At 44.5% G+C, this 72089-nt stretch overlaps 1 protein-coding gene across 2 annotated transcripts; it reads left to right on the top strand.

The window, feature by feature from the left end:
- Nucleotides 1-17214: 17214 nt before the first annotated feature.
- LOC126191290 (26S proteasome non-ATPase regulatory subunit 10-like) lies at nucleotides 17215-63746 on the top strand. Of its 2 annotated transcripts, XM_049932104.1 has the most exons (6): nucleotides 17215-17280; nucleotides 29631-29782; nucleotides 29906-29953; nucleotides 50613-50706; nucleotides 55843-55992; nucleotides 63095-63746. In XM_049932104.1, exons 2-6 carry the CDS (start codon nucleotides 29695-29697, stop codon nucleotides 63672-63674), a joined length of 960 nt encoding a protein of 319 aa, XP_049788061.1. In that variant the 5' UTR covers nucleotides 17215-17280; nucleotides 29631-29694; the 3' UTR covers nucleotides 63675-63746. The 2 variants fall into 2 exon arrangements, with proteins under 2 accessions (XP_049788061.1, XP_049788062.1); XM_049932105.1 differs by lacking the exon at nucleotides 55843-55992.
- Nucleotides 63747-72089: the final 8343 nt, after the last annotated feature.

Genomic DNA, 72089 nt, shown 5'->3' with positions numbered 1-72089 from the left:
ACAATACTAGTTGCTGTGACAAAACCATTGCTGGAAGTGTGACCCCTTTTTTTGCCACGTGCCATCAGAATCTACTGTGAGGTCACACTTGTCATCATTTTCTTTCACTGCTTCTTTCCCAGCTTCCTGCACTGACTTTTGTGCTACATCTTCAACTGCAGATTCTAGTGTAAGCATCGAACTTCAAAGGTATACAGGGAAAATTTGGAACCTACGTGGCGTATAGCATATCACCTGCTGCTTTGCCCTTACGAATTGCTCGCAATCATAGACGCGTAAATGTTAGGTTAAAGTTTAGTTTTCTCGTGTCCGTTACATACAGTTTGTGGCGTGTTGTATTGTTTGATTGCGTGTTCTACAATTACAGCAAGATTTCAATAAAACTAGTTACTTATTATTAATGTAACATGATGTTTTATTTAATCATAGCTTTTCCCGGCTAATGATCGCTATTTTGTTAAAGAAATCGCCACCTGGGAAGATGTAGCGATGTTATCTGTCAAGCAATGTAAATGGCACTAAGTTCATGCACAAAAGTCATCATACATAACCAGCAAACAAGCTAAATGTGTGATAAATAATCTCAACTGAACATTGAACAAGAGTAATGTTTTTTTAGTGATTTTCAGTGCTGTTGCATAATAGTCTCTTTACTAGTTGCAGATCGTTTATCGCATTTAACGCTACTGTTATTCGAGGTGGCAACACTTTTCTTTAGGCCAAATGGACAGATTTGGCACAGAATACTACACGCACACAACACTAATGTAGTTTTTCCTGTCAAAATATTTCATAAAAGTTGTTACGAAATACCAGTCTTCATGCATCAGCATATAAGAATTTGTATCACGTAAGATCCTGTTTACGTCCATACAGTTTCTCTATATTTAGACATTATTCACAATCTAACTGGAATTTATTACCTCATATTGGGTTCTGGGCCACCAATACACAGTTACTGTCGCAATTATGACCAACAACATTTATGTCTGTATAGAAAATCAATTTAAAACTGAAGCTGCAATATTTCACTAAGATGGCGGCTAACATAAGACAATCACTACGAACAAATAATAGATATTAAATCATTTCGTATCTTCACTATAAGCATTAACATTTGAAAATATTTCTCAATGTTAATCGCTTATTATTCAGCATTTAGCAATAAACCGCGCTGTAGATCAATAGCGCTAATAGCTGCGCTCCTTTGTAGGTGATCAGAAACCTTAACTTTTATATAATACGAGAATCACAATAAAATAAAACTCCAAAGTAGATTCGTTCCAATGACACATAAAACTTATTTTTCAAATATTAAATTAGCAACATAAAACAGTTTTTTTCAGACCTCTCTGTTACGAGACATCAATCACATCCTATCAGTACAACAGTTCGAACAAGAAGAAGGATTATTCTAGAAGAAACATAGGTAACAAAAGATTGAGATTTCCATTACCTTTTTCCATGCGTATTGTCTGAGATATAAATTTTACAAAATATTAAATTATGTCACTGAGAATAATTATTTATTATTTTATTAACGATGAAGTCCGTTTTATTAATATCACGAGAATGTTCAAAATGGTTCAAATGGCTCTGAGCACTATGAGACTAAACTTCTGAGGTCATCAGTCCCCTAGAACTTAGAACTACTTAAACCTAACTAACCTAAGGACATCACACATATCCATGCCCGAGGCAGGATTCGAACCAGCGACCGTAGCGGTTGCGCGGTTCCAGACTGTAGCGCCATTCACATTCCACACACAATGCTGTCGTGAATATTGTTTTGATTAAATATAGGCTCTGCTATTACAAATTACTGAAACAGAGCTAGGAAACTCACAGCTGCATTTACAAACACTGCACATTAAATGAAACTGGGAAGCCAGGCCAACATGGAATTCAACTTTCAGAGAAACGTTTCCTTGACTTTTTTGCAACACACACTGTTTCCAAGAATTTTTCGCAATATAATCGTATGAATGAGTTCAAAAACTTCGCTCCATTTATCAAATATATTAAATTTCTATTCCAAATTTCTTTTTAAGAGAAGCACCCTTTTCATTTGGAGTAAGTTTGCTCTGTGAATGAGAAGTAAGTGGACTCACATTTTCTAACAACGTTGATGAAAAAATGCTTCGCTTTGCTGGTGAATCGTCGTTTCTTTTCTTTTGAGAGCTCACACGCTTTTTAAACATTTTTGCCTAGCTCTATGCATTTTCACTGAGGAAAATGAAGCACTAAATACGAAAAAAGTTGATACAACAACTTTCGTATAACAAGCTATTTAGAAACAATCCAAACTCAAATAATCAAAGAGTAACTTCATGAAACCAGAGATAAACGATTTCGGACAAACAGTGTATAAAGAGTCGCTGGAAAGCGGGGTATTTGAATCCATGTCACATGAATATACTGGCAGAAAGATTATGGTCAGCCGTGACTGAAATGTCAGCCGTGACTGAAATGTATCATAAAAGTGCAACATCCAACCTCACAAATCTATACAAATAAAATAGTAGAGCCATGTATGATATTTTAAAGAGAAAAGTTGAGGGAATCGAATGAGCCAACACAACTAAAATCGATTTTTTCCACTCAAAATCGTTTCCGTATCCGTAAACCTAGTTAAAATTAGTTAAAATTTGATTTAAGAATCATGAAAGAATGTCGTATTCGTGGAGACCAGAGAGTTTGAGACAGATTACATAATAACAATACAGAAATGTTTTCAAATGTAGGCGCGAGCTCTGACCATGAACTGCACCTCGCTTAGTAGAGATTATCGTCGCCGGCTCTAGACTCCACGTTCTGTTACCGGCCGGATCTATCATTATTTCAGCTCAGGGACTGAGTGTCAGGAAGATGATTATAACAACAAAAAACAAAGACGCGCAAGTGTCGCCGAATAGAAATACTTGCATCAGGCAGCCGGAGTACTACAGAGGGGACTCCCGGCTAGTAGGTGTTATTCGAACACTTGTTGTTGTGGTCTTCCGTCTAGAGACTGGTTTAATGCAGCTCTCCATGCTACTCTATCCTGTGCAAGCTTCTTCATCTCCGAATAAATACTGCAACCTATATCCTTCCGGATTTACTTTGTGTATTCACCTCTTGGTCACCCTCTACGATTTTTACCCTCCACGCTGCCCTCCAATACTAAATTGGTGATCCCTTGATGCCCAGTACATGACCTACCAATCGATCCCTTCTTCTAGTCAAGTTGTGCCGCAGATTACTTTTCCCCCCAATTCTATTCACTACCTCCTCATTTGTTACCTAATCTACCCATCTAACATTCAGCATTCTTCTGAAGCACATTTCGAAAGCTTATATTCTCTTATTGTCTAAACTGTTTATCGTCCACGTTTCACATCCACACATCGCCACACTCCATGCAAATGCTTTCAGAAAAGACTTTCCGACACTTAAATCTATACTCGATGTTAACAAATTTCTCTTCTTCATAAACGCGTTCCTTGCCAATGCCAGTCTACATTTTATATGCTCTCTACTACTACCAGCACCAGTTATTTTGCTCCGCAAATAGCAAAACTCATCTACTACTTTAAGTGCTTCATTTCCTAATCTAATTCCCTTGGCATCACCTGATTTAATTCGACTACATTCCACTATCCTCTTTTTTGTTCATTTCCTAATCTAATTCCCTTGGCATCACCTGATTTAATTCGACTACATTCCACTATCCTCTTTTTTGTTGATCTTCATCTTATATCCTCCTTTGAAGACACTCTCCATTCCGTTCAACTGCTCTTTCAGGTCCTTTGCCGTCTCTGACAGAGTTACAATGTCATCGGCAAACTTCAAAGTTTTTATTTCTTCTCGACTGATTATAATTCCTACTCCAAATTTTTCTTTTGTTTTCTTTACTGCTTACTCACTACACAGATTAAATAATATCGGGGATAGGCTGTCTCACCCCCTTCACAACCAATGCTTCCTTTTCATGCCCCTAGAATGTTATAACTGCCATCTGGTTTCTATACAATTTGTAAATAGCCTTCGCTCCCTATATTTGACCATTGCCACCTTCAGAATCTGAAAGGGACTATTCCCGTCATTATTGTCAAAAGCTTTCTCAAACTGTACGAATGCTAGAAATCTAGGTTTGCCTTTCGTTAATCCATCCTCTAAGATAAGTCGTAGGGTCAGTATTGCCTCACGTGTTCCAGCATTTCTACGGAATTCAAACTGATCTTCCCCAAGGTCGGCCTCTACTTTTTTCCATTCGTCTGTAAAAACGGCTTGTCAGTATTTTGCAGCCGTGACTTATTAAACTGATAGTTCGGTAATTTTCACACCTGTCAACACCTGCTTTCTTTGGGATTGGAATTATTATATTTTCTTGAAGTCTGAGGGTGTTTCACCTGTCTCACACGTCTTGCTAGCCAGATGGTAGAGTTTTGTCAGGGCTGGCTCTCCCAAGACTATCAGGAGATATGATGGAATGTTGGTCTACTTCCGGGGCCTTGTTTCGACGTAGGTTTTCACCGGTCTGTCATATTCTTCACGCAGTGTTGTATCTCCCATTTCATCTTCATCTACATCCTCTTCCATTTCCGTAATAAGCCCTCAAGTACATTGCCCTTGTATAGACCCTCTATATACTCCATCCACCTTTCTGCTTTCTATTCTTTGCTTAGAACTGGTTTCCGTGTGAGCTCTTGATATTGGTACAAGTGGTTCTCTTTTCTCCAAAGGTCTCTTTAATTTTCCTGTAGGCAGTATTTACCTTACCCTTAATGATACATGCCTCCACATCCTTACATTTGTCCTCTAGCCATCCTGCTTAGCCACTTTGCAATTGCTGTCGATCTCATTTCTGAGACGTTTGTATTCCTTTTCGCCTGCTTCATTTATTGCATTTTTGTATTTTCTCCTTTCATCTGTTAAACTCAATGTCTCTTCGATTATCGAAGGATTACTACTAGCCCTCGCCTTTTTACCTACTTGAGCCTCTGCTACCTTCACTATTTCATCTCTCAAAGCTACCCATTCTTCTTCCCCCGTTCTTGTCAATCATTCCCTTATGTTCTCTCTGAAACTCTCAACCTCTGCTTCTTTCAGTTTATCAAGGTTCCATCTCCTTAAATTCCCACCACTACCACTGGGGTATCAGTCATTAAAACAAAAGCATTTTCGTTGATGCAGGATCTTCTCGTGAATTTTCAGTCATTAACTTTCTCCTCCTATTGCGAAAATACTGCCAGTGCTCACCTATTTAGGGGGAAGTCATCTTCATCATCAAATAAGACAGATCAGAGCTCGCACATAAAAATTTAAATGTTCGTTTTCTCCGTACGCCGTTACAGACTAGACCGGTAGAGACATCCTTGAAGGTGGTTTCATGAACCATCTGTCAGGCACTTAATTGTGAATTGCAAAGTAACTCTAGATGTAGACTAGGGTTTAACGTCCCTTCGACATCGACATCATTAGAAACTCTGCACAAGTTCGGATTGTTTCAAGGATGGGCAAGGAAATCGGCCTGCCCTTTCAGAGGAACAACCCCGGTATTTGCATGGACTTATTTAGGGAAATCGCGGAAATGGGAAATGTTAGTGGCCGGATTCGTATTTGAGCCGTCGTCCACCAGAATGTGAATCCAGTATGCTAACCAGAGCGCCACCTCGCTCTATAAATGATCTGAGAGTAGACGTGAGTGGAAGCTGGTAATACGGCTGTACTGAGAGCATAATGGAGGTAGAATGACGCCTTTCTAGGTGAATAGGTGGTAGGTAATTAGAGGAACGTAAAGGAAAAAGAACTGCGGTCGGTATTGAGGGAATACGAGAGGAAGTAGGAGAAGATGAAATGAGAAATGTGTTACTACGATAGTACTGTGGCAGAGCCCTAAGGCGGGTAAAAGACGCCCCGTAAGAATTATTGACACTAATGACAGAGCCACCCGTGTCAAATTACCCTACCTGCTGTGCAAGGTGCACGGGTGTGACGAAATACCACCAGACCTCAGGAAGAAAGTAATATTTCTCGTTGCAAGAAAGGCATGTGCTGACATTTGTGACTACTACCAAACCATCAGTTTAATAAGTCATTAGAACAAAATATTGATACGAGTATTGAAAGGAGGATGGAAACAAATTGACAGAAGTCAGCTTCAGGGAAGATGAGTTGTGATGCGGAGAAATTTACGAGCACGCGAGGCACACTTCAGAAAGGCAAATATACTTATATAACATTCGCCGACTTGTAGAAAGCTTTTGGAGATGATGAATGGACTACACACTTCCAGTTTTGAAAGTAGCATGGATAAAATACAGCAAGCGAATGATATTTACAACTTGTACAGAAACCAGACTACAGCCATAAGAGTCGGAAGATATGAAAAGGAAGCCGTGTTCGAGAAGGGAGTGAGACAGGGTTGCTGTCTAATCCTGATACTATTGAATCAGTACATTCAGCAAGTTGGGAAGTAACCAAAAAGAAATTTGATGAAACAATAAAAGTTTCCAGAGAAGGAATAAAAACTTCTCGTTTTCCTGATGAAATTTCAGTTAGGTCACAGCCACCAAAGGACTTGGAAAAGCAACTGAACTAAATGTATAGTATCTTAAAATAAGACAACACGACTAAAAGCTATAAAACGAAAACTAGGATAACGGACTGCAGTCGAATTAAATGTAGTGATGCTGGGGTGACTAAATTGGGAAATGAACCAGTAAAATCTGCAGATATGTTTTGCTGTATGGGCAGCGAGCAACTGATGATGGGCGATACAGCGAGGTGACGAAAGTCATACGATAGCCATACGCACATATACAGATGGCGGTAGTATCCCGTACACACTGTATAAAAGTGCGGTGCTTTGGCAGAGCCGTCATACGTGTGCAGGTGATTCATGTGTGAAGGTTTCCGACGCGATTACGACCGCGCGACAGTAATGAACAGACTTTGAACGGTAGTTGGAGCTAGGCGCATGGGACAATCCATTTCGGAATTCGTTAGGGATTTGAATATTCCGAGATTCACAGTGTCAAGAATGTGCTAAAAATACCCAATTTCAGACATTACCACTCACTGTGGACAACCCAGTAGCCGATGGTCTTCACGTGACGATCGAGAACAGCGGCGTTTGTGTAGAGTAGTCAGTGCTAACATACAAGCAACACTGCGTGAAATAACCGCAGATATCAGTATGGGTCTTATGATGAAAGTACCCGTGCAGCTAAATTTGGCGTTAATGCGTTATGGCAGCAGACGACCGACGCGAGTGTCGTTCCAATAGTACGATATCGCCTGCAACAGTCGTTTAATGAGCAAAGTAAGAGCATATGGACTATCAGACCAATTGTGTGATTGGATTGAGGAGTTCCTAGATAACAGGACGCAGGATGTCATTCTCAATGGAGAGAAGTCCTCCGAAGTAAGAGTGATTTCAGGTGTGCCGCAGGGGAGTGTCACAGGACCGTTGCTATTCACAATATACATACGAGGGCAGTCCAATAAGTAATGCAACACTTTTTTTTCTGAAACAGGGGTTGTTTTATTCAGCATTGAAATACACCAGGTTATTCCCCAATCTTTTAGCTACAAAACACTATTTTTCGACGTAATCTCCATTCAATGCTACGGCCTTACGCCACCTTGAAATGAGGGCCTGTATGCCTGCACGGTACCATTCCACTGGTCGATGTCGGAGCCAACGTCGTATTGCATCAATAACTTCGTCATCATCCGCGTAGTGCCTCCCACGGATTGCGTCCTTCCTTGGGCCAAACATATGGAAATCCGACGGTGCGAGATCGAGGCTGTAGGGTGCATGAGGAAGAACAGTCCACTGAAGTTTTGTGAGCTCCTCTCGGGTGCGAAGACTTGTGTGAGGTCTTGCGTTGTCATGAAGAAGGAGAAGTTCGTTCAGATTTTTGTGCCTACGAACACGCCGAAGTCGTTTCTTCAATTTCTGAAGAGTAGCACAATACACTTCATAGTTGATCGTTTGACCATGGGGAACTACATCGAACAGAATAACCCCTTCAGCGTCCCAGAAGACTGTAACCATGACTTTACCGGCTGATGGTACGGCTTTAAACTTTTTCTTGGTAGGGGAGTGGGTGTGGCGCCACTCCATTGATTGCCGTTTTGTTTCAGGATCGAAGTGATGAACCCATATTTCATCGCCTGTAACAATCTTTGACAAGAAATTGTCACCCTCAGCCACATGACGAGCAAGCAATTCCGCACAGATGGTTCTCCTTTGCTCTTTATGGTGTTCGGTTAGACAACGAGGGACCCAGCGGGAACAAACCTTTGAATATCCCAACTGGTGAACAATTGTGACAGCACTACCAACAGAGATGTCAAGTTGAGCAATGAGTTGTTTGATGGTGATCCGTCGATCATCTCGAACGAGTGTGTTCGCACGCTCCGCCATTGCAGGAGTCACAGCTGTGCACGGCCGGCCCGCACGCGGGAGATCAGACAGTCTTGCTTGACCTTGCGGCGATGATGACACACGCTTTGCCCAACGACTCACCGTGCTTTTGTCCACTGCCAGATCACCGTAGACATTCTGCAAGCGCCTATGAATATCTGAGATGCCCTGGTTTTCCGCCAAAAGAAACTCGATCACTGCCCGTTGTTTGCAACGCACATCCGTTACAGACGCCATTTTAACAGCTCCGTACAGCGCTGCCACCTGTCGGAAGTCAATGAAACTATACGAGACGAAGCGGGAATGTTTGAAAATATTCCACAAGAAATTTCCGGTTTTTTCAACCAAAATTGGCCGAGAAAAAAAATGTGTTGCATTACTTATTGAACTGCCCTCGTAAATGACCTGGTGGATGACATCGGAAGTTCACTGAGGCTTTTTGCAGATGATGCTGTAGTGTATCGAGAGGTTGTAACAATGGAAAATTGTACTGAAATGCAGGAAGATATGCCGAGAATTGACGCATGGTGCAGGGAATGGCAATTGAATCTCAATGTAGACAAGTGTAATGTGCTGCGAATACACAGAAATATAGATCCTTTATCATTTAGCTACAAAATAGCAGGTCAGCAACTGGAAGCAGTTAATACCATAAATTACCTGGAAGTACGCATTAGGAGTGATTTAAAATGGAATGATCATATAATGTTTATCGTCGGTAAAGCAGATGCCAGACTGAGATTCATTGGAAGAATCCTAAGGAAATGCAATCTGAAAACAAAGGAAGTAGGTTACAGTACGCTTGTTCGCCCACTGCTTGAATACTGCTCAGCAGTGTGGGATCCGTACCAGATAGGGTTGATAGAAGATATAGAGAAGATCCAACGGAGAGCAGCGCGCTTCGTTACAGGATCATTTAGTAATCGCGAAAGCGTTACTGAGATGATAGATAAACTCCAGTGGAAGACTCTGCAGGAGAGACGCTCAGTAGCTCGGTACGGGCTTTTGTCAAAGTTTCGAGAGCATACCTTCACCGAAGAGTCAAGCAGTATATTGCTCCCTCCTACGTATATCTCGCGAAGAGACCATGAGGATAAAATCAGAGAGATTAGAGCCCACACAGAGGCACACCGACAATCCTTCTTTCCACGAACAACACGAGACTGGAATAGAAGGGAGAACCGATAGAGGTACTCAAGGTACCCTCCGCCACACACCGTCAGGTGGCTTGCGGAGTATGGATGTAGATGTAGGTGTAGAACGTCTCTTCTGGGCTCGTGGCCGTTTCGTTTGGACCCTAGACGACTGGGAAACCGTGGCCTGGTCAGATGAGTCCCGATTTCAGTTCGTAGGAGTTGATGGGTCCATAGCTTCGTGGGGTCTCCGGCACACTCGAACCCTACCAAGTTGTCAACGAGGGACTGTGCAAGCTGGTGGTGGTTCCTTTATGGTGCGCGCTGTGTTTGTGTGGAATAGGTCGTCTGGATGTTAGAGTACTTGAAGACCATTTGCAGTCAATCATGGCTGTCATGTTACTAAACTGCAGTGGAATTTTTATGGATGACAATAATGCACAATGTCACCGGGCTGCAAATGTTCGCGATTGGTTTGAAGAACATTCTGTACAGTTCAAGCGTATGATTTGGCCACCCACATCGCACGACATGAAGCCCAGCGAACATTTACGGAACATAATCGAGACGTCTGTTCGTGCACAAAATCCTGAGCTGGCAACACTTCCGCAGTTACGGACGGCTATAGAAGCGGCATGGCTCATTATATCTGCAGGGGACTTCCAACGACTTGAAACTTCCTGGCAGATTAAAACTGTGTGCCGGACCGAGACTCGAACTCGGGACCTTTGCCTTTTGCTGGCAAGGGCTCTACCAACTGAGCTACCCCAGCACTACTCACGCCCCGTCCTCGCAGCTTTAATTCCGCCAGTACCTCGTCTCCTACCTTCCAAACTTAACAGAAGCTCTCCTGCGAAACACAGCCTATCCTTGCACAACCTATCGCAGGCAGCAAGACAACCGCTACTGTTCTTGCCGCCCGACCTAACTTTCGCAGAGGTTTTTTATCCCTTGGCTCTTGCCTTGGCACTTTTTTTTTTACTCTGCCCTTCAAACCGCTACCCTTCGTCAGATTTCGACCAATCTATCTCCAGATGAGCGCGTATTAATGGTTAATCCTAACCAGACGTACGCAAACATCGCAGTACCCACATCCAGCGACACCTCACTTTAGTGAATACTAACCCTTATGCAGAGACGGCAGTAGACCTTTTGTGTTGGCCATCATGCCGGTGTGGGCGTGGAGGGGCTCCACCTCTTGTAAAAAAACTCAGATGGTAGAGCACTTGCCCGCGAAAGGCAAAGGTCCCGAGTTCGAGTCTCGGTCGGGCACACAATTTTAATCTGCCAGGAAGTTTCGTATCAGCGCACACTCCGCTGCAGAGTGAAAATCTCATTCCAACGACTTGTTGAGTGCATGCCACGCCGGGTTGCTGCACTAAGCCGAGCAAAAGAATGTCCGACACAATATTAGGAGGTATTCCATGACCTTTGTCACCTTAGTGTACAGTACATTTCGACTTAATACACGTATACTATTGTAAGTCTCCGGTGCTGCCTTGTTCCAGTCCAGTGGGTTAAAAACCATGTCCGTGGGAGGTGTCGCATCGCCTTTCCAAGAGAAATTAGGCCAATCAGGCACCCAGGTGACCAGACTGGCCAACTAAACTGACAGATCCTAATCCTTCGAAAAACGTCGGAAGACTTTTGTATCTAATTATCCAATAAATGACATACGAGAAGAAACTTGTGGACCCTCTCCGTCGCCGAATCAGTACCGCTGACAAGGTTAGTGTGACGGTAGATATGCGACGTCTCTTGAGGTTGAAAACAAATGTTTGTGTGGATAGAAAGGTCACTGAAACTAACGCGGTGCGGTGGGCAGGAACGAGATCGCACCGGAAGTGAGTGGGTAGAGGGCGCGAACAGAGCTTGATCGGCAGAGCAGTAACCGTAAGGCTGCGGTCACAGTGGCTTCGATATTGGTGGATTCCGCCGACGACCGAAATCGGCCGGAGACGGGCGATCTTTTCAAATCAGTACGCCACCACGTGCGTGGTCACACTATAGCCGATCCTATCTCCCAAACATATAGAACTCGGAAGGCAATCGGTGAAACTCAGATCAGTTTGTTTTATTCGGTCAAATCGACCGACGTTGTCGTATGCGAAATATGGAGCGCGATAAACTGATAAGTTTAGTCCAAGAAAGAATGAGTTTGTGGCATTGTGAGGACAAAAATGTCATAATCGGGGTATAGTTCGGAATGCATGGTCTGATATCACAGCTTTATTGGAAATCTCAATAGGCAAAATCTTAACTGGAAATTTAAGTCATAGATTATAGCGTTAAAAATCAATTTGTTCAGATAAAGAGGCTGGCGTATCTTATATGCTTATATCTACGGTACTGGATCTTTTTTGTGGTAGGTTGTCATTAATTGTCTACAAATTAATATTACTGCTTACTAGCGTTCTATGCCAGTGGGGTAGTGATATTAATAATATAAAGTGGTTTGCAAATGTGGTGCACGGTATATATTTCAGAGTGCCTTCTGCTACACTTTGTCTTTCTCTCGTGTGCTAAATGACAGTCACTTTAAATACATACAGTGGACTGTTTATAACTTGAATTTCAAGGTCACCACGAATTCTCGAATATGCGACCGAACGTTTCTCCATTCCTCTCCTATATTCGTAAAACTCGTCTGGTTATTCCGATAACTGAGGACAGAGTTAATAGTATTCGTCATGTTCTTTACGAGGCAGGGAAGTTTTTTGGTGTGGAATTATAACCAGAAAAATAACTTGCTCAAGTGATGAGGATGGCTTATCTTTTTCTTAAAGTTAGTGTAGTGAATCTTTTAGGGTTGTGGTAGGTGGAGATCAGCTGCCTACAGATTATTATTACTGCTTACTGGTGTCGATTTAAGGCAGTAGGCTGGTGATTCTGTTACGTGATTTGCAAATCTGGTGTACGTATGTGTTCCCACTTCTCAGTTCTTCGGGCGTTAGGAGTATCTTACACTAAAGTTTATGTTTGTCATTCATACGTATACTGAATGACAGTGTTTGAAGGTTATTTGGTGTATGCCTGCACAACGTTAAATAAATTCAGCAAAAAGATTTTTAGTAAACCCCTATCTATAGAAATGTGATTCGAGGTCTATTAAAAATCCAGTTCTCGCATTAAAGAGGCAGTTCTGGTTCAAGTGAAATCATAAGTGTCACTTTGATATTTGACATCTGACGAATACATCTTTCTAATAATTAGGCCTATACCAGGTTGTGAAAAGTACAGTTTCAAACTTTTTTTGTGTGATACATTAGATGTTACTTACGATGCTCTAAATACTAGTTTAAAATCTAATATTTTCACTCTTGCACATCAAGTACCTGTTGCACGAAATTTTTAAATTTTTCTAATCCGTATTTTGAAGCTGTGCAAGTGCACTAAAAGGAACTGTAATATTGATTTTCTTTATTAAAATTAGCACTCTTTACTTCCTTTCTCAGATCAACTGGATCATTGTATAAATATAAATGGTCTTTTTCGTATCTGAACTTTACACACACAGACGAGAGATAACAGTACGCAGTATCAATTATGTTTGATATTTTACAATCTTTGCTTTTTTATGTGCTTGGACAAGGCATCTTTGTCCATTATGTTCATTATGACCGCGTTCTTGCAGATTCACCTTTTATCTTTTATATCGGACTTCGTATTTCAATATCTTTCAATATCTTTTCAATTTACGGATCCTTTCTTTGCCAAGCCAAGACACTCAATAATCTTACAAATGCTCTCCAGATATGGGGGGTACCGGGGAAATAAAATACCCGGGGTGGATCAAAACTAGCACGGGTAGGGAAGACTCGTTAAGCCATGGTGAAGGCAAATCCCTAGGAGTAGAGTACCCCAAAATCAAGACTCCTGGTCCTCCAGGTTGGGGGTTGTGCAGAGGGCTACCAACCCACTCATGTAAAACAATGGCCGGTCAGGACACTCAAGGTATGCCTCGGAAACAGGACAGAATTTACTGGAACAGAAATTTGGTTCGTGGAATGTCAGAAGTCTATACCGCCCAGGAAGCGCACAAATACTAATAAACGAACTAGGAAAATATAAGGTACAACTGATAGCGCTCCAAGAAATAAGATGGCAGGGAACGGGATCAATGAAAATAGGAGACGGGACAATAATGTATGGAGACTGCGGTCAGCGCCATGAATTTGGAACGGGCTTTTACATTCATAAAACAGCAATTGACACAATAAAGGAATTCAAATCAATTAATAACCGAATATCACACATTACAATTCAGACTCAGTGGTTTGATATTACATTTATAAATGTTCATGCACCCACAGAAGATAAGGAAGATGACGTGAAAGAAGAATTTTATAGTCAACTGGAACAGACATATAATTCAATAAGTAGACATAATGTAACAATAGTGTTAGGAGAATTTAATGCCAAAGTAGGAAAAGAAGAAATCTACAAACCAACCATTGGGAATTACAGCTTACATGATGAAAGTTCAGAGAATGGTGTGCGACTCATAAACTTTGCAATGGCAAATGGTCTCACATTAAGCAGCACAAAACTCCAACACAAACGCATTTATTTAGGGACATGGATATCACCAGATGGAAAAGTAGTGAACCAGATTGACCATGTCGCCATCCAAAGACGATTTCAAAACAGTATTAAAGACGTTAGAACTTTTAGGGGAGCAGATTGTGAGACAGATCATATGTTAATCATAGCTCAAATGAAAATAAAGCTAAAAAAGAAACAAAGTACAAATAGGGTTGAAATTAAAAGGTACGATGTAGAAAATCTGGCAGAAGAAAAAATAAAAGAAAATTTTAGGAAAGAAATGGAAATTAACCTATCGGAATCTAGACTGACACATAGTGACCAGCAAGACGTGGAAAGTAGATGGTGACACCTCAGAAACAGTATTAAAGATGTAGCTTCCAAAACTATAGGTAAAAGAAAACGAACTAACAAAATCTGGTTTAATATAAAGTGCCAAGAAAGAGTACTGGAGAGGCAAAATGCGAGGAAGGCATGGTTACAAGACATGGACAATATTACACTAAAGGAGAGATACTATAAAATCATCAAGGAAACACAACGAACTCTAAGACAAGAGAAGAGAAAACACTACAACAACATGGTAAGAGAAGCGGAGGATGATTTCAAGCATCACAGAGCAAGGCAGATGTACCAGAATATAAAAAAGTCCTTGGGAAAATTCACTAAAAGGGAACAGTTTATAAAGGACCATAATGGGAAAATACTTACAAACAAGAATGACATACAAGAAACATGGAAGACATACTTTACACAGCTGCTCAACTGCAATGATCCACAATATTACTTTACATTTGAAGAACCAGATACAGTTGATATACAAGTCACCACACCATCAGTAAATGAAATAAGACAAACAATAAAGAAATTAAAGAACAACAAGGCCTGTGGGGAAGACCAGGTATATGCTGAGCTTTTAAAAAATGGAGGACCACAATTGGAAATAGAACTACATTCCTTAATTGAAACAATTTGGGAGACAGAAAACATACTGGCCGATTGGAAAACTGCAATTATATGCCCCATCTTTAAGAAGAATGATCCCCTTGTCTGTGATAACTACAGAGGAATTGCCCTACTCGATGTCACGTATAAAATTTTGTCGATGTGTATACTACACAGACTGATTCCCATAACCGAAGAACTGATTGGGGACTACCAATGTGGTTTCCGCACTAACAGATCCACTTTGGATCACTTATTCACATTGAGACAAATAACTGAGAAGGCATGGGAATTTAATGTAGATATCCATATTCTATTTATAGACTTCAAGAAGGCCTATGATAGCATACACCGACAGACACTCTTAAACACCATGAAAGAATTTGAAATACCATTAAAATTAATCAAATTAGTTAAAATGTGTTTGGAAGAAACCATATGCAAAGTTAAGACACCTGCAGGAGAGACTGAAAATTTTAAGGTGTACACTGGACTGAGACAAGGGGATGCCATCTCACCTATTCTATTTAATATTACCTTAGAGAAGATTGATAGAGAATTCACCAAAACTAATCCACAAGGGATCCAACTGCAGGGACAGAACATTACTAGACTTGCTTATGCAGATGATGTAGCCTTAATAAGCACTTCAAAAGCTGAATTAATCAGGATGATGCAAAATTATTACAAAATAGCTGAGAAAGCTGGACTTCATGTGAATGAAGAAAAGACAGAATATCTAGTCATAAGTAAAAAACTCCAAAAGAATACACCACTGACCGTAAATGGTCTCACTTTCAAGGCAGTTGACCACTTCATCACTTAGTACTGAATTCAAAATCCGTTTCTATCAGTCAACTATTGTACCTGTAGCATTATATGGATGTGAAGCTATTACATTCAGGAAAAAAGATGAAGAAAAACTGTTGATATTTGAAAGAAAAATACTAAGAAAAATATTTGGACCAATCTTCGATGAAAATGTCATGGAGTGGAGGATAAGGAAAAATGAAGAACTACGGGAGCTGTACAAACATAGTACCATTGTGGAAATGTTAAAGAAGAGAAGACTGAACTGGGCTGGTCATGTAGCAAGGATGCCGGAGAACAGACTACCCAAAATAGCATCCACTAAGAAATTAGAAGGAAAGAGAAGAAGAGGAAGACCTCGAATTAGGTGGATGGAGAATATCCGGGAAGATGCAGCTAGGATGGGCATCAACTCTGATTGGACAACAATTTCCCTGGATAGAAATAATTGGAAGAGGCTCGTAGAGCAGGTGTATGGTCGATAAGGCCTTAGCCACGTGTAAAGCAAAAAGTAAAAAAAGTAATATTTATTTTTATTATCTTGTAATTTTTATCTTGCTTTGCCACCACAAGAATTATTGTGTTTCTTATTGTTCTTGAGTTTGGAAATTAACGCACGCCAAGAAGGCGTTTTAAATAAAGTGTGTTCAAACTTGAACGTTAGTTCTTTCCTGATGACCGCAGGACACTAAAACATCCATTACAGCCTGCTAGTCTCTAAGATGGTGCTCGCTTCTGACGCTAATAGCTGGTGAGAGAAGGACAGCTGTCACAAAGTTAAAGAATTTTAAAGTTTTGTGGCATTATGTTTTTTCCTCCATCTTCTATATTCGCGAAACTCGTCTGGTGACTCCAGTAACTGAGGACAGAGCCCGCAGTACTCGCTACGTTCGTTTCGAGACAGACACAGTTCATTTACATGCGTCTTATAATAGCAAACGCCGCACTGCAGCACGTCTTCAAGCACAGAGGTGTCGTGGTGTCTGTCCTGTCCTTGGAGGTTAAAATATAGCTTACTTCATACATAAAATAGATTCTATCCTAGCCTAACCACCTCGATCAGGTCAAAAACTGACAACTGAGATAGGACGCACTCTGACCCAGCTGTCGGCAGATACTACCGTGTGACCTCTGGCGACGGCCTCTGAATACCGTTGGCGGAGGCACTCTGACCGCATCCTAATTGTTATCGCGCGCCCTTGGCGCCTACGGTGTGAGGCGTTGCGCAGAAATGTAACGAACGTCAGACGTGTGCAGAGGTTATCGCTGTGATGGTGGCGGGCGGTCGGGAGCAGAGGCCTGACTGAGGGCAGATTGGGTGGGAGGATGCAGCCACGGCAGCGTCAGGCCGAGGGGGGCAGGGGGGGGGAGAAGAAGTCTCGGCCGGCCGCCACTGTACTGGCTGTTTCGGCGCGGGACGGGCCGTATCCGGTGAGTCTGCGCCACGCGTGTGGTGTGGTGTATGGTGTGGTATAGTGTGATATGGTGCGGCATGGTGTGGCGTGCTGTACGTGTGACTCCACTCAGTTTGGCAGGCTCCTCTTCCAAGAGTCACTCACTCTCTAAAGAGGTGACCGTGAAAATGAGGGAGACGAAAAGAAAGAACCGAGGCCTTTTTTTTCTCTCTTTTACTCTAGTTTTTTTCCAAGACCTGTAGAAGTCTTATCCGTTCCTTTACCAGTTCGCGTCAGCTACACACTTGAGCAGCATAATTTAAATAATGGTGTTAATGGCAGTAGTTACTACTGTTCTTGTCGCAAGTATTTTAACATGTACCTGGACGGATGTTTCTTTTTGTGTAAGCCTGCCGCATCAGAATGAAAATAGAAACGGTAGAGGCTTCTTCCGTAAAAAGATAATGTATTTCAACTGCATTTAACGTCTCGCAGAACTCACAAAAAAAAACTGTTAGATATCTACATCCACATGGCGAAATTGAAAACTACACTTAAGTGCCTGGCAGAGGGTTCATCGAACCACCTCCACAATAATTCTCCGTTGTTACACTCTTGAACAGCGTGCGGAAAAAAAACGAACACCTATATCTTTCCGCGCCAGCTCTGATTTCCCTTATGTTACTAGGATAATCGTATTTCCCTGTGTAGGTCGACGTCAACAAAATATTTTCACATTCGGGGGAGAAAGCTGATGATTGAAATTTGTTTTAACGATATCCTCGCCAACTTCCAAATCATGTCCTTGGCATTTCCTCTCCTATTTCTCGGTAACACAAAACGTGCTACCCTTCTCCATCGGTGTATTTTGTTAATCCTATCTGGTAAGTTCCCCATACCGCGCAGCAGTACTCCAAAAGAAATTGACAAGCGTAATGCAGACAGTCTCTTTAGTCGATCTGGTGCATCTTCTAAGTGTTTTGCCAATACAACACTGTCCTTTGTTTGCCTTCCCCACAACATTTCCTGTGTGTATTATCCAATTAGGTTGTTCGTAATGATAATTCCTAGACATTTATCTGAATTTACGGCGTTTGGATTTTATTGATTTATCGTGTAACCGAAGGTTAACGGGTTCATTTTAGCACTCATGTCGATGACGTTACACTTTTCATTATATAGGGTCGATTCCCGATTTTCGTACCATACAGATATCTTTTCTAAATAGTTTTACAATTTGTTTGATTTTCTGATGACTTTACTAGACGATAAACGACATCATCATCCGCAAATATCCTATGACGGCTGCTCAGACCGTCTCCTAAATCGTTTATATAAATAAGGAACAGTAGAGGTAATATAACACTACCTTAAGGAACACCAGATATTACTTCTCCTTTACTCGATGACTTTAGATCAGTTACTGCGAACTGTGACTTCTCTAACAGAAGATCACGAATCTAGTGGAGTAACTGAGACGGTATTCCATAAGCATGCAATTTGATTACTAGCCGATTTTGACGTACGGTGTCAATAGTCTTCTGGAAATCTAGAACCACGGAATCAGTTAATCAATCTGAAACCCCTTGTCGATAGCACTTAACACTTCGTATCAGTAAATAGCTAGTTGTTTCACAAGAACGATGTTTTCTAAATCCGTGATGACTATGTGTGGTCAACATTTTCACCAAACCAAGTAAGAATATGGATGTAGCTTGGATGTTTGATTTATTACGGTATTGACGGTAAATCACCAGCTATCAGCCAAGTCAAAACTAGTACAATCAGAATATGGGAAGTAGTCGCGTCTAAAAGAATGTCACACGCCTAACAGAAAAATAGTATTTACTATTCTCTCTGTCTTAGCACTAGGTAGCTGTGTATGTGCCTTCCAGTGTCTAGATGTGTTACTCGTTCACATTCAAAACGATGATTATTAAACAAATTGTTCCCGGTTGTTCGTTAACCGTGTGCTGCACATTCTGTCAGCAATTCGAGAACACCCTCCCTACATTAACAAAAGACAAGCGGGTGGCAGGAACTTTATATCTCTACCAGTCTAGCTATAACCTGTCTCTGCGCTATTTAATGTGCCTATGATAGCGAAAATAAATCGAGTAAATCAGATGGAAAGATGCTATTTTGGAAAGAGTTGGAATCTCCACAGGTACTCTAGACAGCTGCTCCTGCCACTTTCCCCTTAATATTTACTTCACTACGACCGTTTTCTCTTGAAAGAGGATACTGACCGCCATTTGTAAACACTGAGTCATACTTACAGCGCTTCAATACTTGTCAGGCCAATCCAACTTGAATACAGAAATTCCGATAATATGTGGAAATTGGAGCTACTGAGGGACTATTTTATTGCCTTTTGATCTGTTAGGCAGGCTCAATTTTCTGCTTAATTGTAGATGGAAGCTTCTTGAATCTCTTCCCACTAGAGCAGGTAATTTCATTCTGACACGTGGACTAGGAGTCAAAGTCCAGATGAAACTATTTTGGTGTAATGTATTGTGATTGTCTAAATCAAGGCTTACTTCGAAATGATTTTTATTGCCAGTGACAAAAGCCATTGAACAGTAAATATGTTAGGAAATAGGTGTAACAATTTCAAAAACCTTAAAAAGAATTCTGCAGGGTTGTCTACTTGACACAATGTTTTTACTGTTCGCTGTTACTCGGAAAGCCTTTATAAACCCTTAACTCACGAGGTGACTTTTCTGTTACGTATTCTACGACATACTGTCTCTGGGGCTTCTATGTTAACACTGAGACTTAGGGGGAAAATCATTTGAAAACTTTCATTTCGGTTATATAACATTTATTTTTACAATTACTTCAGTGCTGATTAAATGTTCTTCGACGTTTTTATTGCACTAAATAAAACCTGCGATATTTCACTTTTTATCGCCTAAAATCACTTACCGTCGTGCGATTTTTTAAGTAGTACACATAGACAAACTGTTAGAGGATTGAATTTTACAGTCCGAGAAATTATATTACCTTTGTACCATGTAAATTTTCACATAAAACTAAATTTTAGCATTTAAACTTGCAAATGAAAATTGCATTCGATGGGACGAAAAGAAAGTCTGCAAAAGTGACTTACCCCCCAGGTATCTGTATTCTCTTGTACCGATGGTAAGCAACACATTTTATTGGAGAAACAGGAAGGAGTCCAACAACATTGCCCTGAATTTGTTCCTGTGAATGATGCTCTTGTTCACCATCAGAATTGTAATCAATGGTTATTGACAAACCGTCGTGTTTATCCTCTGTTTCTTGACCTATGTCACTGGCATGCTCCCCTATTCACCGTAAAGCAAATTCCTGCGAACAAATTTTGTGCTATATTAAGAAAACAGGCAAGCAATCCACTAGGCACGGGCTAGGGGACCCCAAATGTGTCAAGAACACGTTCAGCAGCAAAGGAAGACGATAACTCCACAAACAGTAGAACATTACAGAGATGGCGATTTTAGGAGGGTAGGTGGTATACTGTAGCACTCCGCTAGAAGGAGAGCGATTTCGAAAACTCTGGTGTGGTCTCTCAGGCCTCATCTTGTGAGTTAAGGGTTTCCTTCAGGTGCAGTGACGCAGAACTATAATTCCGTAAGCAAACGCGGAGTGAAAATACGCAAAATAAGCTAACACTCTAGCCTTAAGATCAACACTGTGGGAAATACTTCTCGGCATAACATGCTAAACTGAGCTTCTTGATTAGCTTCTTTGTGTGTTCAGTCAGTTTTATCTTGTTTTCCATTTGAGTCCCAATGTATTTTACATATTCCGTTTCACTTCGTTTGCCTATTTCTGTTGACACCTGATCATTATGGCATGTCTCATGTAGCATAATATGAGTCGTTCTGATATTAAGACTCAAAATGTCAACTGTGAATCATATGTAATTGTTCAGCTATCAACTGACATTGTTTTGTAAGGCTGAGATTATACCTTTGATTAGTGTGCCTGTGGCAGCAGCGAACGTAATAGTTTCGGAACCGCACTTTAAAGTCTTTGGAACACCATTAATGTAGGTTTAGAAAGAGATTGGATTCATTACCGATATCCGTGGGACTTCACATATCATGTGTCTCCCGCCCTCTAACCCATGCCTTGTGACTCCATATGATTTCCATCATGAAGGTGAGATTCCATCTCTGAAGGAGAAATGCCATTAATGACACAATTTACTAGTTTGCCAGGTAGAATTGTGTGATCTACACACTCAAAGATTTAGGAAAGTACACAAAATATAGTAACAGGATACGATAACTAGCTTACCTTAACAACAAATTAGTTTGTCAGACTCGGTATTGCTTTCTCTGTGGAGAGATCTTATACCCAGTTAAATAGCCATTTTTTTTATCACGGCCGCTTTCTCATAGACTTTTGAAAGCACTGGAAGGAGTCAAGTTTCGCTTATCTCCAGTTTTACAGATCGTTGTTCCTAAGCATATGCAAGTCTGTTATGAAATAGTCCCCAAGTTTCTCACAGATTATACAGATAGCATAAGGATAAACCTATGAAATATGCATGAGATTTAAATATTTTACTAGAAGCTCCATTATGGTCAACATAATTACAGCCTTTTATATTCCCCTCTAGTTGCTGTATTTTTGAAACTCTTGTTGTTGGTGGTGCATGCAGTATCTACATATACTAGGTTGGTGCATAAGTTGGTAGCGCTTTTCTAACCATTTAAATTCAACAGATACACATAACAGAGACCTTAGTCAGCAATAATATATTCTCCTTCACTGTTTACAACAGTCTGCCAACGCTGGGGTAACTTTTCGATTCCACGACTGTAGAAAGACGTTATTTTTTAGGCGAAGATCTCGTCGAGCCATGGTCGGAGCGCATTTTCATCCGACAAGGAAGTTCCTTGAAAGTTGTTTGATACAGGACGGGAAAGGTGAAAATCTGAGGGCGCAAAATCAGGTGAATAATGTGGGTGCAGAATGAATTCCTAAACTATCTCCTCTGTGCTGTTTTTTTGTCACCTTACCAGAATGCGGGCGTTATTGTCGAGTAGCATCACTTCGCGCAGTCTTCTTTGTCGTTGTTCTTGGACTGCTCCTGAAAGACGTCTCAGCTGTTGACAGTAAATGTCAGCAGTGGCAGTTGCATGACATTATCTTTTGTGAATGCGAGCAGCGTGAGCAGCTCTTTGTACGAGGAGTTGCTGCTTTCTTTGGGCTCAACCATTCCTTTTTTTTCCTTAAGTTAGCGTAAATACACCAATTCTCGACACCAGTAACAATACAGGAGAGAAGTGGTCGGTGTTGTCCACGAACGAATTGATGACGAGCAGCAGAGATGCATATATGGCCACCTGCTGGTTTTTGTGATTTTGCCTTAGAGTTGCGATACCCATACACACGATTTTTGAGCCATCCCCTTTGCATAAAAATGTCACGCGACGGTGGAATGATCACAGTTCATTACATTCGCCGGTTCTCGAGTACAGTGATGTGGATTAATGTGGATTAACTAGTTTAAACAATCTCCATTGAACCCCGAAGGTTCTAAGCGCTTCAGTCCGGAACCGTGCTGCTGTTACGGTCGCAGGTTCGAATCCTGCCTCAGGCATGGATGTTTGTGATGTCCTTAGGTTAGTTAGGTTTAAGTAGTTCTGAGTTTAGGGGACTAATTACCTCAAATGTTAAGTCCCATAGTGCTTGGAACCATTTGATTTTTGTCACTGACGTCAAAACAATCCTCCTCAAAGCGAGAAAACCATTTTCTTGTTGTGCTCTGTCTCCTCACACGGCGCAAATTTTTCTGACTGCCTCCGCTGCTGTCACACCTCTGCTGAACTCAAGTAGAAGATCCTGTATGAAATGTTCCTATTTCTCTACTTGGCATCCCATTTTTTAGCGTCCACAGCTCCACTCATTACCTTCAAATGACAAAACGATAATACGTGAACTCAAATAGCAACAGTGACCTACCGATAAATAAACCGATAGCAATTGAACACCAACACGTAAAACAAGAACACTACAAACTTTTGCACCAGCCTATTACTAATGTTGAAACGTCCCCTTAAAAATTATAAAAGACTGTGCTTAAACTGACACACAATATTTTTAGCGCAACACAATCTGACTTTTAATAATCCCTACAAAAATATGGCCCTGACTAACAATAACCTATACGTTTCATGAATCACTTGCCTCACAAAAATCTTCGTTACTCAAACTACTGCAATACAGCGAGCGCCAATACTGCCAGTTTAATAAAAGATTCTAGCTACTGAAGGCACTAACTCCTGATAGGCATACTTAGCAAGTGAAAGATTTTGATAAAGAACAAACAATGTATTTACCTTAACAGTGTTCAAAAGTCATAATATTTATCAGTTAATGACATCCAGTCTTACAAATTTACTCTCTCTGATGGGCACACGTCCAGATCATCCGCTCTCAAAACTCCGCCGTCTCTCTCCCCACATCCACCACTGCTGGCGGCTCACCTCCAACTGCGCAACGCTACGCGCTGTTAACAGCCAACTGCCCAACACTACAATAGCCAACAACAATGCAAACCAGCCACAGACTGCACACAGCACAGCCAGTGACTTTCATACAGAGCGCTACGTGGCGTTACCAATAAAAAAACCTATACAGCCCATTCACAATGTGATGCATCCGCACTGATTTGTTTACCCTGTGGGGAAGTAAACAGTGCCGCCATTTGGCACAGGACAATAGTGTGGAACGTCAGTGTCGTACGGTAATCCCGTCGTCATCCCAGAGTTGCTTATTTTTTCAGGTACCTACCACAAAGAGTTTGGTCTAATATGTACGGCAGCTAATAAACAAATGGCTCAAATGGCTCTAAGCGCTATGGGACTTAACGTCTGAGGTCATCAGTCTCCTAGAATTTAGAACTACTTAAACCTAACTAACCTAAAGATATCACACGCATCCATGCCCGAGGCAGGATTCGAACCTGCGACCGTAGCAGCAGTGCGGTTCTGGACAAGCGCCTAGATCCGCCCGGCCACAGCGGCCGGCGCTAATAAACAGTTTTCAAAACTTTTCATAGTTACGGCTGTTAAACATTAAAAATGTTTTTTACTATTTAAATACATACAAATATTAGTTTCTAAACCGTAATTACAGGTTTCTGAGGAGCGCATAAAATTGTGTATTCGTACCTTCTTACCACATGGTGTGGTTTTCCTGCTGTATTACGTTTTTATAGTGTCTGTTTTTCTTTACAGTTTGTCACTTGCAACTGAATACAACTTAATGTAGGCAAAACATTCACGCAAAAATTACGATTTCCAAACTGTTGTGGCTATGCCTGAGATTAATCATTTATGTGAAAGGTTGTGTGTGTGTATCTATTTACATTATGTTTCACTTACGGTTTCTATTTTCGTCATCTTCTTCATTGTCAAGTTAAGTGTTTTGAGTAGTCACTGTCACTGTCAGCTGTGACAACAAGACGGCGGACAGTGGATCAGTAGATGAAAAAAGAAACCGTTAGTGAAACATAATGTAACACACACACACAACCTTTCACATAAATTATTAATCTCAGGCATAGCCACAACAGTTTGGAAATCGTAATTTTTGCGTGAATGTTTTGCCTACATTAAGCTGTATACAGTTGCAGGTGACAAACTGTAAAGAAAAACAGACACTATAAAAACGTAATACAGCAGGAAAACCACACCATGTGGTAAGAAGGTGTGAATACACAACCTGTAATTACGATTTAGAAACTGATATTTGTATGTATGTAAACAGTCAAAAGCATTCCTTATGTTTAACAGCCACAACAATAAAAAACCCAATTGATGATGGTGCAACTACAGAGAAACATGTCTGGGACCATAAACAAAACTGAGTTTTGCCAAAGGCGGACCACACTCAAAAACATATGTTATTGTTAAAGCAAACACAGACAAAAGAGCTTCAACATCAAGATGCATTCAGAATACTTCAGATCCCGATTTCCGGCTAGAACTCAGTTGAATTACGCCTAGTCCAGCGTTCTGCTCTCAGAGTAAGTCAGTGTCAGCTCGTCCGTGCGTTTCGCCGCCCTGATACTGGTTTCCGAACGGCTTGTCGTTTGCTCAGTGGAACTGCTCACACCGTTGTCGAAACCCAGGACTATAGTACACCAACAGTTCCTTGATAGTGACTGGGCCAAATATCTCACGAAATAAGCGTGAAACGAAAAAAACTACAAAGAACGAAACGTGTCTAACTTGAAGGGGGAAACCAGATGGCGCTATGGTTGGCCCGCTAGATGGCGCTGCCATAGGTCAAACGGATATCAACTGCGTTTTATTTTTAAATAGGAACCCCCATTTTTATTACATATTCGTGTAGTACGTAAAGAAATATGAATTAGTTGGACCACTTTTTTCGCTTTGTGATAGATGGCGCTGTAATAGTCACAACGTATAAGCACGTGGTATCACGTAACATTCCGCCAGTGCGGACGGTATTTGGTTCGTAATACATTACCAGTGTTAAAATGGGCCGTTTAGCAGTTGCGGAAAAGGTCGATATCGTGTTGATGTATGGCTATTGTGATCAAAATGCCCAACGGGCGTGTGCTACGTATGCTGCTCGGTATCCTGGACGACATCATCCAAGTGTCCGGACCGTTCGCCGGATAGTTACGTTATTTAAGGAAGCAGGAAGTGTTCAGCCACATGCGAAACGTCAACCACGACCTGCAATAAATGGTGATGTACAAGTAGGTGTTTTAGCTACTGTCGCGGCTAATCCGCACATCAGTAGCAGACAAACTTCGCGAGAATCGGGAATCTCAAAAATGTCGATGTTGAGAATGCTACATCAACATCGATTGCACCCGTACCATATTTCCATGCACCAGGAATTTCATGGCGACAGCGTTGAACGTCGTGTACAGTTCTGCCACAGGGCACAAGAGAAATTACAGGACGTTGACAGATTTTTTGCCCGCGTTCTATTTAACGACGAAGCGTCATTCACCAACAGTGGTAACGTAAACCGGCATAATATGCACTATTGGGCAACGGAAAATCAACGATTGCTGCGACAAGTGGAACATCATTGACCTTGGCGGGTTAATGTATGGTGCAGCATTATGGGAGGAAGGATAATTGGCCCCCATTTTATCGATGGCAATCTAAATGGTGCAATGTATGCCGATTTCCTACATAATGTTCTACCGATGTCGCTACAAGATGTTTCACTGCATGACAGAATGGCGATGTACTTACAACGTGATGGATGTCCGGCACATAGCTCGCGTGCGGTTGAAGCGGTATTGAATAGGATATTTCATGACAGGTGGATTGGTCGTCGAAGCACCATACCATGGCTCGCACGTTCACCGGATCTGACGTCCCCGGATTTCTTTCTGTGGCGAAAATTGAAGGATATTTGCTATTGTGATCCACCGACAACGCCTGACAACATGCGTCAGCGCATTGTCAATGCATGTGCGAACATTACGGAAGGCGAATTACTCACTGTTTAGAGGAATGTCGTTACACGTATTGCCAAATGCATTGAGGTTGACGTACATCATTTTGAGCATTTATTGAATTAATGTGGTATTTACAGGTAATCACGCTGTAACAGCATGCATTCTCAGAAATGATAAGTTCACAAAGGTACATGTATCACATTGAAACAACCGAAATAAAATGTTCAAGCGTACCTACGTTCTGTATTTTAATTTAAAAAAAACACCTGTTACCAACTGTTCGTTTAAAATTGTGAGCCATATGTTTGTGACTATTACAGCGCCATCTATCACAAAGCGAAAAAAGTGGTCCAACTAAAACATTCATATTTCTTTACGTACTACACGAATATGTAATAAAAAATCGGGGTTCCTATTTAAAAAAACACAGTTGATATCCATTTCACTTATGGCAGCGCCATCTAGCGGGCCAACCATAGCGCCATCTGGTTTCCCCCTTCAAGCTAGACAAGTTTCGTTCTTTGTAGTTTTTTTCGTTTGACGCTTATTTCGTGAGTTATTTGTCCCGGTCATGATCAGTGGACCACCCTGTATTTAAAATATTATTGAGGAACGTTATTTCTCATAAATTTGGAAAGTGTTTGATTTACTTTCAATTTTTACATGATACTGTATCAGAAATTCAGACAGACATAGGTTAAATAGACAGACATAGGTTCAAAAGACAAGTGCTCTACCATGTGAGCTACCCAAGCACGACTCACGCCCCGTCCTCACAGCTTTACTTCCGCCAGTGCCTCGTCTCCTACCTTCCAAACTTGCCAACGAAAGGCAAAGGTCCCGAGTTCGAGTCTCGGTCCAGCACACAGTTTTAGTCTAACAGGAAGTTTCATATCAGCGCACACTCCGCTGCAGAGTGAAAGCCTCATTCTGGAAACATCCCCCCCCCCCCCCCCCCCCCCCCCCCCCGCTGTGGTTAAGCCATGTCACCGCAATATCCTTTCTTCCAGGAGTGCTACTGCAAGGTTTGCAGGACAGCTAATGTAAGGTTTGGAAGGTGTGAGACGGGTGCTGGCGGAGGTGTGGATTTGTGTGGGAGGGTGGAGGGGAGGGGGGGCGTGAGTCGTGCTTGGGTAGCTCAGTTGATAGAGCACTTGCCCACCTAAGTCAAAGGCCCCAAGTTCAAGTTTCAGTCGGGCACACATATTTAATCTATCAGAAAGTTTTATATCAGCGCACACTCTGTCGAGACGAAATGTCGTTCTGGAGACAACCTATAAGTTTTCTCTTAAAAAGCGATTACCAGAAAGAAGTAGCTATGCTATGAAAATGTGGAGTTTCGTTGTCTTTCTCACAGTCAGTTTTAACCACGATACCAGAACATGTAAACAATTACACAAATTGTTTCTCCCATATTCATTCTTTCTACTTATACATAATTTTTGAAAAAAATTGTATACGGAACAATGTGCTATTTTGCGTTCTTTTATAGGAAACAGGAATGTTGTAATTAAGCTTTGCCGGCTTATGGGGAGAACACTATTCTGGATTAAAACTATGCGAAATGCGGTCATTGAAGCCATTCATCCAGCAACTGGAGACTGTTTCTCGTACGCTGTACATCGCTGATCCCAAACGACTAAATCACTCATTTTAAGTGACTTCAGTTCCCTATCAGGATTTCGTTCACAGCAACAATGAACAAGCGTCATCGTCAGTGAGAGGCGAGAAGAGGAGATGGACAGAGAGGGAGGTAGGGAATGGTCATAGAGAGGGGAAGGAGGGGTGGACAGAGCGAGGGGAAGGAGTAGATGGAGAGTGAAAGGAAAAATGAGGAGATGGACAGAGCGAGGGGGAGGAGTAGATGGAGAGTGAAAGGAAAAAGGAGGAGATGGACAGAGACAGAGGAAGGAAGTGATGCACAAGAGGAAGGGGCAAGGAGAAAGATTCTCGTACATTTTTAGCAATTGGAAAGGAATGCCAAGTAGTGGCATATAAGGTTGTGCTAAAAAGTAACGTCTCCGAACTTTTTATGCGAAAGTTCTTAAAGCTTTTTAAATAAAATAAAACAAACTTTATTAACATTATGAACATTCTACATATTTGTTCTTGATCTCTACGTCCTTACTTCTCAACGTAGTCACACTGGTGAAGAATACAGTTTTCTGACCGAGAGACCAAATTGTTGATACCCTCTCCGTACAGTGTTTGGCTTTCCTGACGGAGTCACATCGTCACCTCTGCTTGCAGTGCTTCATCACTATGAAAGCGAATTCCTCGAGGGCGTTCTGTAAGTTTTGGAAACAGATGAAAATCGGATGGGGTTCAAGTCGGGACTGTATGGACGATGATCGATGACAGATAACTCAAGACACTGGATAGTGTGGTCTGTCTTCGTCATGGGAAGGACAGGGTACTCCGTGTAAGGACGAAGTTTTCTGCAGGTATAGCACTCTGTTTCTCACGTACCGACATACCTACGTCACACACTGCAGTGTTACACGCTACGATTCGGAGCCCTCTATTGCCAGAGGGCTGCAGCTTCCGTCATCGAAGAGGGAAAGTCGACCGAGTAATATGCATGACATTAGAGAGCAGAATAATAATTTTATGTGTTACTTTTCAGCACGCCTTCGCATGATACAGTTTCATTTGAACAATCAAAGTTGATGCGTATATTTATACACATTGTTTGGGGAGCACTTTCTCACAAGTGATCAAATGTAAACAGAACTACAGTAAACAGTTTCCGAAACATTTGAGGCAAATTAAACTAAAGTAGTCACTACGTATTCGGTAGAGCGAAGCGATTATTCATCTTGAAAGCTGATGCAAACCAAGTTAGGACTAAACTAAATTCATACTAACTAATTTCCTTTATAGCTTTCTGGAAAAAAAGAAATTTGTAACTGTATTTTTTTTTGATCAAATTACAGGTTGATCAACAGTTGAAGATATTGTGAAGTCTCTTACTTGACCGTAGACCTTTGTTTTTCCACTATGTTCTACAGAAGCATCGGTTGGTTCATCTGCATTTTTGTGGTAGTAGTCATGGCTCCCGACTACAGCGGCACAGTTTCCATTAAAGGTAAAGGTTTAACTTCTTTGAATTGATATAATTCTGAGTACGATAGTGAATAACAGTTTCACATCAAGTAATGAAATACATATTCAATTTTTGCATTGAGATTTTTACGAATTTCCTTTCCAGGCTTCGATCCGGGAGTCACAATCAACCGATCAAGAACCGACAGTCCAGGTGAGTATGTATTTTCTATTATTGCTAAAGACAAATCATGGCTCGAAAAATTAATTTAGTGCTAACTTATTGGGGCAGCGTTATTTCGTGATTTAATTGCTTTCTGCACTCGTAGTCTAATCATATTATTACCAGAATGGAAAATGCTCCTATCATGGTACAGAAAAAGAATATGTCCTGCACATAGTTAGGGACGTAAAAGAAGGGAACTACGTTTTCAACTTACCTGGCACCTTCGAAGCCATTGAAATAAAAAACCTTGACATTTTTGCCCTTTCTTACTTATTAGTATTGGCACCCATGTCATGTAATACAAAGAATAGTGTCAAGTAAATTAACATGATACATGATGTCATCCCTCCAGGAACAAATCCACACCCAGAAATTTTGTATTCCCAGAAAAGCTTTCGTAGCAATTATACGTATGCTCAACGGCCGTATGATGTTGTATATTCTGTGCTACGGCTGGTAAATCTAAATTTCTTGCGCAGGATCAGAGACTGTAGCCTATAATTTGCAAGATGCTGGTGTGCCAAGATATAGCGCCTACGATAGCTCACTATTTTGGGGATGTACGTTTAACTAATAAAACTGGGCGGATATATCAAGACGCTTTCATTTAAACGTCTTTGAAGCTGCTAGATAAGCCGAATAGCTAGTTCCATTCCTATACATCCGTAACTCGCCTACTTTGTGCTTGATACATTTTTCATTCTGCTCCCAACTTTTATAATTCCATAATTTCCACTAGGTTGGTTCAAATGGCTCTGAGCACTATGGGACTCAACTGCTGTGGTCATAAGTCCCCTAGAACTTAGAACTACTTAAACCTAATTAACCTAAGGACATCACACACATCCATGCCCGAGGCAGGATTCGAACCTGCGACCTTAGCGGTCGTGCGGTTCCAGACTGTAGCGCCTTTAACCGCTCGGCCACTCCGACCGGCCATTTCCACTAGGGCTGGTGATAAAATATCGATATCAAAATGGCATCTTCGAGTGCCGATATATTTATTTATATTATATTTTTGCCAGTTTTCGGAAAATATTTGAAGTTGTTCTTTTGAAGGTGCAGTAGAACATAATTTTACTTTCACTGTCTGAATGAGTCTTACTATTTTTTGAGATTTCATCATGTCCAGTCTTCCTCTTTGACTGTGTGAAGCAAGTATAGAAGGAATAAAGTAGTATTCCGATTGCACTGCGGAAGGGGGGGGGATGGAATAACAAGGGTTCCGAGGTCAAGAAATAGCACACTAGTAGCGTTAAAAAACATTTTAACGCGACTAGTATTACATCAGCATTTTTCAAAAATAATTGCTGAAAACGATGAACAAAAATCTAAATGACAAGACTGGTCTTCGCGTTGGGCGGGGGCGTGTGAGGGGAAATGCTGACGTAATCAGCCCTTGGCCCTACCAGCGGAAACTGCAACGTTCAGCTTAGTCATGCAGTTCTGACTAGGTCGGAACGTTGGCAGAAATGAAAAAATAGGAAAGCCGGCATGAAGTACGACGCACAGATTCGATATGTGACGAAACCGAAAAACAGACCTGCCGAATAGCTTTTATTGTGCCATTTACATTCCATAACGACTGTTAAATAAGTGTTTATATCAAATCATGAACATCCATCATTTTCCTTTTAATTCCTGTTCCAACGGGGAGAGACAGGCTGCTAGCTTGTTGATGTACAGAACATCTAATAATAAATCAATACTTAAACAAACACCTCTAAGATTGGCAGCATATTTACAACGTGCAGCCGATCTTTTATATAGGCAGGTACGTCGATATATTGGTCTACTGTAATATTTTTCAATATATCGAGGGCCGATAGTGATATTTTCTAAATATCGATATATGGGACTACCGTCATTTTTAAAAAATATTAACAGCCCTAATTTTGCGATTAGATCGCCATAGCTTAGAGAAAGCTTTAGACAATGTTGACAGGAATATACTCTTTCAAATTCTGAAGGTGGCAGGGGTAAATACAGGGAACAAAAGGCTATTTACAATTTGTACGGAAACCAGATGGCAGTTATAAGAGTCGAGGGGCATGAAAGGGAAGCAGTGGTTGGGAAGGGAGTGAGACAGGGTTGTAGCCTCTCCCCGATGTTATTCAATCTGTATATTGAGCAAGCAGTAAAGGAAACAAAAGAAAATTCGGAGTAGGTATTAAAATCCATGGAGAAGAAATAAAAGCTTTGAGGTTCGCCGATGACATCGTAATTCTGTCGGAGACAGCAGAGGACTTGGAAGAGCAGTTGAACGGAATGGACAGTGTCTTGAAAGGAGGATATAAGATGAACATCAACAAAATCAAAACTAGGATAATGGAATGTAATCAGGCGATGCTGAAGGAATAAGATTAGGAAATGAGACACTTAGAGCATCAGTTAAGTTTTGCTATTTGGGGAGCAAAATAACTGATGATGTTCGGAGTAGAGAGGATATGAAATGTAGACTCGCAATGGCAAGGAAAGCGTTCTGAAGAAGAGAAATTTGTTAACACCGAGTATAGATTTAAGTATCCGAAAGCCTTTTCTGAAAGTATTTGTATGGAGTATAGCCATGTTTGGAAGTGAAACATGGACGATAAATAGTTTGGACACGAAGAGAATAGATGCTTTCGAAATGTGGTGCTACAGAAGAATGCTGAAGATTAGATGGGTAGATCACATAACTAATGAGGAGGTACTGAATAGAACTGGGGAGAAGAGGAGTTTGTGGCACAACTTGACTAGAAGAAAGGATCGGTTGGCAGGACATGTTCTGAGGTATCAGGGGATCACCAATTTAGTATTGTAGGGCAGCGTGGAGGGTAAAAATCGTAGAGGCAGACCAAGAGATGAATACACTGACTAGATTCAGAAGGATGTTGGCTGCAGTACGTACTGGGAGATGAAGTAGCTTGCACGGGATAGAGTAGCATGGAGAGCTGCATCAAACCAGTCTCAGGACTGAAGACCACAACAACAGCTTGACAGCCTGCGTCTACGTCAACGTGGTTACTTTGCTATTTACAATAAAGTGCCTGGCGGAGGGTTCAATGAACCGCCTTCAAGCTGTCTCTCTACCATTCTACTCTCGGACGACGCGTGGGAAAAACGAGCATTTAAATTTCTCTGTGCGAACCCTTATTTCTCTTATTTTATCGTGATGATCATTTCTCCCCATGTAGGTGGGTGCCAACAGAATGTTTTCGCAATCGGAGGAGAAAACTGGTGATTGAAATTTCATGAGAAGATCCCGTCGCAACGAGAAACGCTTTGTTTTAACGATTGCCACTCCAATTCAAGTATCATGTAGAGTTTTGTTGAGTCGGGTGACGACTGATTCGGTAGAGGTCTTTTTTATTGTTTTTTGAACCATATTTCTTATATCGTGCCAACGGGTAAAGCTTTCACAAAATAACAGGTCGCTCATTAATGACATGTATGTGACTGCCATCTTACAACATCTGAACCGATTGGCACAAGTTTGGAACTACAAATGGCAAGCGAAAGAAATTCACAATAACGCGTTTTCTGCGTGTAAAATCTGAATGAAACTAGACTTTTGAAAGCGAGTTTTCCGAGTCCTTCTGAAATTAATTCTTGTTTTTTGTGTATCTGAATCACTTTAGACTATTTTCGTGCACTCAGTTCACTTAAGAATGAATTTTACGTGCTACGATTAACTCGATTTTAAACCATCGTATCTCGACAACGAATAAAAATTCCTGACTAAAGAAAATTAGCTTTGAGTTTATTTTTTCTACGCTAGTGCAAAGTTTGAATCGATTTGTATAAGTTTAAAGCATAGAAGTGGTGTGCTTCAGATACCTCCCATGAAATGGTGTTCTCTCCTTTTTTTTCACCTATAATCCGAATGTCATTAGCTGAGCATTAACTTCAGCCCAATTAATATCATTTGCAAAAGTAAGTAATCGATTCTCAAAATTTGGCTCGGCGTCAGCTCCGTTTGGTCGTTCAAACTTCGTTTAGTATACTTGTAAACGTACTTTTGTGTTGCTGATCTATCGATAGTCGCCTCTCTGGCAAGTGTATGGCGCAAGAGTAGTGTGTGGGTATAGCACAGTGTTAATGCCGAGGATGTAGCTCATGTTTCTCAAGTTATTGTGAGATAATTAAACAAGTTTGCCATTCAAGTTGTAGACTTCATACCAACGTTCACGGCTCAATGTTAATGTTTTCTTGAAATATTACGATTTCGACCTCGTGTGTCGCGGCGGGAGAACAATAATAGAATTTCTCGGGACGGTTACAGTATAATAACGCGAACTGTTTTCACTCAGGTGACACATTCCAAATGAATGAAACGTGTATGGCGGGACTGTTAGAACATGACGAGCCTAGCTACTTTCTCGTTTGGGACATGTATGGCGCAAGAGTAGTGTGTGGGTATAGCACAGTGTTAATGCCGAGGATGTAGCTCTTGTTTCTCAAGTTATTGTGAGATAATTAAACAAGTTTGCCATTCAAGTTGTACACTTCATACCAACGTTCACGGCTCAATGTTAATGTTTTCTTGAAATATTACGATTTCGACCTCGTGTGTCGCGGCGAGAGAACAATAATACACTCCTGGAAATTGAAATAAGAACACTGTGAATTCATTGTCCCAGGAAGGGGAAACTTTATTGACACATTCCTGGGGTCAGATACATCACATGATCACACTGACAGAACCACAGGCACATAGACACAGGCAACAGAGCATGCACAATGTCGGCACTAGTGCAGTGTATATCCACCTTTCGCAGCAATGCAGGCTGCTGTTCTCCCATGGAGACGATCGTAGAGATGCTGGATGTAGTCCTGTGGAACGGCTTGCCATGCCATTTCCACCTGGCGCCTCAGTTGGACCAGCGTTCGTGCTGGACGTGCAGACCGCGTGAGACGACGCTTCATCCAGTCCCAAACATGCTCAATGGGGGACAGATCCGGAGATCTTGCTGGCCAGGGTAGTTGACTTACACCTTCTAGAGCACGTTGGGTGGCACGGGATACATGCGGACGTGCATTGTCCTGTTGGAACAGCAAGTTCCCTTGCCGGTCTAGGAATGGTAGAACGATGGGTTCGATGACGGTTTGGATGTACCGTGCACTATTCAGTGTCCCCTCGACGATCACCAGTGGTGTACGGCCAGTGTAGGAGATCGCTCCCCACACCACGATGCTGGGTGTTGGCCCTGTGTGCCTCGGTCGTATGCAGTCGTGATTGTGGCGCTCACCTGCACGGCGCCAAACACGCATACGACCATCATTGGCACCAAGGCAGAAGCGACTCTCATCGCTGAAGACGACACGTCTCCATTCGTCCCTCCATTCACGCCTGTCGCGACACCACTGGAGGCGGGCTGCACGATGTTGGGGCGTGAGCGGAAGACGGCCTAACGGTGTGCGGAACCGTAGCCCAGCTTCATGGAGACGGTTGCGAATGGTCCTCGCCGATACCCCAGGAGCAACAGTGTCCCTAATTTGCTGGGAAGTGGCGGTGCGGTCCCCTACGGCACTGCGTAGGATCCTACGGTCTTGGCGTGCATCCGTGCGTCGCTGCGGTCCGGTCCCAGGTCGACGGGCACGTGCACCTTCCGCCGACCACTGGCGACAACATCGATGTACTGTGGAGACCTCACGCCCCACGTGTTGAGCAATTCGGCGGTACGTCCACCCGGCCTCCCGCATGCCCACTATACGCCCTCGCTCAAAGTCCGTCAACTGCACATACGGTTCACGTCCACGCTGTCGCGGCATGCTACCAGTGTTAAAGACTGCGATGGAGCTCCGTATGCCACGGCAAACTGGCTGACACTGACGGCGGCGGTGCACAAATGCTGCGCAGCTAGCGCCATTCGACTGCCAACACCGCGGTTCCTGGTGTGTCCGCTGTGCCGTGCGTGTGATCATTGCTTGTACAGCCCTCTCGCAGTGTCCGGAGCAAGTATGGTGGGTCTGACACACCGGTGTCAATGTGTTCTTTTTTCCATTTCCAGGAGTGTAGAATTTCTCGGGACGGTTACAGGATAATAACGCGAACTGTTTTCACTCAGGTGACACGTTCCAAATGAATGAAACGGGTATGGCGGGACTGTTAGAACATAACGAGCCTAGCTACTTTCACGTTTGGGACATTGCACGCCGACCTTCTAAAGCACTTACGTCGCGGTTCGGTCAAGTGCACGCTCGGCTAGCGAAGGAAGTAGTCTGTTTGCCAGTGCTGACTGCAAGAACTGCAGTTTCCGTCGACTTACGCAGCATCCTTTGAACAGTGAATTACTTGTGTGTTCTGTGTTGCGCGTATGTGAAATAGATAACGTTAGTACGTCACAAGGGATTCGCGACTGTAATACAGAATTAAGAGTACGGCAGTTGTGGAATAATGCTAATTGTGAATAGAGCAGCTCAACCCTGTGAGTGTTTTTAACGGAATATTCTGTATTCCACCATACTAAGTTGGCATTGTTTGTACAAGTGTGTCTTTATTTCAGGTTTAAGTGTATTGATGATTTCACTCAGCGCAATATATTTTAAAGACTGTTGCAACACATCGTTTATGTCGTCAATACCAGATTCTATTTCCACAATTTATTTTTCACCATTAATTTCCAGATGAAATTTATTGCTAGCGTCTGTGATACTAGGAATGCTGTTGTAAGTATCCAGTCCAATCGGCGCAGTACTCCACTCCCCGTTAAATCAATCGGTGAGAAGTAATTCGCACGTAATGCTGACGATCGTTCTTTTATAGTCAGAGTATACGACATTGCAACTGTATGAACCTCGACTGACGAATGGATGGATGCTTGTGCATCTCCATATATATGTACACTCCTGGAAATGGAAAAAAGAACGCATTGACACCGGTGTGTCAGACCCACCATACTTGCTCCGGACACTGCGAGAGGGCTGTACAAGCAATGATCACACGCACGGCACAGCGGACACACCAGGAACCGCGGTGTTGGCCGTCGAATGGCGCTAGCTGCGCAGCATTTGTGCACCGCCGCCGTCAGTGTCAGCCAGTTTGCCGTGGCATACGGAGCTCCATCGCAGTCTTTAACACTGTAGCATGCCGCGACAGCGTGGACGTGAACCGTATGTGCAATTGACGGACTTTGAGCGAGGGCGTATAGTGGGCATGCGGGAGGCCGGTTGGACGTACCGCCGAATTGCTCAACACGTGAGGCGTGAGGTCTCCACAGTACGTCGATGTTGTCGCCAGTGGTCGGCGGAAGGTGCACGTGCCCGTCGACCTGGGACCGGACCGCAGCGACGCACGTATGCACGCCAAGACCGTAGCATCCTACGCAGTGCCGTAGGGAACCGCACCGCCACTTCCCAGCAAATTAGAGACACTGTTGCTCCTGGGGTATCGGCGAGGACCATTCGCAAACGTCTCCATGAAGCTGGGCTACGGTCCCGCACACCGTTAGGCCGTCTTCCGCTCACGCCCCAACATCGTGCAGCCCGCCTCCAGTGGTGTAGCGACAGGCGTGAATGGAGGGACGAATGGAGACGTGTCGTCTTCAGCGATGAGAGTCGCTTCTGCCTTGGTGCCAATGATGGTCGTATGCGTGTTTGGTGCCGTGCAGGTGAGCGCCACAATCAGGACTGCATACGACCGAGGCACACTGGGCCAACACCCGGCATCATGGTGTGGGGAGCGATCTCCTACACTGGCCGTACACCACTGGTGATCGTCGAGGGGACACTGAATAGTGCACGGTACATCCAAACCGTCATCGAACCCATCGTTCTACCATTCCTAGACCGGCAAGGGAACTTGCTGTTCCAACAGGACAATGCACGTCCGCATGTATCCCGTGCCACCCAACGTGCTCTAGAAGGTGTAAGTCAACTACCCTGGCCAGCAAGATCTCCGGATCTGTCCCCCATTGAGCATGTTTGGGACTGGATGAAGCGTCGTCTCACGCGGTCTGCACGTCCAGCACGAACGCTGGTCCAACTGAGGCGCCAGGTGGAAATGGCATGGCAAGCCGTTCCACAGGACTACATCCAGCATCTCTACGATCGTCTCCATGGGAGAATAGCAGCCTGCATTGCTGCGAAAGGTGGATATACACTGTACTAGTGCCGACATTGTGCATGCTCTGTTGCCTGTGTCTATGTGCCTGTGGTTCTGTCAGTGTGATCATGTGATGTATCTGACCCCAGGAATGTGTCAATAAAGTTTCCCCTTCCTGGGACAATGAATTCACGGTGTTCTTATTTCAATTTCCAGGAGTGTATGTATTCTTCTTCGTAAACGTTACGAGGAACATGATGCATAGATTGCCGCAGCGGGGTATATTAAAGCGCCGAAAATTGTAGAACACACGTCTTCTGTTGGTGAAGTATCGTTGTAACTCTTCTGGCGGTTGCAGGTCACCAAATGAGTCGAAATAGTAGATAGTATTGGCACTTTTGATAACATACGCCACCCAGTGGGTTCCTGGTCCCCCGGCAACATCTAAATTCACGATTCCACGTTCTCCGGATTTCCACGTTGTCTTCGGTAATGTATCCCAGATAAACACACCATGGAATCTTGCAGTGTGGATTTTTTTTCCTGACAAATTGGAGCGGAAATTCACTTGTAAGCGGTCTGTCAGATAGAATAGCTAACGGGCTTTTTTCTCCTTGTTTATGAATAAACCAAGCCTTTTCATGTACTTCCAATGGCTGCTACTTCCATCATGCGGTTATGTCTTCTTGCCACCTCTAACTGCTACTGGGAATTTTGAGCGTTCTTTACTGTTCTGGCAAATAGGCGCAGCACCACCAACCAGTGAACGCATCGCTGAGAGCCCTGCGAGGGCAGGAATGAGGAAAAGGATTTCACCTGACGTCTTGGGCATCTGTAGGGCCCTGGGTGCCTTAACTGGTCCTTTATGCTTCACGGCACTTTTAGCTGCATACATTACTGTCTTCTTCTTCGTCGTCTTCTTCTTCTTCTTCTTCAGTGCACGACTTGCAGCATTCATAGCTTTCTTGAACCTCTAGCCACAACTTAATTTTACCACGAATGTTTATATCAAATACTAAAGCAGCAATGCGCTGTCCTGTACACATATTCTTTCTTTTGCATATTGCTGTAGTTTTATAAAGATCTTCCAGGACGTCACGGTGCAGATGAAATTTTAGCTGATGTTTTGTGTATGCAATGTCGTGTTACAAGCACGCCTCGTGCGACAGGTTAATCCTCGTATCACCACGGACCAAACTTTTTTGAATCTTTGTAGCAAGTCGACAATAATTATATCCCGGAATGTGCAATTCCACTGGCAGTTTGTCTAGAATACCACCGCCTCCTATAATGCGTCTGCTATCACGCATGTGGTTGTGTTCTGTGAGCCCATTATGTAACAAATCATTAGCGCCGATACAACTGTTTTGTGTCGCGAGAAAACAAAGCCATTTAGTTATTGCTCTGTTCCCTAGTGTCTTATGACACGCTCCAAGAGAGAGACGTGTGGCCGCGCGGGGTAGCCGCGCTGTCTAGAGCGCCTTACCACGGTTCGCGCGGCTACCCCCGTCGGAGGTTCGAGTCCTTGCTCGGGCATGGGTGTGTGCGTTGCCTTCATCGTAAGTTAGTTTAAGTTAAATTAAGTAGTGTTTAATGCTACGGACCGACGACCTCAGCAGTTTGCTCCCATAGGAACTCACCACAAATTTCCAAATTTCATGAACATTGATTGGTCTCGTTTTTATTGTGCTATGTTTGGCTCGAGTATACTGTCCAGTTATTTCTGGGAGGATATCTGTCCATTTGTATTACTTTCAACGATACTCGCCTTGAAGTGGGTGAATGTTGTGATGTATTCTATGCTACTGCATCACAGCCTTGAAATACCTACTGTAAAACTCTCCACCGAGATCGGTTTGGGTGTTGCCCGTGCATCGATTCATCCCTGTCTGCAACAAACGCTCAAACACATTTGCGTCATTTCTCTCTGTTTTTGTTTGAACGGGTAATGCCCAGGCGAATCTGGAATACGTACCAATAACCATTAAAATATATTTGAATCCATTATTCTCATCTGAATATTCTCTCAAATCTAAAAGATCAGCCTGTCATAAGTTATCCAAACGTTTAATCATCACATGCCTACAAGAACACGTTATGCGTGCTGATTTGTGCAGTTCTCGAACTACTGTCTCCGTTCTTATTCGATTATTCCTCTCTCTAAGCTCTGAAATTATTGAGATAACCTCATTCGAATCAGCGGCACTGCCCTCAGCAGCTGATGCTATGAGCAGTCGTAGTCGATCTATTATCTCACTGGTGTCGTCGTAGTATATGCTGAGAATACTGATTTATGCTGAATGTAAATATCAGCACCACTGCTATACCGACCATCTAATAATAATGGTTTTATATTTCCTCTTTATTTCACACTGCGTTAGTTTCCTGCTTTCCTGTGTACACCGGTCAATTGTAGTATTTCACCATACACCTCCTGATCTTTGAGCGAAAATTTTACTTTTTTTTTTGAAGGTTTTAGGAAAATGAGGTTCGGTAGACCATGTGTTCTTTGAAATTCCTTACCCCCTGTCTTATTGTCCCTTCATTTAAAGTTATAGGCTGTGTGCCCAACATGTATTGGTTTTCGCCACTGACACTGAATGTTTTGTCTATCCTGGCGTTCCTGTAAAGGTTAATGAAACTGGCAATAGCACCATCGTCGTCGTTGTGTAATGTCGCAGTGAGGTCTTCGAGAGATTCAGTAACTGGTTGAAATGTTTCTCGCAGTGTCTGCTCTCAATCCAACTATCCTAACCTCAGCAACTGTTAACTTCTGTCGAACTGCCTTCCGTGCAGCAGTAACCTTACACTTAGTTGACATCTTGCTTTTTATATACGAAGCGTAGTGCTTCACAGATTACATGTTATATACAGTTCGCCCAAGCTTTACAGTTTAAGTCACGTATTTTCTTTTCAGTTTCATCAACATTTACAGCTAAGTCGTCTACTTTCTTTCTCAGAATGATGTAAGTGTACGTATCTAGTTTCTTAACCCTACCATCTAATTCGTTGATCAGTCTCAGAAAGGTCTGGGCATAGGCCTAGGTCTTCTTAATTTTATGTTCTGACATACATGCGAACTTGTCCATGGTGTGATGTATACCGACATGCTAATCACTTCTTTCATAGCCACATTGACAGGTACTCCTGGAAGTTCCATCTATATCTATCGTCATTCAGTTTCCTTGACTTATCAGTAACAAGAAACCCATACTGTTTGTGATTCCAGCAATCTCACATATATTTATTAAATCGCTGAATGACACGTCGGTTCCTACATGCGCCTGGTAAATGTGTTTTAGATTCGAATTGTCTTGTCTCAAAGCTATAATGAGATTTGAATTATCCCTCACCAACTGTTTTGGTATACTGAAATATGTCTGATTCAAATGAAATACGTCAGTGCCCATATGACGACCAAAACATAAATATCGTAGAATTTGATCTTGGTTTTCTACAACGACATCGTCAAACACGAGCACTGTGTTTGGCTTTACTCTTTCTGGTGGGGGAACTTGACTACTTTGACTGAATGTCATGTATGTCGCACCATCAACACCCTGCAGTATCTTTTGCAGTAGTTGGTACTTGGGTTGAAACAGCGTTTTTGAAAATACACATATATTCTCAAAGCAGATTCCATCTTAATATGTTAAGAGTGACATGAGAACATTTGCCTTACCACAGCTGGACAGACCTACAATTATCGCTCTTATGTTATCGAGTAGGAGTGGCCCATTCTTCTTCTTCTTCTTCTTCTTCTGGTCTTCTTCCGAACCATCACAGGACCAGTCACTTACAAAAAATTCCTGTACTTCACCCACCCGGCCATGATACCATCCATGTCAGGTTTTGTGGTGCAATAGGCTTTTATAGAAAAATGGACGCTTGTATAATAATATGTATAGCCACTATAGCACAGTCATTTTACCGAGTGAGCTACAATGGCTATACCTTACGTTATGACAGCGTGATTAAACAAGGAAAAAAACTGTAATTATATATATTTTATTTATATTTCAGCAATGATACATAGGCTGAACTACGTAAAGAATATAAACAGCTGATTCATTTTTCAAGTTATTTACTAAATGATAGTTTTTTGTATGCACTAAATTGAGCATGTAAATTGATGGGTGTTTCATTAGCTGCTTCTTTCGACACCGTATTGATACGCTATTCTAAATCGTCTCCATTCACACTGTACGAATCGACACAGTTCACGATTTCCTTATACACAGTTTGAACACACGGCAACCCACGATTCAGTCTTTCCAGCATAAGGGATAGCTCTGCCCATAGACTGATTAAGTTTGTGGTAGTGGTGCATTGCAGAAATGTGGATCAACCTCTAGATCTCACCATGAGTGTCGCGCCATCCAATGATGTTATACAAAGCGTCAGACCAGCACAGTAAATGTTCCGAGATGGAGGATACACGGAGCTCACATGTTGATTGATGTAGTCGTCAGCACGACACAGTTCATCCCATTTCAGCTCTGTAAACCGGACTTAAACACTTCACGATGCATTTTCAATCTCTGTCACAACACGCCAGGCACTGTCCATTGATGCTTCTACACTAATATTTAAGCGCTTTGAAGCACTAGCTGTTAAATTATAAGTCTGGTACAGGTCGCCACAGAATCTGAATCCGCAACAGACGTCACGGACTTCGACCTGGCCCACGTTTAGTGTGAGGGCGCCACAGTGGAACACGTGATCCCAGCGACCAATAGCGGCGCCCCCGATAGTGTATTTAAGCACCTGCCTCGAGCTCAGTCAGCCTTGATCTTTTTGCCACATGGTATAACCAGTGGCTCCTGAAAATCAATCCTTCCAAGACCCAGGCAATCATCGTAGGTCGTACCACTCGCTCCTTCCGGCTCCTGGATTTCTCCCTTACCGTCTGCGCCCGTCCTGTCCGCCTCACTCCTACCCTCACCTACCTTGGCCTCACCAATGACCGTCACCTCACCTGGATCCTCATCTCCACTCCATCCAATCCAAACCCCACAACCACCTCCAACTCCTCAAACTCCTCTCTGGCCGGACGTGGGGCTTGCACCCCTCCACCATCCTCCACACCTATAAATCCTTAATCTATCCCATCCTCTGTTATGCCAGTCCCGCCTGGATATCTGCCCCCTCCCCAAGTTCTATAAGTCCCTCCAGATCCTTGAGCGTCATGCACTCCGCTTCGCCTTCCATATATGCCTCCCGTCCACCACGCGGATCCTCTATGACCTCATTCCTTTCCCCCATCTGCTCCTATTCCTCGAACATATCCGCATCCTCTACACCTCCCGCTGCCTTGATCCCCCTCACCTCCTGGTTGCTCCTCTCCTCTCCCCTCCCCGCCCCCTGCCACGTCTTCACTGTTGTGTCCCCCCTACCCACCATCTCTACACCCTTCATCTCCTTTCCCAAGGAGGCTTCCATCAACTCCCCCTTCCGGATGACGCCCTCTCTCCCTCCATTTATCCCTCCTATCAACACTGATCCTCACTCCCCCTCCTTTCCTCTGTCCTTTTCCCGGGCTCCCTCTCCCCCCCTTCCATCCACTTTTTTCCCCACCTACCCTCTCTCTGCCCCCTTCTCTCCCCTGAGTCTTTTTGCATTTCCCTCCTCTGCCTTTTCCCATTCCCTCTCGCATCTACCCTGCCCCTCTCCCCCCTTATGAGTCCTCTCCCTCCTTTGGTTCCCCCACTCTTTTTCGTTTTTTCCTCTCCCCCCTCCTTGTTTTCCCCCTCATCTGTTCAGGTCCCCCCCCCCCCCCATCTGCCCTTGGCTAGGGATTGTCATCTTTGCGCCGACTTTTTCATGCAGTATTTTACAGTGAATGTGTTGTGTGTCTTTTGGGAAGTGTTGCGAACGCACATCACACTGTCGCTGGGTGTGACCTTTTTCTTTATCTCTTGTGAACAGAAACCAGACTGTCGCCATGTTTTTTTTAACTGTGTGTCTACTATGTTACTTGTTTGATTCCTGTGTATTTTATTAGCATTGCCAACCCCTTTGCTTTATGTTTTAACTTTCCACAATTTTCCGCCGTTTTACAATTTAAGTCACCGTTTTATCGCCTGATTTTATTTTTCTTTTCTTCTTACGTTTTTAAAAAAGTCTATAGGTTGTAAAGCAGCGTACTAAGCTGCTGCTAGCCCACCCCCTTCTGGGGGAATCGAAATTCAATGAAGGGGAAAAAAAAAGCTCAGCCAGCGCTCTCCCCTCCTATTCCATCCTCTCCGGCCTTTCCCTCGGTTCCTCGGCAGGTCCCATCTGGCTCCATCGTGTGTGCTCCAAGTGGGTTTAAAGTATGTTGTTATGGAGTGTTTTTCATACTGTGGCCAACTTTTAATCTACGAATTGCCAACTGTGTTTTTTAGCTTTATGTCGACTTTTTCAGTCTCCGTGCCAGTGTATTTTTTACCACCATTATCTCTGTTTTATTTCCCCTTTTTTATCGCCTTATATGTACCATTTTATTCTTGTATTAGTTGTCATGTCACTCGGCTGAAGAGCGGCGGATAATGCATCTGACAGACATCCCCTTCCCATATGGGGCAGTGGAATGAAATCACAATAAAGGACAAAAATAGCTCAGCCATCGAGTCTAATCGTTGCGTGCGTCTTGACATATCGCCTCGACAACAGATAGCTGGTTTATCGTTCTTTGTTTTCATTACTAGTGGACGTCTTGGATTCGTTTGGTTGTCTCTGTCACTCCGTTGTTTCTTGCGTGTTGTCGTCGTGAGGTCTCTCTCGATCGTCAGTCGTTGTTTCGTGTCCGTCTTTTCCGTTCGTTTGTTTGTTTGCGGGCCGCTCTCCGTTTGATCCCGCCGCACTTTCTCGTTCTCCCCGCGACCGTTCAGGTCGCGGTTGCAACAGGTTACAACAATAAGTTGTAGTGACAAGCTATAGAGCACTGGGATGAACTGGCAGCTTCTCATCTACCACATAAACACTCTGTTCTTGCAGTAGCACCGGAATGTTCTGAGATAGTGCATATGTCGGAAACGAGTACTGAACCACACCGTGTGGTATAGGACCCCAGCACAGTTCTTCTGAGAGTCGGGGACTTGCTGTGTGTCTAAATCAATGAGTGGGATGGATAATAGCGGCTCGTTGTCCTGCTCCAGCACGCTGGTCAGGTGCACAACAGGATCCCACGGTGGTGCTACGGCTGCTCATCCTGATAGGCCAGAGGTCGCTGCAAGTACTGACAAGCTGGTTGTGGTGGCTGCTGGACTAGACGCTCCAGAAGTCGCTGAACAATGAAGAAGAAACGATAAGAAACCACAGACAATGACATGCAGTTGAACAAAGAAATGAAACTTGACAAAGAAGAGGAGGAGGAGGAACCACGATACAGTAATAGTAGCAACGATATGTAACGAATACATACTTTAATCAAACAATGGAAAATCCAGGATGGAATGTAACAATACCAGAGAAAGACAGTTGCTACTCACCATACAGCGGAGATGCTGAGTCGCGATAGGCGCAATAAAAAGATTGATACAATTAAAGCTTTCGGCCATCAAGGCCTTAGTCAACAGTTGACACACATACACACACGCATACACACACACTCACGCAAACGCAACTTGCACACACGTCTGCGGTCTCAGAGAGCTGAAACTATATTGCGAGCAGCAGCACCAGTGCACATTATGGGAGTGGTGACTGGGTGGGAGTAAGGAGAAGGCTGGGACGGGGAGGGGGAGGGATAGTATGGTGGGAGCGGTGGACAGTGAAGTGTTGCATTTTAGACGGAGGGCAGGGTAGAAGGTGCGAAGGGGGGAGGGAGTAAGTAGCGCAAAAGAGAGAAATAAAAAGAAATTAAAAGGCTGGGTGCGGCGTTGTAGTGCTGGAATGTGAACAGGGAGGGGGTTGGATGGATGAGGACAGTGACTAACGAAGGTTGAGGCCAGTAGGGTTATGGGAACGTAGGGTGTATAGCAGGGAAAGTTCCCACCTGCGCAATTCAGAAAAGCTGGCGTTGGTGGGAAGGATCCAGCATCTCCGCTATATGCTGAGTAGCAACTTTCCTTTTCTGAATACATACTTTAATACTTCTTCTGCGATGGAGAGGCAGCTGACGCTCTCGACTGCTGCTGGCGAGGCTTCATGGTACTTCTACTTCTTCTTCCAGAGACAGACTGCAACTGGGACCGATGAGCTACTGTACCCACCTCATACTCCTTACATCACCATCACGTGACGAGAAATTAATTACTCAATTATTTATTGACTTCAGTAGTATTTCTGAATCGTTTCTCAGCCATTTGCCTTGGAAGGTGCTCAAACGTGCGCCAGTATACTGCAGTGAGATGCTTGGAGGTTTCCCAGCTAAACGCGGATTTGTCTGCGGTTCGAACCGACGGTGACTGATGGTGCGTACAGACCCAGCAGTGACAAACGACAGGACGTGGCTCCTTGAGAGAGAGAGAGAGAGAGAGAGAGAGAGAGAGAGAGAGAGCACATGCTCCGACAGCAATTTCTCGGGTATCAAATGTCAAAGGGATGCCATTACTTGACTCATTTTTTTTTTCAGGGAAATGCTGCAATTCCTGTTTCTACTTGAAATGGAACGATTATGACTCTTCAGGTGGTTAGTGAGAGCGGATTTAGGACTGCTCAAGTCCTGATGCTCTCTGAATCGTATTTAAAGTAGCGGCCAGTTTGGCCGACGTAGGCGGAAGGACACTCACTACAACTGTATGCGACAGACGCCCGGCGTAGCGATTATCTTCTCCGGTTTCGTGGTGCTCCGACATTACGGAGGGGTGTAGAAAGCCGGTATACACTACTGGCCATTACAATTGCTACACAACGAAGATGACTTGCTACAGACGCGAAATTTAACCGACAGGAAGGAGATGCTGTGCTATGCAAATGATTAGCTTTTCAGAGCATTCACACAAGATTGGCGCCGGTGGCGACACCTACAACGTGCTGACGTGAGGAACATTTCCAAGCGATTTCTCATCCACAAACAGCAGTTGACCGGCGTTACCTGGTGAAACGTTGTTGTGATGCCTCCTGTAAGGAGGAGAAATGCGTACCATCACGTTTCTGACTTTGATAAAGGTCGGATAATGCCTATCGCGATTGCGGTTTATCGTATCGCGACATTGCTGCTCGCGTTGGTCGAGATCCAAGGACTGTTAGCAGAATATGGAATCGTTGGGTTCAGGAGGGTAATACGGAACGCCGTGCTGGATTCCAACGGCCTCGTATCACTAGCAGTCGAGATAATAGGCATCTTATCCGCATGGCTGTAATGGATCGTGCAGCCACGTCTCGATCCCTGAGTCAACAGATGGGGACGTTTGCAAGACAACAACCATTTGCACGAATACTTAGACGACGTTTGCAGCTGCATGGACTATCAGCTCGGAGACTATGGCTGCGGTTGCCCTTGACGCTGCATTACAGACACGAGCGCCTGCGATGGTGTACTCAACGACGAATCTGGGTGCACGAATGGAAGAATCAAGGTTCTGCTTATAGCATCATGATAGTCGCATCCGTGTTTGGCGACATCGCGGTGAACGTACATTGGAAGCGTGTATTCGTCATCGCCATACTGGCGTATCACCCGGCGTGATGATATGGGGTGCCATTGGTTACACGTCTCGGTCACCTCTTGTTCGCATTGACGGCACTTTGAACAGTGGACATTACATTTCAAATGTGCTACGACCCGTGGCTCTACCCTTCATTCTATGCCTACGAAACCCTACATTTCAGCAGGATAATACACGACCGCATGTTGCAGGTCCTGCACGGGCCTTTCTGGATACAGAAAATGTTCGACTGCTGCCCTGGCCAGAGATCTCTCACCAATTGAAAACGTTTGGTCAATGGTGGCGTAGCAACTGGCTCGTCACAATACGCCAGCCACTACTCTTGATGGACTGTGGTATCGTGTTGAAGCTGCATCGCCATCCAAGCTCTGTTTGACTCAATGCCCAGGCGTACCAAGGCCGTTATTACGGCCAGAGGTGGTTGTTCTTGGTATTGTTGTCTCAGGATCTATGCACCCAATTGCGTGAAAATGTAAACACATATCAGTTTTAGTATAATATATTTGTCCAATGAATACCCGTTTATCATCTGCGTTTCGCCTGGTGTAGCAGTTTTAATGGCCAGTAGTGTAATTCCATTTTAGAAGAAGTACGAATGATCCGGAACATTAACGGTGATCCGTCGGGCATTTCAATTAGCAAATTGCACTTAATCAAGCAGCCGTGCTGAATAACTTTGCTTTTTTGAACCAGCGTCCAGCCTCATTTACTTCTCCTTCTGGTGTCTGATTGTTGTACGCTACACATGTATATTTCTTAACTACTCCAGCGTTTTTCGCCATTACTTTTGTGGCCGTTAATTCGGAGTAGCGCATGTCGGCATATGCCTGTCTCCTATGGTGAGATCTATAAGGTCCACCCAGTTTATTATACATAGCTGTAAAATGTCCTCTTTTTATACAAGTTTGCATATTTTTCATTTTTTATCCTCTGACTAACGCTCATTATTGTGCGTCATTAGTCCGCAGCTCGTGGTCGTGCGGTAGCGTTCTCGCTTCCCACGCCTGGGTTCCCGGGTTCGATTCCCAGCGGGGTCAGGGATTTTCTCTGCCTCGTGATGACTGGGTGTTGTGTGCTGTCCTTAGGTTAGTTGGGTTTAAGTAGTTCTAAGTTCTAGGGGACAGATGACCATAGATGTTAAGTCCCATAGTGCTCAGAGCCATTTGAACCATTTGTGCGTCATTACCTGTGTTCGCACTAGTTTAAAATTTACCTGTCTTTCATGATGAAACATTTGTCTCAGGTCTTGTGTAAGCCTCGTTTAGTGTCGGCTTTCACTTAGCAGGTTTTAAATGGATCCCACTTTTAATGTGTCCCTTTAGTGCTACTGCAGCTAGCTATTAATTGGCAAGTAGTTTCTGACAGTGTGGACTATAAAGTTTGGCTACATTCCATTTTGTTCAGTAGCGAGATGCTTTTTAATAAGACTGGCACATGTGTATGTTCTATTAATTCATGACTGTGGCGTGTAGTTCCACGTCGCCATGTACACTCCTGGAAATGGAAAAAAGAACACATTGACACCGGTGTGTCAGACCCACCATACTTGCTCCGGACACTGCGAGAGGGCTGTACAAGCAATGATCACACGCACGGCACAGCGGACACACCAGGAACCGCGGTGTTGGCCGTCGAATGGCGCTAGCTGCGCAGCATTTGTGCACCGCCGCCGTCAGTGTCAGCCAGTTTGCCGTGGCATACGGAGCTCCATCGCAGTCTTTAACACTGGTAGCATGCCGCGACAGCGTGGACGTGAACCGTAGGTGCAGTTGACGGACTTTGAGCGAGGGCGTATAGTGGGCATGCGGGAGGCCGGGTGGACGTACCGCCGAATTGTTCAACACGTGGGGCGTGAGGTCTCCACAGTACATCGATGTTGTCGCCAGTGGTCGGCGGAAGGTGCACCTGCCCGTCGACCTGGGATCGGACCGCAGCGACGCACGGATGCACGCCAAGACCGTAGGATCCTACGCAGTGCCGTAGGGGACCGCACCGCCACTTCCCAGCAAATTAGGGACACTGTTGCTCCTGGGGTATCGGCGAGGACCATTCGCAACCGTCTCCATGAAGCTGGGCTACGGTCCCGCACACCGTTAGGCCGTCTTCCGCTCACGCCCTAACATCGTGCAGCCCGCCTCCAGTGGTGTCGCGACAGGCGTGAATGGAGGGACGAATGGAGACGTGTCGTCTTCAGCGATGAGAGTCGCTTCTGCCTTGGTGCCAATGATGGTCGTATGCGTGTTTGGCGCCGTGCAGGTGAGCGCCACAATCAGGACTGCATACGACCGAGGCACACAGGGCCAACACCCGGCATCATGGTGTGGGGAGCGATCTCCTACACTGGCCGTACACCACTGGTGATCGTCGAGGGGACACTGAATAGTGCACGGTACATCCAAACCGTCATCGAACCCATCGTTCTACCATTCCTAGACCGGCAAGGGAACTTGCTGTTCCAACAGGACAATGCACGTCCGCATGTATCCCGTGCCACCCAACGTGCTCTAGAAGGTGTAAGTCAACTACCCTGGCCAGCAAGATCTCCGGATCTGTCCCCCATTGAGCATGTTTGGGACTGGATGAAGCGTCGTCTCACGCGGTCTGCACGTCCAGCACGAACGCTGGTCCAACTGAGGCGCCAGGTGGAAATGGCATGGCAAGCCGTTCCACAGGACTACATCCAGCATCTCTACGATCGTCTCCATGGGAGAATAGCAGCCTGCATTGCTGCGAAAGGTGGATATACACTGTACTAGTGCCGACATTTTGCATGCTCTGTTGCCTGTGTCTATGTGCCTGTGGTTCTGTCAGTGTGATCATGTGATGTATCTGACCCCAGGAATGTGTCAATAAAGTTTCCCCTTCCTGGGACAATGAATTCACGGTGTTCTTATTTCAATTTCCAGGAGTGTATTACTTCAATATAACTTATAACAGCTTTTGCTTGACACAGATGTGCCTGTTGTTAAAACATGTATAGAGGATACTGTGTCATGGAAAAGGTCTGCTCAGTGGCACTGTGTTTCAGAATCGTTCACAGTGGAGCCAATTCAGGGGACCAGGCAGGCCACAGCTTTGGACGTGCTCACCCCACTGCTGTCTCAGGCACCAGCAGCAACCAGGTAAGCACGAGGCAAGCCGCACATCTCTGTTGCCAAATTCTACGAGTGCGTGTTTCTAAGACTACAGTGTTCGTCACTGTACGTGCCGGTGTTGTACCGTACACAATCAATGGTAGCCATTTACTGATAGCTCACGATGATTTCGTTGAATTGTCATTTCATCTTTTCATCTAATCTTCAAATTTAACTGTGTTTATCTCGTGCGAATGCAGTCACTGTGTTGCCGCTCCCACTGTCTGCAGCCAACCAAAATGCGGCCTTCGTGTCCAAATGAAAAGAACCTGGATTCGGACGAAAACACTATCTGATGCCACTCCTGTCCCCAGCGGCGTTGTTCCATACACCATTGCCGTCTAGCATGTTTCTGCTCACTCGTCAAAGATAGGCGGAGAAGTGGGTGTCGCACACGTAGCTCGTACCGTAATAAACCGCGGCAGACTGTCACCCGTGATTGTGTACGTTGTGTTACACTGTTTCACTGCTGCGGCAAAGACGATGAGGAAGTAGATCAGTCCTGCAATGTCATTCGGATGGGGTGTCGATCTTCTCGGGTGGTGGTCTGGGTGGTGCGGCCTGACCCATAGCGTCGTCTTCCATGGCCTTTCATGAACCATCCGGCACATACACCCGTTGCACTGCCGAAACTCTTCGTCCCACACGAGCTGGAATTTCCCGGATGGATGCATCACATTCTCTGGTGCCAATTACGCGCCGTCTTTCAAATTCACTGATTTTACAGTACTGTTCGCGCATGCGGCTGCCAGGCAACCTGCACGTCTGCTCAACTCACACTGATCCATTACCTTCGGTTTCTAGCGACAACAAGTGCCGCAGGTACATTTCAGCAGTAGGTTGTGTTGCGCCTTGATGTCGGTGTCGACCTTCAACCCGTGGGCCGACATAATTCAAAAAAATGGTTCAAATGGCTCTGAGCACTATGGGACTCAACTGCTGTGGTCATCAGTCCCCTAGAACTTAGAACTACTTAAACCTAACTAACCTAAGGACATCACACACACCCATGCCCGAGACATGATTCGAACCTGCGACCGTAGCAGCAGCGCGGCTCCGGACTGGAGCGTCTAGAACCGCACGGCCACCGCGGCCGGCGACATGATTCAAATGCTAACCATTTCTGCGGAACATTCTAAGGTGTGTGTCATGCGAATACCTCTAGTTGCTCAAGACTTTTTCAAACAGATGCGCCCTTCAGTGATTAACTTTTACTTTCGAGGTATCAGCCTGCACCTTCTTCTCAGGCGAAGTTGTCAAAGCTGACAGTCGTGCAATCACGATTTCAAGAGTCTTTACAGATAAATATTTTGTCCATTGTCTTATTCAGCTTCTTTCTCTTTAATTTCAGTCGCATTGACTCCATCGTACTCCAAGAAATCTAATCGTAGCGTGATATATTTGGTAACACTAAGCACATGAATGAAAGAGAATTTTTAATTTTACTGAAATGACAATCTCACATCCGTTCCTGGCGTATATGCATACGTACAAACTCTTGGCTTATTTTACTGACCTTACTCACAAATTCATTTTACTTCGCAGTAGGTGATATTCAGTGTCCGCCAGTTCACAAAGAATGGTCGTTGGCCAATTTGAATCAAACCTGTTTATCGAGCAGTGTTTCAATTTGTGTGATTATATGGCCACAAACTGTTCAAATCGCTCCGAGCACTATGGGACTTAACATCGGAGGTCATCAGTCCCCTAGACTTAGAAATACTTAAACCTAACTAACCTAAGGACATCACACACATCCATGCCCGAGGCAGGATTCGAACCTGCGACCGTAGCAGTCGCGCGGTTCCGGACTGAAGCGCCTAGAACCGCTCCCCCACCGCGGCCGGCCCACAAACTGTGTAGAAAGTAGCGTGACATAGTGGTTAGCGTCTCTGGCTGCGGTGCTACGGTTCGCCAATTCAAATCCGACCATCAGCACTTGTTATCTAGTATTTATCATTTCTGGAAGACTCTAGAAACATCTTACGTTTGTAGTGTAGGTGTATTTTGGAATATTCGATGTTTGTGTAAATAACAGCATTCTCGAATAACCGACGTTTGTATGAATGACACCACTCTCTGTTCAGAAGTTTAGTTCTGCTCTGGCTGTACGTAGGTATTCGCAATAAATATGCTTTGAGGGCGAAGGGTTGTATTTCATTGCTACTCTGCTTCCTCGTGCCGAGCCTCTGAGGCATCACAATCTGCCTTCGGTCAAATTCAGACAGATCACTCGCCTTTCCCCTTCTACACAGGAATTAGAAAGTGAGTGATACTACGTGCACTATGCCTGCGTCTGACTAACAGTCATCCCTCTCCAGGTGACGCTGCTATTGCCTTGTCGGGTTTATATTGATGTTAGGTCGGTGCTCATAATGTTCTGGCTGATCACTGTATACTGCAAGCTAATTGCAATTTAAATATATATGTAATTGTTTCAGTTATGTATTCCAAATTAGCTGTCCAATAGCTGTTGTAACACTCGACCAGTGCCTGTCCTCTCACGCCACAATACTTTTTCGTCTCGTAGTTAACATTCATTTGAATTTTACTTTTTACATTCTCTTGTTTAGTACACTAATTTTCTGATTAGAGATCTCAGGAGAAGTGGTGTGTAAAGTTATTAGCTCACTGGCATGTCGGTAATCGTAGCAGAACCTCTATTGTCGTTGGCAGTGTGTGTTCTGTTATTTGTACACCACCGGCCATTAAAATTTCTACACCCCGAAGATGACGTACTACAGACGCGAAATTTAACCGACAGGGAGAAGATGCTGTAATATGCAAATGATTAGCTTTTCAGAGCATTCACACAAGGTTGGCGCCGGTGGTGACACCTACAACGTGCTGACATGAGGAAAGTTTCCAACCAATTTCTCATACACAAACAGCGGTTGACCGGCAATACCTGGTGAAACGTTGTTGTATTGCCACCTGTAAGGAGGAGAAATGCGTATCATCACGTTTCCGACTTTCATAAAGGTCAGATTGTAGCCTATCGCGGTTGCGGGTTGTCGTATCGCGACATTGCTGCTCGCGTTGGTCGAGATCCAATGATTGTTAGCAGAATATGGATTCGGTGGGTTCAGGAGGGTAATACGGAACGTCGTGCTGGATCTCAACGGCCTCGTATCACTAGCAGTCGAGATAACAGGCATCTTATCCGCATGGCTGTAATGGATGGTGCAGCCACGTCTCGATCCCTGAGTCAGCAGGTGGAGACGTTTGCAAGACAACAACCATTTGCACGAATACTTAGTCGACGTTTGCAGCAGCATGGACTATCAGCTCGGAGACCATGGCTGCGGTTAACCTTGACGCTGCATCACAGACAGGAGCGCATGCGATGGTGTACTCAACGACGAACCTCGGTGCACGAATGGCAAAAAGTCATTTTTTTCTGAAGAATGAAGGTTCTGTTTACAGCATCATGATGGTCGCATCCGTGTTTGGCGATATCGCGGTGAACGCACATTGGAAGCGTGTATTCGTCATCGCCATACTGGCGTATCACCCGTCGTGATGGTATGGGGTGCCATTGGTTACGCGCTCGGTCACCTCTTGTTCGCATTGACGGCACTTTGAACAGTGGACGTTACAGATGTGTTACGACCTCTGGCTCTAACCTTCATTCGATCCCTGCGAAACCCTACATTTCAGCAGGATAATGCACGACCGCATGTTGCAGGTCCTGTTCGGGCCTTTCTGGATACAGAAAATGTTCGACTGCTGCCCTGGTCAGCACATTCTCCAGATTTCTCACCAATTGGAAACGTCTGGTCAATGGTGGCCGAGCAATTGGCTCGTCACAATACGCCAGTCACTACTCTTGACGAACTGTGGTATCGTGTTGAAGCTGCATGGACGACTGTACCTGTACACGCCATCCAAGCTCTGTTTGACTCAACGCCCAGGCGTATCAAGGCCGTTGTTACGGCCAGAGGTGGTTGTTCTGGGTACTGATTTCCCAGTATCTGTGCACCCAAATTGCGTGAAAATGTAATCACTTGTCAGTTCTAGTATAATACAGGGTGATTCAAAAAGAATACCACAACTTTAGGAATTTAAAACTCTGCAACGACAAAAGGCAGAGCTAAGCACTATCTGTCGGCGAATTGAGGGAGCTATAAAGTTTCATTTAGTTGCACATTTGTTCGCTTGAGGCGCTGTTGACTAGGCGTCAGCGTCAGTTGATGCTAAGATGGCGACCGCTCAACAGAAAGGTTTTTTGTTATTGAGTACGGCAGAAGTGAATCGACGACAGTTGTTCAGCGTGCATTTCGAACGAAGTATGGTGTTAAACCTCCTGATAGGTGGTGTATTAAACGTTGGTATAAACAGTTTACAGAGAATCGGTGTTTGTGCAAAGGGAAAAGTTCTGGACGGCCGAGAACGAGTGATGAAAATGTAGCACGCATCCAGCAAGCATTTGTTCGCAGCCGAGGAAAATCGACTCGCAGAGCTAGCAGAGAGCTGCAAATTCCACAATCAACTGTATGGAGAGTCCTACGAAAAAGGTTAGTTATGAAACCTGAACGTCAACTACCCGAGGCGATGGATCGGCCACCAGGCAGCCCGTGACAGAGCACTTCATCACTGGCCTCCAAGAAGCCCTGATCTTACCCCCTGCGATTTTTTCTTATTGGGGTATATTAAGGATATGGTGTTTCGGCCACCTCTCCCAGCCACCATTGATGATTTGAAACGAGAAATAACGGCAGCTATCCAAACTGTTACGCCTGATATGCTACAGCGAGTGTGGAACGAGTTGGAGTATCGGGTTGATATTGCTCGAGTGTCTAGAGGGGGCCATATTGAACATCTCTGAACTTGTTTTTGAGTGAAAAAAAACCTTTTTAAATACTCTTTGTAATGATGTATAATAGAGGATTATATTATGTTTCTTTCATTAAATACACACTTTTAAAGTTGTGGTATTCTTTTTGAATCACCCTGTATATTTGTCCAATGAATACCCGTTTATCATCTGCATTTCTTCTTGGTGTAGCAATTTTAATGGCCAGTAGTGTATGTGGACGAATGCCTCAGCCGTACTGTCCCTAGTAAGCTGTCCTCTGTATCAGTGTGAATCTGCGTGCCCACGTGGTGTCTCTCTCTGTGTAGCACGCCAGTCACTGGAGACGGCAGGCCCACCCCCAGCGCTGAGTCGCCCAGTGACAGTGGTGACCACGGCCGGTCTCCTGCCTCGGCTGTCACACCCGCAGCTCCCTGCACCGGCCGTCCGCTTAATGCCACTGCCGTGTCTCTCCTGCGGTGAGTTCTGTCACTATATGAGCACTTTTTTTAACATTCATAGTAGACTTACGGATGGTGTGAACCATAGTTGTTAGGAAAAGTTGTTCCTTTTATAAATTATTTTGCTCGAGTAGCAGTGCATCAAAGTGATTCTCTACATCCTTTTCTGAATTCACAGTGTGACTTACACTGAGGTTACAAATGTCATGGGTTATCTCCTAACGTGACGGCAGACCTACCTTCGCCCACGGTAGTGCAGCAGTTCAATGTGGCATGAACGCAACAATTCGCCGGTAGTTCCCCAAAGAAATACTGAGCCATGCTACCTCCATAGCTGTCCATAATTGCGACAGTGTGGGTTCAGAATTTTTTGCCCGAACTGACCTCTCCATTATGACCTATAAATGGTCGGTGGAATTGTTGGGTAGCGATCTGGGTGACCAAACCGTCCGCTCGTGCAAAATGTTCTGGTATGGCGAATTGTCATCGTCAGAGATTTCATTGTTGTTTGAGAACATGAAGGGTATGAATGGCTGCGCGTGATCTCCAGTTACCCGAACATTGCCATACAAAGTCAATGATTTGCTCAGTTGGACCAGAGGACCCAGTCCCTTGGATGAAACAAAGCCCACAAAATTATGAAGCCACCACCACCTTGCACAGTGCCTTGACGATAACTTGGGTCCATGGTTTCGTGGGGTCTGCGCCACACTCGAACCTTACCATCAGCTCTTACCAATAGATCAGGACTCATCTGACCAGCCCACGGTTTTCCAGTCGTCTCAGGTCCAAACGATACCTTCACCAGCCTAGAAGAGGCGCTGGAGGCGATGTCCTGCAGTTAGTAAAGGGACTCGCATTGGCCGTCTGCTGTTGCAAACCATTAACGCCATATTTCGCTCCTCTGTTCCAATGAATTCGTTCGTCGTACCTTCCATATTTATACGGTTATTCTATGCAGTATTGCTTGTCTGTTAGCACTGACAATACACAAATGCCACTTCTCTCGGTCGTTGAAAATGAAATGCCGTGTGGCTACGGCCTCCCGTCGGGTAGATCGGTCGCCTGGTGCAAGTGTTTTGAGTTGACGCCACTTCGGTGACTTGCCCGTCGATGGGGATGATATGATGATGATGATGATGATGATGATGATGATGATGATGAAGACAACACGAGACCCAGCCGGAATCGAACTCGGGCCCCTTTGCACAGCATTCACCCGCACTGACCATTCAGCTATCGAGGCGAACCGTCGGTCGGTAAGTGAAGGCCGTCGGCCAATGCGTTTCCCGTGATGAAGGATAATTCATGAAATTTCGTATTTTCGACACGCTCGTGACACTGTGGATCTCGGAATACTGAATTCCCTAACGATTTCCATTCGCCTAGATCCTACTACCATTCCGCGTTCAGTGTCTCTTAATATCCGTCGTGTGGACGTAATCACTTGGGAAACCTTTTCACATGAATCACCTCAGAACAAATGACAACTCCGCCACTGCACTGCCGTTTTATACCTTGTACACGCAATACTAACGCCATCTGTATATGTGCATTTCGCTATCCCATGACTTTAGTCGCCTCAGTGTACATTCAGCTCCAAACATTAATGATTCACTCAATGCTTTTATATGAGAACATACTATAAAAGAAAATCCTTTTTGAAAGATAGTGAATGTATTGTTGTGTTGGATACAATTTCGGCTTTCAGTGATGCTGTTCTATCTTCCAAATTAATCCTCCAGGAAAAGAGTGGGAAAGCAGTTATTCATGCACTAAAGCTCCGCAAAATGTAGATTTTATGTGAATAAACAATTGCAGTGTAAGTCTGTGGTGATCATAAAAAATAAATGATGATGGAATAATAAGTAGAAAACAAGGAATCAATAGGAAGAATAATTACGGAATTTGTAACAAAAATAACACGCAGTTTCGGAATATGAGTTCGACATGCTATGGTGTGGCTGTTGGAATGTCTCGTGAATTACATTTCTTTAAACTCCTCTTTTGGACACTTCAACACATAGTAACCATTATAAATTGTGCCATACTGGGTCCCAGTTTGCTTACGACAAGCAGTCGCCTTAACCATAAGATATATCACCACACGACGATCCAACGTTGCATACATTTACACGTTTTATTTTCCAAACGGCGTATACGCAAGAGCAAAACTGTGGGAGTGGAGTGTGTAGAGGATGGTGGCTTCCTTTACTTGGATAGCTGTTTGTGAGAACATCCGCTGATGGCGCTCAGAAATCATCCACGGAAACATCAGTCTCAGTGCAAGGTTGAGTGTGGTCTGCAGGTGCGCTCAGGAGGTCTGACGATAATGACGCCCGCTCGCCGGAAAATCGTGTCGTGGACGTAGTCGAGTTAAGGCGTCTTGCAGGCATCCCCTTTGCAGCTTTCTTTTATTTATTACGGAGCACCTGCTGCGTAAATCTAGGGAAAAGTTCACTTTTCTACTTGAATATCAGTGACTCATGTGGACGTCCATTTTAACATTCCAAAAAAATTAATGGCATCTGCTAGTGTATTTATAGGGTTGCAACTGCAACTGAATTTCGTTGCCAATGCAGTTAGTGTTCTAACCAACGTTGTTGCTACCTGAACAACACAGGCCCAGAACCAGCAATAGCGAGTGTATTCTGTGGTGTCACCGCCAGACACTACACTTGCTAGGTGGTAGCCTTTAGATCGGCCGCGGTCCGCTAGTATACGACGGACCCGCGTGTCGCCACTGTCAGTGATTGCAGACCGAGCGCCGCCACGCGGCAGGTCTAGGGAGACGTCCTAGCACTCAGCCCCAGTTGTACAGCCGACTTTGCTAGCGAAGCTACACTGACAAATACGCTCCCATTTGCCGAGACGATAGTTAGCATAGCCTTCAGCTACGTCATTTGCTACGACCTAGCAAGGCGCCATTACCAGTTTATATTGAGATTGTAAAACATGTACCGTCAAGAGCGATGTACACCAATTATGGATTAAAGTTAAGTATTCCAGCAGCAACGTACCTTATTGGCTATATTAATTACATTGTCCTGTTCCAGACCTCACGCCAGTTTGCGTGAGCTTAAACGCGTGCATTTCGGCCTCTTCTAGCTACACGGTGTTGGCTCTTCTGCCAATACATCATATTTAACCTGCCTTTTGTAGTTAAGGATAGCAGAGTACAGAAAGTGGAAATATCTGAGTAAAACAAGCACTGTAACATCGATAATGCGCTAAGTAATACTACAGTCAGCTTAAGAAAACGTGTTCTCTCCTTTTGAGTGTCTTAATGAGTGCAGGTGCTGATTAATTAGGATGGTCAAGTTTAGCGGCCTTTAGACTACGCTGACACTCAGTCATTATTTCAAGAAATGGAATAGAGAATTTTTGTTTTTAGATAGTGCCCTTCCTATTTTTTCCTAACTAATATGTCTTTTCAGCCATCTCCTGTTTGTATTTGTACATACAGTGAGCCAAATTTGTCATAGCGACAAGTAATATACAGAAATAGGTTATTCATAACGTTGCAGTGTTTTAGACTGAATCATTGCTACTAATGAAGTACATATGCATGTGGTGTCTGAGGAAAATTGCAGAGAGAACGCTAAGGAAGATTATGAGCTGGCTGACATGAAAGGGAAGCAGTGGTTGGGAAGGGAGTAAGACAGGGTTGTAGCCTCTCCCCGATGTTATTCAATCTCTATATTGAGCAAGCAGTAAAGGAAACAAATGAAAAATTCGGAGTAGGTATTAAAATCCATGGAGAAGAAATAAAAACCTTGAGGTTTGCCGATGACATTGTAATTCTGTCAGAGACAGCAAAGGACCTGGAAGAGCAGTTGAACGGAATGGACAGTGTCTTGAAAGGAGGATATAAGATGAACATCAACAAAAGCAAAACGAGGATAATGGAATGTAGTCGAATTAAGTCGGGTGATGCTGAGGGAATTAGATTAGGAAATGAGACACTTAAAGTAGTAAAGGAGTTTTGCTATTTGGAGAGCAAAATAACTGATGATGGTCGAAGTAGAGAGGATATAAAATGTAGACTGGCAATGGCAAGGAAAGCGTTTCTGAAGAAGAGAAATTTGTTAACATCCAGTATAGATTTAAGTGTCAGGAAGTCATTTCTGAAAGTATTTGTATGGAGTGTAGCCATGTATGGAAGTGAAACATGGACGGTAAATAGTTTGGACAAGAAGAGAATAGAAGCTTTCGAAATGAGGTGCTACAGAAGAATGCTGAAGATTAGATGGGTAGATCACATAACTGATGAGGAAGTATTGAATAGGATTGGGGAGAAGAGAGGTTTGTGGCACAACTTGACCAGAAGAAGGGATCGGTTGGTAGGACATGTTCTGAGGCATCAAGGGATCATCAATTTAGTATTGGAGGGCAGCGTGGAGGGTAAAAATCGTAGGGGGAGACCAAGAGGTGAATACACTAAGCAGATTCAGAAGGATGTAGGTTGCAGTAGGTACTGGGAGATGAAGAAGCTTGCACAGGATAGAGTAGCATGGAGAGCTGCATCAAACCAGTCTCAGGACTGAAGACCACAACAACAACAAGCAAGATCTTTCGTCAGGCCCTCAAGTCGTCCATCAGATCAATAGATATCAGTGCCACGAGCATCAGCGGTCAAACAGCCTGGCGCGCCTTCTCCTAACACAGCTCACCTTGGTATAGGAGGAGGTTGTCCTCGGTTCATAGCCTGTGCACACCCCTACAGTTTGACACCACTGCCTGTGACAGTGAACACACACGTGCGAAGCAGAATCTTCTCCCTCTCTAGATGAAGTGTGTGGCTCCTTCTTCAATGGATTTTGAGCTCCTGCAACCTAAAGACACTAAGGTGCAGAAGCGCGCGCATGACTTTCCTAAAAGATTAGATTCTTCCTGGTAACTCGGTGATGCAGAAGATCCGTTGGACAGCAGCAGGGGATTTCTCGCACTCAAAGATTCTAAAGCGCAGGCTCCAGAAATTGCACAGTATTAATGAGAACATGTGGTGGGTTACATGACATCAGTGATTCTGGTTACCACTAAAAAAGCAGTCATGATGTCCAAATGTCTGTAGATAAGCCAACATATTCTTCCATTCTAAAGTATCCCATTCGACAGATGACGATTTGAGTAATATTCATAAAACTTCGTGAACATGTGGATTTGACAATTCCATCTGTCAGTGCTCTGTGTGTTTTACAACCAGATAACGCTGTTGCTGTATTCCATGTCAGTCTATGGGTCTGTGCGACATGGTGATCATTCCAGAGGACTGCAAAGACAAACTACCACAATCAGGGATATGCTTAGTAAAGTACCGTTGGGATCAAAACCGTTTGCGCGGCTGGTGACCAATGTACAGTCGTTTATAATTCACTTTCGTACCTCCTCGTTCGATAGGAAAGATCAAGAAGTGTTTGACACAGTTGTCAGAACACTCAACTCCATTTTGAGAATACGAACTATATCACTGTCAGTCGAAACAGCGAACGTCACCACCTCCATGTGCACGAAATATTTATAGCAAAAGATTGAATGACTGATGAATAGTGGATCTATTAGCTGCCGGCCGCTGTGGCCGAGCGGTTCTAGGCGCTTCAGTCCGGAACCGCGATGCTGCTACGGTCGCAGGTCCGAATCCTGCCTCGGACATGGATGTGTGTGATGTCCTTAGGTTAGTTAGGTTTGAGTAGTTCTAAGTCTAGGGGACTGATGACCTCATATTTTAAGTTCCGTGGTGCTTAGATCCATTTGAGCCATTAGCTGCAATATCTACTCGCAACTTCCCACAACAGCTTAATGTGTTTGTTCTTAACTGACTTTATTTTCTAAACAATTTGCTACATGTTAATCATGAACACATGAAATAGTTTGTGGTCTTAGAACGTATATATTGTCCGTTAGGCACGTTGTAGTGATTATTTCACGTGGAAATGAAAAGATGCGCTTCTCACAACCTACTTCAGCATTATCAGGTCAGCAGTGTGTTCAAGAAGCAAAAGATTCACTTGAAGCTAATTTATTTTGACAAACTCCAAGTTTTGCAGTTGCCGTCAGACACATTGGAACCACAAAAATTTCGGTCTAGAGCGTCTGTGTGTGTGTGTGTGTGTGTGTGTGTGTGTGTGTGTGTGTGTGTAGTACATGGACATGCTTGGTATTGTGTAACCACAATTATCTGTACCAGTGAGCACGTATCTACTCACCAGCAAATGTGTTTGCGTGTAGAGGGAATGAGGCGTCCAGTTAGTGTCATTGCTTACACTTGAAATATTTCGAATAAACGGTTCCCTGACAAACACATAAGTTTCTCTGTTTTACGAATCTGTGACTAGAAACTAGCGAAAAACTGGACTGAAATTTACTGTTTCTGTTACAGGAGATTTTGTTTAACATATCCAGGTGTATATAGCTTCGTGTGTCCTGTTTGCAACAGTCAGAAGGCTAGAATTACCTGCATGAAGCATCTCCTTCAATGGGAGGAAACGACTGTCTAGTGATGTGATCGAAAGGTCAAAACAACTGATGTATGTACATATACAAAGATGGTATCTGTTCTTTCGGACAGATACCATCGTTGACCATGCAGCTCGTTAGAATGAAATTACAATGAAATGAACACCCTTAGCTGCTTACAGGCGTTGACATACGTCAACGGGGACAGATGAAAATGTGTTCCCCGACCGGGACTCGAACCCGCGATCTCCTGCTTACATGGCAGACCCTCTATCCATCTGAGCCACCGAGGACACAGAGGATAGCGCGACTGCAGTGTGCGGGACAATACGTTGAGAATGTGGATTTCGCGGGAGGCGTGCGAGAGATAAATCCCTGCAGTCGCGCTATCCTCTGTGTCCTCGGTGGCTCAGATGGATAGAGCGTCTGCCATGTAAGCAGGAGCTCCCGGCTTCGAGTCCCGGTCGGGGCACACATTTTCATCTGTCCCCGTTGACGTATGTCAACGCCTGTAAGCAGCTAAGGGTTTTCATTTCATTGTAATTTGATGTATGTACATTTACATACAGAGAATTTACCATGTGTCTGTTTTTATGATAGTTCCATTTATCAGGCGTGTGTGCATTTGCAGTAAAGTGCGATTATATTTCTGTGTTTTGTCCAGGAACCTTTCTACAGAAGAGAAGGGCACGAGACTGATCTATGCGGCTGAGGAGGGGGCGGTGGAGGATCTGCAAGCGCTGCTCGAGGCTGGAGCAAACGTGGGGGCGAGGGACGAGATCGGGGAGACCGCCCTACACTGGGCCGCACAATGGGGACACACAGACTCGGTGAAGTGTCTGCTGGAGGCCGGCGCAGAGGTTGACGCCAGAAGCGACGGGCAGAGCACGCCTCTGCACCTGGCCGCAGAGAGAGGCCGTACGGCTGTGGTGGGACTGCTACTGGCTTCTTCTGCCGACCCCAACGCCAGGACTCCGTATGGGAGGACACCACTCCACTCCGCGGCAGAGCAGGGACACACAGCCGTGGTGCGGCTGCTGCTGGCGTTTTCCGCCAACCACAGCGCCACGGATCACGACGGATGGACGCCGCTCCACTTAGCGGCGTATAATGGCCTCGCTGAGACGGCAGCCGCGCTGCTCGAGGCTGGGGCCGACAAGGGGGTCAGAAGCAACCTGGGGAACACACCGCTGGACCTCGCCAGGGAGCAGGACAAACAGCAGCTGGTAGACATGCTAAAATGAAGTCAGCAGTCCAACGGACATTTGTGGAACAAAATTGATTTATTTTTAAAATAAAGAATACAAAAAAGTTAATCCGGCAGTTATTCCTTCTACCGATACAACAGTAAATGTGTGAACCCCACTGTGCAACGCTTTCACTGTGTTCTTATCTACTCGCAAACAGCTCTCAGGTGTAATAGTCAGGTTACAAGCGTTATTTTTCATTAAAATAGCGCGTGCATCAGGCCAGGTCATACACCTGACTAACAATTTACTTCTGGCAGTTCCTGCTATTCATGACTTGACAAATCTCCAAGGGGTCCACAACTCTTTAGTGGATACGAGCTTGGCGAGCACGGGACCCCGAGCTCGTGTAGCTCTCTTTCCTTTCCGGGCTGCGTACCTTCCCTATCCACATCCCTCCCTGTCCCTGATCCTTCCTCCCCCCCTTCCCTCTCTTCCCTCTCTTTGGGAGTATTGTTTTGTGCCTATGCCTGGAGATGGACGCTTGTAAGACGTGGTTTCTCTTCTTTTATCTCTATACTGGAAATCCTCTGTCCTTACTTTGTCCTTCTCTCCTTCTCTTTTCCTTGTTCTTCTCTTTACTTACTTTGACAGGGCATGGCCGACTTCCTTCCCCATCCTTCCCTAATTCAATGAGACTGATGACCTTGCTGCGTGGTCTCTTCCCCCAAATCAACCCAACCCAAGCCAGATCCCTGCCTTCTACCTCTACGAAATCCAAATCCAATCTTCTCTTTACCTTCTTCTCCAGCCGGCCGGTGTGGCCAAGCGGTTCTAGGCGCTACAGTCTGGAAGCGCGCGACCGCTACGATCGCAGGTTCGAATCTTGCCTCGGGCATGGATGTGTGTGATGTCCTTAGGTTAGTCAGGTTAAAGTCGTTCTAAATTCTAGGGGACTGATGACCTCAGCAGTTAAGTCCCATAGTGCTCAGAGCCATTTTGAACCTTCTCCACTGCGGCGTTTGAGAATTATTCACTTCTTTCTTTTCCTTTGTTTCTCCCTTTCTCTTTCTTTCCTCTCTGTGAGTGTCTGAAGGCCGCCCCACGCGTTCCCACGCGTAGCTAATGACGGGGTAACGCGTAATTCCCCGCCCTGGGTAGACAGGTAGGACATGTATGTACCCCCTGGCAAAGACCAGGAAAAGGGAGAGGTGATTACCTGAGCTGGTACCTCTCGAACGTGCCGATTGGTCCCTCTCTCCGTTTCTCTGGAGGTGTGACCTGAGGTGTGGACAATCACCTAAGGCGGGATTGCCCTCAGAGAGGGCCGCCACTAGGAAGGAGTGCACCATCGGAGACGCCGATAATCATGGTGGATACTTTCGCAATGGTTTCTTCTACTTCTACAACTTCTGCCCAGAAGAGAAAGTTAGATGAGTCTTAGCCACAGAAAATTCTTCTGTCACTGCCAAAGTTGTTTCTTGGTCGGACGAAGGTCAAGACTTCTCCACAGTCAACCCTTTCATTGTTCACAAAAGTGTCGACGGAACTGCAGTTCCTGTAAAGTCTTGTTCCCGGTTACGAAATGGCACCTTGTTGTTAGAAACAGACAGTGTCCTCCAGGCACATAAATTGCTTCGAACTACACTGCTACACGCCTTCCCTGTCTGGGTGGCAGCACACCACACTTTAAATTCATCACGCGGGGTGATTTGTACAAGATCACTTGACGGATTATCCAATGAGAACATTCAAAATTACCTGTCTGATCAGTGCGTAAAAGCTGTACATCGAGTCCTGAAAAGGGTTGAAAAGGAATTGGTACCAAGCCACACTCTCTTCTTTACGTTTGACAGAGTTAAACTTCCATCGAACATTAAAGCTGGATATGAGATAATTCAATTCACCCTTACATCCCCAACACTAAGCGTTGCTATCGGTGTCAGAGGTTTAATCATGCTAGCCAGTCGCGTTCCAATACGACCAAATGCGTTACCTGTGGCAGGGATGCCCATGAGTGTGATTCTCCACCTCCATCCCCTCGTTGCATCAACTGTATGGGCGAGCATGCTGCTTCCTCTGCCCTATTTTTAAAGATTAACGAATTATTCGGGAAGTCCGAGTGAAGGAAAAGGTGTCTACCTTTGCTGCTCGTAAGTTATTCGCCAGTAGAAAGCCCACTGTGCTCTCAGCGGGTAAATATAGCACTGTCCTCGCCTCTCCTCGACCTACTAAGGAGGCAGCCAACAGACTTGCGATCTCACCTTTAGCGCCAAGGTTGTCAGATCGGCCAGCCCAAAGATCGCCCCTTCAACCTCCCCACTATCAACTGCTCATTCTAAGGCTCAATCTTCATCAGCTCCTGCTAAATCACAGGCTGTACAAAAGAGCCTAGTCAAGATTTTTTACATACCCAGACGTCACAACGATTGACTCCTCCCTCATCTCAACGTCCTTCTTGCAAGGATGCTCACAAGACACAAAGTTCCTCTCCCTCGCCATGGCGTGTCTCTTCTACAGCGCCACCCAGCGGTAGCCGCCGTTGGCCCTCTTGCGTGTCGCCGAGACGCACCGGCTGGCGGCCGATCAACCAGCCGATCACTGGCGGCAGGAGCTGCCCCTGAACAACCTACGGATGAGGATTCTGCGTTTGGCTGAATGCCGTTCCGCGCCGTCGACTGTCGGCTCTCAGCTGTCGTCGAGATGACGGCAACCGTGGTGACGTTTTTCTTTTCTATCCGCCCTATGTCAATTATCCATTGGAATACCTGCGGAATTCGCTCCAATCGGGATGAACTGTCGATCCTCTTACGATTGTACTCCCCTGTCATCTTATGTGATCAGGAAACAAAGCTACATCCCCATGATCGCTTTGTCTTCCTTCATTTCCAAGCAGTCCAGTTTGATCACCCCTCTGTTGAATTCGCTCCGGCACATGAGGGACTTCAGATTCTTCACCATGATACTATCCATTATCACCCAATCCCCTTACACAGTTCCTTCCAAGCTGTTGCTGTTCGTCTTTCCCTTTGTGGATACAGCTTCTCTCTCTGTACCATATACATTACATCGTCCACACCAATCGCAAGAGCCGATCTCCTTCATCTCCTTGGTCAGCTCCCACCCCCCTGTTTGCCTGTTGGGGACTTCAACGCCCACCAAGTGCTTTGGAGATCTCCGCGTCCTTGTCTGAGAGGCTCCCTATTGATTGACCCCTTCCACCGAGCGGATATTGTTTGCCTCAGCATTGGGGAACCTACTATTTTGTCTGCCTCCACATCAACCTACTCTCATTTGGACCTTTCGGTCGGTACTGTTCAGCTAGTTCGGCGCTTTGAATGGTTTGCTCTTGATGATATACACTCAAGTGACCATTTCCCATGAGTCCTTCGATTACAGCCACAATTGCCATATATGTGCCCAAGACGCTGGCAGTTTTCCCAAGCCGACTGGATGCTTTACTCCTCTCTAGAAACATTTAATGATCGTCAATTTCCTTGCATCCACGATCAGATCACTCACAGTACGGAAGTTATTCTTACAGCTGCAGAATGTTCAATACCTCGTACCTCTCCTTTGCCCCGGCGCCCTCCAGTTCCTTGGTGGAACGAAGCGTGCCGTGACGCAATACGTGAGCGGAGACGTGCTCTTTGTGTTTTCCGCCATCATCCTGCGTTGGCCAACTGTATCCTCTGTACGTGTGCGATGCCGTCGCATCATCCGTGCTAGCAAGAAGCAAGCTGGGACTTGTTTACCAGCTTCTGTAACACCTTCACTCCCTCATCTGCAGTTTAGACGGTTATCCGGCACGTCTAGTTTCTCCCCTCTCTTTGGGCTAACCGTTGCGCAAGATACCTTAGTGGACCCAGTCGCAATTTCTAACCCAATGGGTCAACACTTGTTGAGATTTCGAGCTCCTCAAATTAACCGCCAACTTTTTCCCGAAGCAACTAGCTGCGGAAGTGCGACCTCTTGCTTTCTCCTCTCAAAATCGCGGAAGCTATAATACCGTTTTTTCTATGCGGGAACTCCAACGCGCACTCTCTTCCTCTTGCTCTTCCGCCCCAGGACCAGATGGCATTCACGTCCAAATGTTGCTGCATTTATCATACCGTAGTCTGCGTTACCTTCTTCGCCTTTAAAATCAAATTTGGACTGACAGTACCTTTCCCAGAAGATGGCGGGTAGCTGTCGTCATTCTTGTTACGAAACCTGGAAAGGACAAAGATCTCCCCTCTAGCTATCGCCCCATCTCTCTCACGAGTAGTATATGTTTTGGAGCGTATGGTAAGTTGCTGTTTAGGCTGGTGGCTGGAGTCCCGAAACCTTTTAACACCTACCCAATGCGGTTTCCAAAAGCATCGTTCGGCAGCTGATGGTCTTGTTGCTCTCTCCACTTATACCATGAGCAAATATTTCAGTAAATGCCAAACGGTAACTGTACTTTTTGATCTAGAGAGAGCATACGATATCTGCTGGAGCACAGACATCCACCGCACACTGTTCTCTTGGGGCTTTCTATGTCGGCTACCACTTTTCATCCTTGAATTTATGACAGAACGCACATTGAAGGTGCGGGTGAACACTACTCTATCACTTACTTTCTCCCAAGAAAACGGGGTGCCACAGGGCTTCGTGCTAAGTGTTGTACTGTTTGCTATCGCTATGAATCCTATTATGGATTGTCTCCTTCCCGCCGGCCGTTGTGGCCTAGCGGTTCTAGGCGCTTCAGTCCGGAACTGCGCGATTGCTACTGTCGCGGGTTAGAATCCTGCCTCGGGCATATATGTGTGATGTCCTTCGTTTAGTTAGGTTTAAGTAGTTCTAAGTCTAGGGGACTGATGACCTCAGCACTTAAGTCCCATAGTGCTCAGAGCCATTTTGTCTCCTTCCCAGTGTCTCGGGCTCCCTCTTTGTGACAATTTGCAATCTACTACGGCTCTCAACGGACGGGCCTCCTTGAAAGACGTCTTCAAGGATGTCTCGATCGACTCCACTCATGGAGTATCGAAACCGGCTTCCGATTTTCTGCTTGTAACACCGTCTGTGTAAATTTTTAGCGTCTTACGGAGTTTCATCCGCCATCCCTACATCTAGACCCTGTCGACCTTCCCTTCGTGGACGTCTCCAAATTCTTGGGACTTATGTTTCACAGCAAACTGTGCTGGTCTTCCCACATTTCATGTCTTTCGGCTGGCTGTCTACGATCCTTCAACACCCTCCAAGTTCTAGGTGGTTCCTCCTGGGGAGCGGACTGAGTGGTCCTCCTCTGCCTGTATCGCGCCTTAGTGCGCTGGAAATTGGACGATGGAAGCATAGTTTACTCCTCTGCACGGCCATCTACTCTTCTGCGTCTAGACTCTGTCCGCCACCGTGGATTGCGTGCAGCGTTTTTACACCAGCCGCATGGAGAGCCTTTTTTCTGAGCCTGCTGAACCCCCACTGTCCAATCGGTGAGCTGTCCTGAGTCGCTATTCTAGTCATCTGTCTTCATGTCTGCTCATCCGACCCATGCCCTTTTTTTCAATGCCTCCTTGGAATTAGGGTATGCAGGTCGCCATTCCTCTCTACTACCACCGGGAGTCCACTTCCGTCAACTCCTACATTCCCTTTCCTTCCAATTTCCTACAACTTTCTTGACAAATGGGGGTACGGCGCCACCTTGGCTTCGCCCCTGGACCTGCCTTCTCCGTGACCCTCGCCAGCACCCCAAAGATAGTGTTCCCCATATAGTTTACCGTCGGGCATTTGCTGCTCTGTGCGCACAAATGGAGGATGCCACATTTATTTACACTGACAGCTCAAAGACCGCCTTTGGTGTTGGGAGTGCCTATATTGTTAGCGACACCCCTATTAGATTTCGGCTTCCCGACCAGTGTTCTGTTCTTACATACTCGAGGCTGTTCAATCCATCCGTCGCCATTAGCGGGTACAGTATATTATAAGCTCGGATTCGCTCAGCTCTCTTCTCAACCTCCAAGTTCTTTATCCCTTCTGCTCTCCAGTACACCAGATTCAGGACTGCCTCCACGTGCTCCATTTGGGGGGGTCGTGTCTGTGGTATTCCTCTGGATCCCAGGGCATGTTGGTATCTACGGACATGAGGCAGCCAATATAGCGGCAAAGGCTGTAGTCTCTCTTCCTAGGCCCGCTGTTCGTATGGTTCCCTTTGCCGGCATACAGAGCGTTTTATGTCGTCTTGCTCTTTTATGGCACACACATTGGTCTGCATTTCCCGATAAAAATTACGGGACATAAAAACTCTTCCCTCTGCTTGGACCTCTTCCTCCCAAACCTCGTCGTTGGGAGGAGGTAATTTTAACCAGACTCCAGATTGGCCACTGTCTTTTTAGCCATTGACATCTTTTAAGTGGCGATCCTCTCCCACTTTATCCCCATTGCTCTCAACTGTGGATGGTGAGACACCTTTACTTCAGTGCCCCCATTTTAATCCGTTACGTGCCAGTTTACAGCTGTCGCCTGATATATCGTCCCTTTTAGCAGATGACACGCGCTCAGCCGATTGCGTCCTTGAGTTTATCAGTGTCAGTGAGATGACATCTGTCGTTGAAGCTCTTTCCGCGGAAAACAATCCCCTTCAATAGCAGTTTTCCAAGATTTCCTTGCGTTTTTAGCTTCCCTCCTTCTTGAGTTTCGCTCCCATTGCTGCTGATTTAAATTTCGGTTTTTACCCCCCGATAAGCCACAGAATCGATGCTTTTGATCGTAGCAGTTTTGCGTCCTAAATCCATAATAAAAAAAGACTTGACAAACTTGAGCAAAAAGACATCACGCTGATTTGGGCCACTAGCTCAAATTCCCTATCGAAAAACTCGTTTAACTATGCTTTGTTGCCACGAAGAGGTCATGTCAGTAACTGTAATACATCATATAAAGTAACGTACTTCCTGACGTGGCGATTGCACAACGTTGCCGTCAGCTGCTTCCTCGTGCTCCTTTTGCAGCACGCTGTACCAACAAGTTCGGTAATCTTAAGTAGGTGTGTCTGCTGTCTGCTCTGCCTTCGATGCCGTCACTTCAACCTAGCATCGCCTCTCAGCCATGCAGCCCTTATTGGCTGCCAGCCCCATTAGGCACACACCTCCTGTTACATTATCTGCTTCCTCACAGCTGGGGAAGAACTCTGGACAATCTGTTCACTGATGTCGCCGGCTCTCTCCAGAATGGCGTGCCAACGCACCTCCTGTGAAGTCAAATACACACTGTGTTGGACCTTTCTAGCCCATCAGAATTTCTCACGGTGCTTCTCTCTATGGATTGGCGTGTTGTAACGCCTCGTTGTCGACCTGCTTCTCACGCAGTCCAACCAGCGTCATAGTAGATCCTCTTCTTCCCTCTTCCTTCAGGTTAATATACCAGCCACACCTCATCCCAGTCTTAGCTGTCAAAGCCATTAGTCGTTTGATGTCAAAGAGCCGAGTACCACGAAAAATTAACAAGATTAACAAGCCCCTATATCTATTTCTCCTGTCCATAGCCTGACCAGTCCCAATGATATGTAGAGACACAGGAAGGCAGTGGTTTCCTGAAAGCCAACAGCTGACGATAGAGACGCCTGATTTATGCCAACTCCATGGAACTGAGGTGCCTCTTTTTAGCCAGCCTTAAAGAACAGGAGTTTCTATTTTTAGTCAAAACATTTCGCGTATGTAGCGTCCAGTGAGTGGATGAAGGAGGGAGCTGATGCTATTTCCAGTTCTGAAGTGGCTCGGCCAACTCGTAGTCCTGGTGCCTGAGAGTGTAAGATGAAATATTTGCAGATAAGGAAACTGGGTGGTAAAAGTTTGAGAAACTCTGATAAGTGAAAATAGAAAACTGCTCCCGAATCTTATGAGGCATGAACACCCTGCCTATGTTGTGCAATCCTTCTTGTACGTCCTGCAGCTAAGTGCCACGAAAGATGTCCCGTTCTGGGGGCAGAGTACAGCAGGTCCAGTGTCTGTGGTAGACTCAGTTTGCACCTCCCAGCTGAAGGCATTAATATAATTCTAATTTCTTTTAACTCTTCTCAGTTCCACAGCTCGAATCAAACCTGAACAATCTTGGTTTCCTTACGCCTTCTGTGCCTTTAACATTAACATCTTGCTTCTTTGTGGCTTCTGCAGCCATTGGACTAGATCTTCCCTTATTCGACATAATATAGCTTTCTCATCGTGAGAAGCACGCAGAATCCTTTTTGGGGGTTAGAAATAAGTAGGTAGATCAGAATAATTAATAATAGGTTAATTATAAACTTACCAGTCTGTTTATCTTAACGGAAGCATATGAGCCGTTTCTTAGTACTTGACACACGAGTAGACTTTGTACATCATATTTAACTGACGTTATCTCGCGTCAGCGAGTTCTGATAAAGTTCCGGTTTGGAGCAAATATGTCATGAACGAGTTGCATGAGATATCAAGAGTGAATAGCCAGAGTTATAAAACGCGCAGTCTGTCGATGTAGAAGGGT

Source organism: Schistocerca cancellata, chromosome 6 (assembly GCF_023864275.1).
Source record: "Schistocerca cancellata isolate TAMUIC-IGC-003103 chromosome 6, iqSchCanc2.1, whole genome shotgun sequence".
In the NCBI taxonomy this organism is placed as follows: Eukaryota; Metazoa; Arthropoda; class Insecta; order Orthoptera; family Acrididae; genus Schistocerca; species Schistocerca cancellata.
The sequence above is the reverse complement of the archived record's forward strand: the minus strand, read 5'-3'. Positions and strand labels throughout refer to the sequence as shown.

What these genes read in the sequence shown, in the direction of transcription:
- LOC126191290 (XM_049932104.1), top strand. Translation starts at nt 29,695, where the DNA reads ATGTTCTACAGAAGCATCGGTTGGTTCATCTGCATTTTTGTGGTAGTA. An exon ending in ATCAAGAACCGACAGTCCAG is followed by an intron (nt 29,954 to 50,612) that starts GTGAGTATGTAT and finishes ACTGTGTTTCAG; the next exon opens with AATCGTTCACAGTGGAGCCA. An exon ending in ACTGCCGTGTCTCTCCTGCG is followed by an intron (nt 55,993 to 63,094) that starts GTGAGTTCTGTC and finishes TGTTTTGTCCAG; the next exon opens with GAACCTTTCTACAGAAGAGA.